This window comes from Bufo bufo, chromosome 1 (genome assembly GCF_905171765.1).
Source record: "Bufo bufo chromosome 1, aBufBuf1.1, whole genome shotgun sequence".
NCBI lineage: Eukaryota > Metazoa > Chordata > Amphibia > Anura > Bufonidae > Bufo > Bufo bufo.
Genome location: NC_053389.1, coordinates 800,018,454 through 800,090,542, shown reverse-complemented (window position 1 = coordinate 800,090,542; position 72,089 = coordinate 800,018,454). Strand labels below are relative to the sequence as shown.

Here is a 72,089-nt window from a genome sequence, read left to right as displayed (position 1 = left end):
AAGGTATAACTTAGCTGCATTGATGTCTTTAGGAGTTTGAGACCTGGGGTTTTAGCTGTCTTCTGGGTGTGGGTAGAGAATGCTGCCCTGCTCTTGAGTAAGCCAGCTCCCGATCATAGGCATTACTCCCTGCCACCTCTCCCATGACCCTGTATGTCCCCAATCATCAGAAATCCCCCCCTCCTTCTTCCCCCCCCATCCCCCTATATTTAAGGTGGTCGAGCATAGAGATGCCGCTTACCCCCTGGGGTATGTGTAATAGCCTACTGTAGCTCCTAGAAAATATGTAGCTGGATAGTGGCCCAACTGCACGCAGAGGACAGCGTATTCGCGGGGTCCCCCTTTCCCCCCCTCCCCCCTATTTTTTATACTGGGGGGGTAGTGGGGGTTTGGGATCCCCCGGCTGCGTCAATACAACAAGTCAGAGGTTATGCTGCGGTCCTCTGAGCTTAGAGCTATCACATACCTGATTAGGTTATGGGAAAACGGTAGAGTGAAGATGCGGCTCTTTCTTCCGCCTCCCATGGCTCTATATTTCTTGTGTTACCAGTTAACAAATATGTAAATCTTGCGTTTCGAAAACGTTAATTCTGTTCATGTTTTGAGTACCTATTATTATATGACACTTGGCGGTGCCGAGGTGTTCGTCATGTCTAGGCACCTTTGTGGTATTATTCCACTCTCCCCCCCCCCCCTTCTTTTAACATCTGAAGGGATTCTATCCCTATTGATAGTGTGTCCTCAGCAGAATAGGCCACACATCCTGCACATCTTATTCCCTACGTAAGGGATTTCCTATCTCCCCTATTATATCCCCAAATCGTTGGGATTTATTCCTGTTTTTCTAGATACTGAAGATTCTTTTGTGTGTTTTTGGTGTCTCTCATTGTTGTCTGTGTCTTGTGTGACCTCGTGGTACCCCCCCCCCCCTTCTTCTCGGTCTCCTTCTTCCCCATCCCATAGCTCCAGAGAGATCGAACACAGCTACGTAGACTGCTCCCCACCTGAGAGTCGTATCCACACGAAATGGCTGTTGTGGTGGCATCGTACAACGTAAAGGGACTTAATGAACCCTGTAAGAGAGCCCAGGTACTGTCTCTGCTTCAGAAAGAAAAGGCATCTATCATTTATCTCCAGGAAACACACTTTAAATCAGATAAGGTGCCTACTCTCTCTTCTACTAGATACTCACACTGGTTTCACTGTCCATTTTCCTCTGCCAGTAGAGGGGTGAGTGTAGCGATTCATAAACAACTATCCTTTAAACATTTAGCGACGGGGGTGGATCCAGATGGGCGCTACATTTTCGTAAAAGGCTTGTTGGCGGATAACCCAGTGACACTTGCTAACCTATATAACCCCAAACAGAGGTCAAATCCCCTGGCTAACTCAAACCTTGACACAATTATCCTCTTTTCAAGAGGGTATAGTAGTTTTAGGGCGAGACTTTAATGCCACCCTGGAGCCAGATCTTGATTCTTCGACCGGTCGCTCGGCCCTTTCCCACAAGCTGTTAAAGAGCCTTAAACAACATCTGAAGAGAGTAGGTGTAGTAGATGTGTGGCGTACTCTAAACCCGGTTGAGAAAGACTATACGTTTTACTCCTCTGCGCAAGCATCTTATCAAAGACTCGATTACCTGTTCCTATCTTCGGCCCAGATTCATAGAGTATCAAAAACGTCCATAGGTAGCATCACTCTCTCAGACCATGCCCCGATCTTTTTGCATCTTCATATCTCAGACCTCCCCTCTAGGGAACGTGTCTGGAGGCTGAACGAGACTCTCCTTGCTGATGCTAATCATAAAGCTAAAATCGCAAAAGCCATCTCAGTACTTTTCCACTAACACTGTGGGACCATCAACTCCTTCCCCGTCCATTATTTGGGAGGCGCATAAGGCCAAAATCAGGGGCGATTTGATATCTCTAGGAGCATTCGCCAAAAAAACAGCGCACTTTAGCGCTGTCTAATCTACTTGATCACATCTCAAAGCTAGAGCTCTCCCATAAAAGGAGTCAGGCTCAAGCTGTCCTAAATGAACTCTCAGAAGCCCGCTCAAACCTAAAGAATCTATTAAACTTAACTTCTGCCAAGCTTCTCATGCGTTCCAAATTCCGAGCTTATGCGCACGGTAATAAGGGGAACAGATTAATGTCAGCTCTAGCTAAAAAGCAACTAGACGGACACAGATGCATGTGAGCGTCTGACGTAGGACGTTGGGCTCCGCCCCCCTCCCCCTCTATTCTGCCGAATCGTCCGTACTCTGTCTATACGCACCATGTAGTCTGGGGATTTGTGGGAAGAGTTCGGTTAACGGTGGTGGTCGGCTGTGGCCTCTGAGGAAGCTGCAGATCATCGAGGATGCTGAGGACATGACGTCGGGGTGGTGAGACTGTTTATAAAGGATCGGTGGAGTTGGTCTGCTGCGTGGCGACGGCGTGTGCCGCTCACTGTTTGCCCTGACTGCATACGTGCTGTGGCCGATTGAAGCGAGCTAGGGCGCAGAGACTGCGGGCTGGCCGTTGTTACAGGCTTGATTACTGACGGTGGTGTGCCCGGTTTGTGATACACTGTGTGCTGCGCAGTCCGCTGCATAGAGACCTAGCAGGAGTGGGGTTATAGAGGGTATAGAGTGTATAGGGGGAATCTGGACATACTGGATGTAAGGCAGCGTGTGCATTCCCAGCCCCAAAACAATCTGTGGGAGAAAGGAAAGAAGGGGTGAAGAGTTGCGGTTTCTAGGAATATTTTCTAAAGAAGAATACATGATTCATGATAAAATCGCATATAGTATAGCGCTTTAATATTGTTTGTAAGTCCCCTTGGGAGCTCCCAGTATGATTGTCCAGATGATTTTCAACTATTTTGACCCCCTGTTAACTCCTAACTCATAACCCATAACCCTCTGAGATCAACTAAAGGATTAACTCTCCTGGACTAATCAAAGATTATCCTTTCCGGACTAACCAAGAACTAACTCTCCTGGGTCATTAAGTACTAACTGTCGTATATGAATGTGTTTCCATTTCGCGGTTCCAGATATCGAGGACCAGTGGTCTTTACTACCCCCTCTTGAATTAATACCCGAAAGATTAGTGGCCTTGGACAGGTCCCGGTTCATTTTTATTTTTTATTTTTTTGGGACATTAACCACCTCAGCCCCCCTAGCTTAAACACCCTTAATGACCAGACCACTTTTTACACTTCTGCACTACACTACTTTCACGGTTTATTGATGGGTCATGCAACTTACCACCCAAATGAATTTTACCTCCTTTTCTTCTCACTAATATAGCTTTCATTTGGTGGTATTTCATTGCTGCTGACATTTTTACTTTTTTTGTTATTAATCGAAATTTAACGATTTTTTTGCAAAAAAATGACATTTTTCACTTTCAGTTGTAAAATTTTGCAATAAAAACGACATCCATATATAAATTTTTCTCTAAATTTATTGTTCTACATGTCTTTGATAAAAAAAAAAATGTTTGGGTAAAAAAAAATGGTTTGGGTAAAAGTTATAGCGTTTACAAACTATGGTACAAAAATGTGAATTTCCGCTTTTTGAAGCAGCTCTGACTTTCTGAGCACCTGTCATGTTTCCTGAGGTTCTACAATGCCCAGACAGTACAAACACCCCACAAATGACCCCATTTCGGAAAATAGAAACCCCAAGGTATTCCGTGAGGGGCATGGCGAGTTCCTAGAATTTTTTATTTTTTGTCACAAGTTAGCGGAAAATGCTGATTTTTTTTTTCTTACAAAGTCTCATATTCCACTAACTTGTGACAAAAAATAAAAACTTCCATGAACTCACTATGCCCATCACGAAATACCTGGGGGTGTCTTCTTTCCAAAATGGGGTCACTTGTGGGGTAGTTATACTGCCCTGGCATTTTAGGGGCCCGAATGCGTGAGAAGTAGTTTGAAATCAAAATCTGTAAAAAATGGCCGGTGAAATCCGAAAGATGCTCTTTGGAATGTGGGCCCCTTTGCCCACTTAGGCTGCAAAAAAGTGTTACACATCTGGTATTGCCGTACTCAGGAGAAGTGGGCAATGTGTTTTGGGGTGTCATTTTACATATACCCATGCTGGGTGAGATAAATATCTCGGTCAAATGCCAACTTTGTATAAAAAAATGGGAAAAGTTGTCTTTTGCCAAGATATTTCTCTCAACCAGCATGGGTATATGTAAAAGACACCCCAAAACACATTGCCCAACTTCTCCTGAGTACGGTGATACCACATGTGTGACACTTTTTTGCAGCCTAGGTGGGCAAAGGGGCCCACATTCCAAAGAGCACCTTTCGGATTTCACCGGCCATTTTTTACAGATTTTGATTTCAAACTACTTCTCACGCATTCGGGCCCCTAAAATGCCAGGGCAGTATAGCTACCCCACAAGTGACCCCATTTTGGAAAGAAGACACCCCCAGGTATTTCGTGATGGGCATAGTGAGTTCATGGAAGTTTTTATTTTTTGTCACAAGTTAGTGGAATATGAGACTTTGTAAGAAAAAAAAAATCTGCATTTTCCGCTAACTTGTGACAAAAAATAAAAAATTCTAGGAACTCGCCATGCCCCTCACGGAATACCTTGGGGTGTCTTCTTTCCAAAATGGGGTCACTTGTGGGGTAGTTACACTGCCCTGGCATTCTAGGGGCCCTAATGTGTGGTAAGTAGGTAAATGACCTGTGAAATCCTAAAGGTGCTCTTTGGAATGTGGGCCCCTTTGCCCACCTAGGCTGCAAAAAAGTGTCACACATGTGGTATCGCCGTATTCAGGAGAAGTTGGGCAATGTGTTTTGGGGTGTCTTTTTACATATTCTAATGCTGGGTGAGAGAAATATCTCGGCAAAAGACAACTTTTCCCATTTTTTATACAAAGTTGGCATTTGACCAAGATATTTATCTCACCCAGCATGGGTATATGTAAAATGACACCCCAAAACACATTGCCCAACTTCTCCTGAGTACGGCGATACCAGATGTGTGACACTTTTTTGCAGCCTAGATGCGCAAAGGGGCCCACATTCCTTTTATGAGGGCATTTTTAGACATTTGGATCCCAGACTTCTTCTCACGCTTTAGGGCCCCTAAAATGCCAGGGCAGTATAAATACCCCACATGTGACCCCATTTTGGAAAGAAGACACCCCAAGGTATTCAATGAGGGGCATGGCGAGTTCATAGAATTTTTTTTTTTTTGGCACAAGTTAGCGGAAATTGATTTTTTATTTTTTTTTCCTCACAAAGTCTCCCTTTCCGCTAACTTGGGACAAAAATTTCAATATTTCATGGACTCAATATGCCCCTCACGGAATACCTTGGGGTGTCTTATTTCCGAAATGGGGTCACATGTAAGGGATTTATACTGCCCTGGCATTCTAGGGGCCCTAAAGCGTGAGAAAAAGTCTGGAATATAAATGTCTAAAAAATTTTACGCATTTGGATTCCGTGAGGGGTATGGTGAGTTCATGTGAGATTTTATTTTTTGACACAAGTTAGTGGAATATGAGACTTTGTAAGAAAAAAAATAATAATTTCCGCTAACTTGGGCCAAAAAAATGTCTGAATGGAGCCTTACAGGGGAGTGATCAATGACAGGGAGGTGATCAATGACAGTGGGGTGATCATGGAGTCTATATGGGGTGATAACCCCCCTGTCATTGATCACCCCCCTATAAGGCTCCATTCAGATGTCCGTATGTGTTTTGCGGATCCGATCCATGTATCCGTTGATCCGTAAAAAACATACGGACATCTGAATGCAGCCTTACAGGGGGGTGATCAATGACAGGGGGGTGATCAATGACAGGGGGGTGATCAGGGAGTCTATATGGGGTGATCACCCCCCGGTCATTGATCACCCCCCTATAAGGCTGCATTGAGATGTCCGTATGTGTTTTGCGGATCCGATCCATGTATCCGTGGATCCGTAAAAAACATACGGACATCTGAATGCAGCCTTAGGCCTTATGCACACGACCGTATTTTTTTGCGGTCCGCAAAACAGGGTTCCGTTTTTCCGTGATCCGTGACCGTTTTTTCGTCCGTGGGCCTTGATTTTTGGAGGATCCACGGACATGAAAAAAAAGTCGTTTTGGTGTCCGCCTGGCCGTGCGGAGCCAAACGGATCCGTCCTGAATTACAATGCAAGTCAATGGGGACGGATCCGTTTGACGTTGACACAATATGGTGCAATTTCAAACGGATCCGTCCCCCATTGACTTTCAATGTAAAGTCAGGAGTTAATATACCATCGGATCGGAGTTTTCTCCAATCTGATGGTATATTTTAACTTGAAGAGTCCCCATCACCATGGGAACGCCTCTATGTTAGAATATACCGTCAGATTTGAGTTACATCGTGAAACTCAAATCCGACAGTATATTCTAACACAGAGGCCTTACCATGGTGATGGGGACGCTTCAGGTTAGAATATACTAAAATAACTGTGTACATGACTGCCCCCTGCTGCCTGGCAGGTGCTGCCAGGCAGCAGGGGGCAGCCCCCCCCTGTAGTTAACACATTGGTGGCTACAGGGGAGGGAGGGGGGGGGCGGCCGCACTGGCCACCAATGAGTTAACTACAGGGGAGGGAGGGGGGGGGCGGTCACACTGGCCACCAATGTGTTAACTACAGGGGGGGGCTGCCCCCTGCTGCCTGGCAGCACCTGCCAGGCAGCAGGGGGCAGTCATGTACACAGTTCTGTTAGTATATTCTAACCTGAAGCATCCCCATCACCATGGGAACGCCTCTGTGTTAGAATATACTGTCGGTTCTGAGTTTTCACAAAGTGAAAACTCAGCTATGAAAAAGCTATTATGCAGACGGATCTTCGGATCCGTCTGTATAAAAACTAACTTACGGCCACGAATCACGGACACGGATGCCAATCTTGTGTGCATCCGTGTTCTTTCACGGACCCATTGACTTGAATGGGTCCGTGAACCGTTGTCCGTTAAAAAAATAGGACAGGTCATATTTTTTTGACGGACAGGATACACGGATCACGGTCTCGGCTGCAAAACGGTGCATTTTCCGATTTTTCCACGGACCCATTGAAAAAAAACGTAAAACGGCACAACGGCCACGGATGCACACAACGGTCGTGTGCATGAGGCCTTACAGGGGGGTGATCAATGACAGGGGGGTGATCAATGACAGGGGGGTGATCAGGGAGTCTATATGGAGTGATCACCCCCCTGTAAGGCTCCATTCAGACGTCTGTATGTTTTTTACGGATCCACGGATACATGGATCGGATCCGCAAAACACATACGGACATCTGAATGGAGCCTTACAGGGGGGTGATCAATGACAGGGGGGTGATCACCCCATATAGACTTCCTGATCACCCCCTGTCATTGATCACCCCCTGTAAGGCTCCATTCAGACGTCCGTATGTGTTTTGCGGATCCGATCCATGTATCCGTGGATCCGTAAAAAGGGAGAGGGAGAGGAGGGGGGAAATACAATTTGTTTTGTGTTTTTTTTTTTGTTTTTTTTCTTCCTCCCTCCGCTAGATGATTAAACTTGTTTCTTTAAACGTGAGAGGTTTGCGGGAAAGGATAAAAAGATATGCTGTCTATAAGTGGATGAAGAGGTTCTTGCCAGCCATTGTCTGCCTCCAAGAGACGCACCTAGATAAGGATTCACTTCGGTGGATGGAGAAAAGTTGGATAGGGAAGGGTTACCACTCGATATATACCACATATTCAAGAGGGGTTTCAATTCTGGTACATAAAAAGATAAAATTTGAGTGCGTCACATGTGAGGTGGACGACTGTGGCAGGTACCTCTTTTTACATTGCAATGTGGAAGGGGTTAATATGGTTATTGCAAATATATATATTCCTCCACCATATAGGTCAGATGTGTTGTATGAGCTGCATAGATTCATGCTGAATAGACAGGAATGTATGATGATCGCGATAGGAGACTACAATGCGGTTATGTATCCACTCAAGGACAGATTGTCTGGCGGGGGGGGGGGGGGGGAAGAATACAAAACGTTGATTTGTCTAAAATGGCCTTGGAGTTTAATTGGACTGACGTTTGGCGCTATTTAAACCCAGAAGAAATAATGTATTTTTGTTACTCTAAAATACACCAAACGTGATCAAGAATAGATATGGTTTTAGGAAACAAAAAGTTAATGATTCAGAATAGGATTAAGATAAAATATATGCCTATGGCCTTATCTGATCATAGTACGGTGGTAATGGAGCTGGATCTGAATAAGAAGCAAAATCCGCCTTTGTTTAAATTTAATCCTTACTGGTTGTCGCTTATCTCTGATAAAGAGACTATAGGGTTGGAGTTAAAAAACTTTTTTGAGGAGAATAATGGTTCCGCTAAAAGAGGTGTAGTGTGGGACACTGCTAAGGCATATTTAAGAGGGTGTTTGTTTAAAAAAGTGAACTACTGTAAAAAAAATCACTAAAGAAAAAGGGGAATTATTGGAAAAGAAGTTAGAAGAAGTAAGATTAAAATGTATAATAAATCCCACTGGGAATAATAAGACGATATGGGAGGAGGAATATGAAAAGTTAAAAATTCATTATATGGATAAACAAGGAGAGAATAATTTTTTCAAGGGTTTCAGCTAGCATCAGAGGGAGAAAAGGTTGTAAAAATTCTAGCAGGTATAGTGAAAAATCAGAAAGGAAAAGCATGGATAGGGGCAATTAGGGATAATAGAGGCGAAATAATGAGTTCACCCGACAAAATTAAAAAGATCTTTGGGGATTATTTTGAGGAACTGTATAAGTCCAGGGCGCAATACACCAAAAAAGACCTTGATTATTTTTTAGATCGAATTGCGTTTTCCAAGATAACGAAAGCACAAATGGAGTATCTGGATAAAGAAATATCCTGCTTAGAGATAACAGAGGTTTTGGGTCAGGTGAAACCAGCGAAAGCAACGGGGAGTGATGGACCCCCCTTTGAAATTTATAAGAGTTTTGCGCAGGTCTTAATACCAGAACTAACAGTGACATTACGAGAGGCCCAAAAAATAGGCGAGCTTCCAGAGTCAATGAATGAGGCAATTATTACTTTGATTCCAAAAAAGGATAAAGATCAATTAGATCCCGCCTCATATAGACCAATATCCCTGTTGAATACGGATATTAAAATCCTGGCAAAGGTTCTGGCAGGTAGACTCTCCAAAGTTATTAAAGGCATAATTCAGGAAGATCAGACAGGTTTTATACCCGGGAGAACAATATATTCAAATATTAGAAGATTGTACCTTAATATTGAAGCTAATAAAATAGAAGTTGGTGAAAAAGCAATTTTCTCATTGGATGCCCAAAAGGCGTTTGATTGTATTGAGTGGGACTATTTATGGGCAGTTTTAAAAAGGGTTGGTATAGGGGAGGGATTTATAAGTTGGATTAGACTTATATATTCCAAGCCAACGTCTCGGGTGATGGTGTATGGGAGCTTGTCACTGCCCTTTGCCCTTTATCGGGGCACTAGGCAGGGATGCCCTCTCTCCCCATTATTATTTGCTATTGCAATAGAACCCTTGGCATGTATGATAAGAAATAGTGGGGACTGTAAGGGTTTCCAATATAGGGATGGAAATGAGAAATTAATAATGTATGCTGATGATATCTTATTGTTTTTGCACAACACTGGGGATGAGTTTAATAAAGTAATAGATATAATAGATAAGTTTGGGTTTTTTTCGGGTCTGAAAATAAACTGGGGGAAATCTCATATGATGTTATTAGGGAGAGGTGTATCACAGAATGCCTCAAGGGTGCATGTGCTTGGGAAACACGAGAGTTTTAAATATTTAGGTATCCAGATCTCTAGAAATATACTAGATTATGAAAAACTAAATGTACTCCCCTTAATAAAAGAACTTAGAACCAAAATACATATTTGGAAAAAACTACCAATCTCAATTCAGGGTCGGGTGAACTTAATAAAAATGATTTTTCTCCCAAAAATATTGTACGTGCTACAAAATGCCCCAACATGGTTGCCTAAGAAAACTTTTAAGTTGTTAGACAGTCTAATGGGAGAATTTGTTTGGAAAGGGAATATTCCAAGGTTAAAGAGAGAAGTCCTTCAGATTCCAGTAAAAGAAGGTGGGCTAGCAGTACCCAATTGGTTTTTCTATTATTTAATAACACAATATAATCAGATAAAAGAATGATTAAAGGAAGTAGTGGGGAGGGATGAACTAATAAAAATGGGGTGGTTGGGGGACACGATTCACTTAGAGGTTCTGGAATCAGGAACACTGGGTAAAAATAACACAGGAAATAGGATAATGAATTTAATGGAATATACAGGTCCTTTTCAAAAAATTTGCATATTGTGATAAAGTTCATTATTTTCTGTAATGTACTGATAAACATTAGACTTTCATATATTTTAGATTCATTACACACAACTGAAGTAGTTCAAGCCTTTTCTTGTTTTAATATTGATGATTTTGGCATACAGCTCATGAAAACCCCAAATTCCTATCTCAAAAAATTAGCATATCATGAAAAGGTTCTCTAAACGAGCTATTAACCTAATCATCTGAATCAACTAATTAACTCTAAACACCTGCAAAAGATTCCTGAGGCTTTTAAAAACTCAACGAGAAGACGTGACCGGACCTTGAGGAAGATTGTGGAGAAGGACCGATTCCAGACCTTGGGGGACTTGCGGAAGCAGTGGACTGAGTCTGGAGTAGAAACATCCAGAGCCACCGTGTACAGGCGTGTGCAGGAAATGGGCTACATGTGCCGCATTCCCCAGGTCAAGCCACTTTTGAACTAGAAACAGCGGCAGAAGCGCCTGACCTGGGCTACAGAGAAGCAGCACTGGACTGTTGCTCGTCATTCGGAAATCAAGGTGCCAGAGTCTGGAGGAAGACTGGGGAGAGGGAAATGCCAAAATGCCTGAAGTCCAGTGTCAAGTACCCACAGTCAGTGATGGTCTGGGGTGCCATGTCAGCTGCTGGTGTTGGTCCACTGTGTTTTATCAAGGGCAGGGTCAATGCAGCTAGCTATCAGGAGATTTTGGAGCACTTCATGCTTCCATCTGCTGAAAAGCTTTATGGAGATGAAGATTTCATTTTTCAGCACGACCTGGCACCTGCTCACAGTGCCAAAACCACTGGTAAATGGTTTACTGACCATGGTATTACTGTGCTCAATTGGCCTGCCAACTGTCCTGACCTGAAACCCATAGAGAATCTGTGGGATATTGGGAAGAGAAAGTTGAGAGACGCAAGACCCAACACTCTGGATGAGCTTAAGGCCGCTATCGAAGCATCCTGGGCCTCCGTAACACCTCAGCAGTGCCACAGGCTGATTGCCTCCATGCCACGCCGCATTGAAGCAGTCATTTCTGCAAAAGGATTCCCGACCAAGTATTGAGTGCATAACTGAACTTAATTATTTGAAGGTTGACTTTTTTTGTATTAAAAACACTTTTCTTTTATTGGTCGGATGAAATATGCTAATTTTTTTTTATAGAAATTTGGGGTTTTCATGAGCTGTATGCCAAAATCATCAATATTAAAACAAGAAAAGGCTTGAACTACTTCAGTTGTGTGTAATGAATCTAAAATATATGAAAGTCTAATGTTTATCAGTACATTACAGAAAACAATGAACTTTATCACAATATGCAAATTTTTGGAAAAGGACCTGTATATGGGTGGAAATCAAAAAAATAATGGATATCAAAGGGTATTTGCAGTATACACCTATCTGGAAAAATATTAATCTGAAGGAAATACAAAAGATCAGGTCCTATATAGATTGGGAAAAGAAGGGGATAAAATATCTAGCTCAAATATTTCAAGAAGATAAATTAAAGGACTTAGATACTTTAGTAAGGGAATTTGGGGTCCAACAAAAGGATAGTCATAAATATTTACAACTCAAAAATGCTGTTAGATTATCAACCAACCTGAATATATATAGAAAAGAACACTCAAATAGAATATACAAATTCACTAATGGAGAAGAAAGGAGTGGAACTACGGCAAAAAGATACAGAATTTTGATGGAGTCAAAGAAAGAACGGATTATAATACCAGCTAGAGGAAAGTGGGAAAAAGAGATTCTGTCCCTCACGGAAGAAAAATGGACTGATGCCCTTGGAAGCTACACCAAGGTGTCAGAAAGGGCCTCACATAAAATCTCCCAGCTCTTTATTGTCCACAGGTTACATAGATCTCCTTGGGCACTAAAGAAAATGGGGGTTAGAGCTACAGACAAGTGTCCAAAATGTATGGGTGAGAAGGCTGATCTTATTCACTGTTTTTGGAGATGCCCTAAATTATTAAGGTATTGGAAAGATATCATAGATATAACATCAATATTTTTGGGTATCAAAGTTCCGGAAGATCCTGTTGTCTGTATTTTGGGGGCTATGGTACACCTTAAATTAAAAAGAGAGCTACAATCGGTATTGTGTAAAGTACTTTTCCAGGCTAGATTGCTTATTCTACGAAAATGGGTAAACAAAGATCCTCCTACAGTGGGTCAGTGGCAGGATGCAGTGCTTAACCTAATTAAACTGGAACAGATGGTTGAGAGATATAGGGATAGAGATGAAAAAGTTGATAAAGTATGGATGAAATGGTTGAACCAGGTCATTGATTTTTTATTTTTTTTGTTTCCCTCTTCTCCCTCTCTCTCTCTCCGTCTCCCTCTCCTGATTATTGTAATAACGCCCGTTGGACGGCTTGATATTGTATATTTTATAAGTGTTTTGTATAATAATAAAAAATATTGAATTTGAAAAAAAATAAAAAAAAATTAAAATAATAATAATAATAAAAAGCAACTAGACACTTCTCGTGTATCCTCCATTAAAACTTCAGACGGTAAACAGCTTAAAACCACGCCAGATATAGCCAAAGCGTTCTGTGACTTCTATGCCGAGCATTATAACCTCCCCCCCCCCCCCCCAAACCAGACGTCGGCTGCTGAACTTGAGGCAGCGACGGATAAATTCCTTGAGACATTGTCACTTCCAGTTATGCCTAGTGACAAAGCGTCAGCCCTGACAGCCCCAATAACAGATACCGAACTACGTGAAGTTCTTGCATCGATCCCCTCGGGCAAAAGTCCAGGCCCTGACGGCTACCCCATTGTCTATTACAGTCATTCATAGATATCTTAGCACCGCTCTTTAGAGATCTGTGTAACCACCTCGACGGGGGGAACCCTTCCTCCTCAGGCGCTGGAAGCACACATCACCATAATACCGAAATCAAACAAAGATCCCACGTCATGTGGAAATTACAGGCCAATCTCCCTCCTGAACACAGACATCAAATGGTGGGCGAAGATACTAGCTACCCGACTTCAATCGGTCCTTCCGGACATCATTAATAGGGAACAAGTAGGATTTGTCCACGGCAGACAAGGTAACGAGAACACTAAGCGCTTGCTGCATTTGATTGACTGGGCCAGATCAAAACATTACCCTCTAGCACTTCTAAGTACTGACTCAGAGAAGGCCTTTGACAGGGTAAGCTGGCAATACATGTCCGCTGCTATGTCAAGGTTTGGCTTCTCCCCCCAGTTAGTTAATGCGGTATTGACTCTCTATTCAGCCCCCTCGGCCAGGGTCCGGGTTAATGGCTCTCTTTCTTCCCCCTTCTCCATCGCCAACGGTACCAGACAAAGTTGCCCCCTGTCTCTGGTCTTATTTATAATTGTAATGGAGACCCTATGTCGCAGCGGCCTTCGCGGATGATCTGCTTGTTCTAACATCCAACCCCACAACCTCCTTCCCAGAACTAGTGAAAATTTTTGAAGATTTTGGTTCTTTATCCAATTTCAAGATAGACTACAGTAAATCACAAGCGCTTAACATAACATGCCCTCGAAATATGGTCCTAGAACTCCAACGCACCATCCCATTCACATGGGCCCCGCACTCTATACAGTATCTTGGCGTTCATATCTCGGCCAATCCAAATGACCTATTCAGCTTAAACTACGCCCCGCTCCTGAAAGATATACAACAGCACCTCCAAACAGTGAAGCTCCCATTTGTCTCATGGATGGGCAGAAAAAACTACTTAAAGGCTTACATTGTCCCCAAGTTCATTTATCTCATACAAACGCTACCTATCTGGCTGCCCAATTCCTATTTTAATGACATCAAAAGAATCTTCTCCTCCTTCATTTGGAAGAGTAAAAAAGCTAGAGTAGCCTACTCGACCCTAACAAGGGAAAAGAGGTTTGGGGGGTTTGGGCTACCGGATATCTGCCTTTATTACAAGGCCACCCAAGTGATCAGGGGATTGGACATACTAGCTGGGGAGCCAACGTCAATGTGCGCACATCTGGAAGCCGCAACCCTTACTTACAGAGAAAAACTCGCCTTATGGGGGGTTCGCCCCTGCCTGCATAATTCCACAAATGTTTTGTATATGTGGAAAGCGGTTCTAGCGGAATGGTCTAAGCTGTTTACTGCCAAGGAACTGAGATTCCCGCACACTCGTCTCCCTCTGTCTCTGTTACAAGCACATATCCATAGAGATACACTTGACGCCTCAGGCATCTGGTCACTTCTCCACAACCACTCACTTGATAGTATCAGAAACCAAAACGGGGAGCTGGACTAGTCATCCATACTAGATACACCTCTAGTGAAAACAGCGTCTTTCCTGCAGATACTAGGCTTCCGTAAGGACATTAAGAAACTAGAGATACCTCCCCCCCATAACACCCCACAAACGTGGCTTGAAGAATGCGTGGGGACACCCTTCCCTGCTTCAAAAGCTTTATCCAAAATGTACAAGCTCCTTCTCCCAGCCGTCCCTCCAACCATGTCGCATCTCACTGCATGGGAAATGGAGCTTTCGACGAAATTTTCGGCTCCTGAAAAAGCAGCCATTTTATCCAACTCACATGGCTTCTCACGCTGTGTAATAGTGCAGGAGAACTCCTTCAAACTCACGACTAGATGGTATAAAACGCCTGTATTTCTCCACAAATTAAACCCTTCCATACCAGATGTATGTTGGAGATGCGGCACTGAACAGGGATCACTGTCTCACATTTGGTGGAGCTGTCATAACATACGCCCCTTTTGGCTTCAAGTCGAAAACACTATTAACCAGGTATGCTCTCCTCAACATCCATTGGTACTGGACCCTAAACTAGTACTACTCTGGTGCCCAAACCAAACCTTTACCCCGGCAAAAGCTAATTTGCCAACGATGCTAGTCAAAGCAGCTAGACTACTTGTTCTGCTGAAATGGAAATCAGATAGACCTCCGTCACAAGTGGAATTGTTGGATAAGGTGGACCAGGTATACCGCCTAGAAGAGTTAGCGGCCTGGGAAACGGGAAACTGCCAGAAATTCCAAAAGATCTGGCAACCCTGGAAGCTTTTTCGTGGTTTTGCTTGATCATCTGAGCTTTCCAACTTTTCGCAGCGACCTTCCCCCCCTCCCCTTTCCTCTTTACATGTTCCCTATATGTCAACCTACATGTTGTCATCTGTCTACCCTTGTCTTTGTGTTATTGTGATCCCTAGGAACACCTGTTTAGATACACTAGAAGCCTGACAAATGTTTGGTTCCTAACATCCTTTTTGTCCTAAGATTATATATCAGTCTTTATTTAAAACAATTGTTGATGTGTACATGCTTGCTGTTTGATGATGTGATTTCTCAAACATTACTTGTACTTGTTAAGAAGTAATTTATATCTTCTTGTAACATTTGGCTGATGTTCAAAGAAAATAAAATTGGCAAAGAATATAACTACTATAATACTGCTCCTATGTACAAGAATATTACTACTATAATACTTCTCCTATGTACAAGAATAAAACTACTATAATACTGCTCCTATGTACAAGAATATAACTACTATAATACTTCTCCTATGTACAAGAATATTACTACTATAATACTGCTCTTATGTACAAGTACTGTATATACCTACTATAGTACTGCCTCCTATGTACAAGAATATAACTACTATAATACTGCCTCCTATGTACAAGAATATAACTACTATAATACTGCTCCTATGTACAAGAATATAACTACTATAATACTGCTCCTATGTACAAGAATATAACTACTATAATACTGCTCCTATGTACAAGAATATAACTACTATAATACTGCCTCCTATGTACAAGAATCTAACTACTATAATAATGCTCCTATGTACAAGAATATAACTACTATAATACTGCTCCTATGTACAAGAATATAACTACTATAATACTGCTCCTATGTACAAGAATATAACTACTATAATACTGCTCCTATGTACAAGAATATAACTACTATAATACTGCTCCTATGTACAAGAATATAACTACTATAATACTGCTCCCATGTACAAGAATATAACTACTATAATACTGCCTCCTATGTACAAGAATATAACTACTATAATACTGCTCCTATGTACAAGAATATAACTACTATAATACTGCTCCTATGTACAAGAATATAACTACTATAATACTGCCTCCTATGTACAGGAATATAACTACTATAATACTGCTCCTATGTACAAGAATCTAACTACTATAATACTGCCTCCTATGTACAAGAATATAACTACTATAATACTGCTCCTATGTACAAGAATATAACTACTATAATACTGCTCCTATGTACAAGAATATAACTACTATAATACTGCTCCTATGTACAAGAATACAACTACTATAATACTGCTCCTATGTACAAGAATATAACTACTATAATACTGCTCCTATGTACAAGAATATAACTACTATAATACTGCTCCTATGTACAAGAATACAACTACTATAATACTGCTCCTATGTACAAGAATATAACTACTATAATACTGCTCCTATGTACAAGAATATAACTACTATAATACTGCTCCTATGTACAAGAATATAATTGCTATAATACTGCTCCTATAAATAAGAATATAACTACTATAATACTGCTCCTATGTGCAAGAATATAACTACTATAATACTGCCTCCTATGTACAAGAATATAACTACTATAATACTGCTCCTATGTACAAGAATATAACTACTATAATACTGCTTCTATGTACAAGAATATAACTACTATAATACTGCTCCTATGTACAAGAATATAACTACTATAATACTGCCCCCTATGTACAAGAATATAACTACTATAATACTGCTCCTATGTACAAGAATATAACTACTATAATACTGCTTCTATGTACAAGAATATAACTACTATAATACTGCCTCCTATGTACAAGAATATAACTACTATAATACTGCTCCTATGTACAAGAATATAACTACTATAATACTGCTCCTATGTACAAGAATATAACTACTATAATACTGCTCCTATGTACAAGAATATAACTACTATAATACTGCCTCCTATGTACAAGAATATAACTACTATAATACTGCTCCTATGTACAAGAATATAATTGCTATAATACTGCTCCTATAAATAAGAATATAACTACTATAATACTGCTCCTATGTACAAGAATATAACTACTATAATACTGCCTCCTATGTACAAGAATATAACTACTATAATACTGCTCCTATGTACAAGAATATAACTACTATAATACTGCTTCTATGTACAAGAATATAACTACTATAATACTGCTCCTATGTACAAGAATATAACTACTATAATACTGCCCCCTATGTACAAGAATATAACTACTATAATACTGCTCCTATGTACAAGAATATAACTACTATAATACTGCTTCTATGTACAAGAATATAACTACTATAATACTGCCTCCTATGTACAAGAATATAACTACTATAATACTGCTCCTATGTACAAGAATATAACTACTATAATACTGCTCCTATGTATAAGAATATAACTAGTATAATACTGCTCCTATGTACAAGAATATAACTACTATAATACTGCCTCCTATGTACAAGAATATAACTTCTATAATACTGCTCCTATGTACAAGAATATAACTACTATAATACTGCCTCCTATGTACAAGAATATAACTTCTATAATACTGCTCCTATGTACAAGAATATAATTGCTATAATACTGCTCCTATAAATAATAAGTACTTACAGGGTTTCTACCACCAGAAATACTGTTATGTAGCTGACTGATATTAGCGATGTGCCAATGTCAACACTACATAACAGTATGTTTCTAACATTTCTCCCTGCAGCCGTTTTGGTAAAATAAGCACTTTTATAATATGCTAATGAGCCTCTAGGTGCTATGTGGGCGTAAAATCAGCACCTAGAGGCTCCGTCTACTCACCCTTTATCCCGCTCAGGTCCCCTGTTCTGCCTGCAGTATTTGCAGTCATTTACAGTACTGACACTATGGGGGTCATTTATGATGCTGAAATATGCCTATGTTAGGGGTTTTTCAGGAGCAGAATGCGACACAAGGGTTAGTTGCGCTGCAATCTGAGATTTCTCCCCACTCACGGTCTAAAAAAGTGGTTGTGACGTGAGATAGAAGGGCACTGGTTAGAAAGCCGGTCTCTTTCACCATTTTCTATGCCTGTTTCAGGCGTAGAAAAAGGTCTAAATGTAAGAGAGCTCGGAAGCTGTCTAATATTTAGAACTGGTGGAAGATCAGCTGAAGTTCTGGAGAGGCCGGCTCCTCTACATAACTGCGGCGGATCCATCGCCAGGTATAGGGTTTATTAAGACCGGTGTCTGAATGCGGGTCTTAATAAATGCGCCCTTAAGTTTATAAGCTACAGTTTTTTAAGTCAATAACTATTATTACATAAGTCAATCCATACTATATATAGTAAGTTATAGGCCAGGGACCTCTGTATACCGTACCTGGTCTGACCACAAGGATCTCACAGTTCGCACCCATATAGTCAGCAGTACAAATACACTTCACTCCATCATAAGTTCCTCCATTTAAACATAATGAAGCTGAATAAAAAACAATGAGGAGAAGTTTATTGGTAAAAAATAAATTTACGGTATCATGGTACATATCTCAGACGAGCCACAGATGTCACATCCATTGACTATGATCACCATGTCTACTTCCAAATTATCCCCAGTCAGTGCTTTTGTGCTCTGGCAGCTCCGATAGGATGGGGTTGATGCTCTAACCCCTGTGGATACAAATACAGGGAGTGCAGAATTATTAGGCAAGTTGTATTTTTGAGGATTAATTTTATTATTGAACAACAACCATGTTCTCAATGAACCCAAAAAACTCATTAATATCAAAGCTGAATATTTTTGGAAGTAGTTTTTAGTTTGTTTTTAGTTTTAGCTATTTTAGGGGGATATCTGTGTGTGCAGGTGACTATTACTGTGCATAATTATTAGGCAACTTAACAAAAAACAAATATATACCCATTTCAATTATTTATTTTTACCAGTGAAACCAATATAACATCTCAACATTCACAAATATACATTTCTGACATTCAAAAACAAAACAAAAACAAATCAGTGACCAATATAGCCACCTTTCTTTGCAAGGACACTCAAAAGCCTGCCATCCATGGATTCTGTCAGTGTTTTGATCTGTTCACCATCAACATTGCGTGCAGCAGCAACCACAGCCTCCCAGACACTGTTCAGAGAGGTGTACTGTTTTCCCTCCTTGTAAATCTCACATTTGATGATGGACCACAGGTTCTCAATGGGGTTCAGATCAGGTAAACAAGGAGGCCATGTCATTAGATTTTCTTCTTTTATACCCTTTCTTGCCAGCCACGCTGTGGAGTACTTGGACGCATGTGATGGAGCATTGTCCTGCATGAAAATCATGTTTTTCTTGAAGGATGCAGACTTCTTCCTGTACCACTGCTTGAAGAAGGTGTCTTCCAGAAACTGGCAGTAGGACTGGGAGTTGAGCTTGACTCCATCCTCAACCCGAAAAGGCCCCACAAGCTCATCTTTGATGATACCAGCCCAAACCAGTACTCCACCTCCACCTTGCTGGCGTCTGAGTCGGACTGGAGCTCTCTGCCCTTTACCAATCCAGCCACGGGCCCATCCATCTGGCCCATCAAGACTCACTCTCATTTCATCAGTCCATAAAACCTTAGAAAAATCAGTCTTGAGATATTTCTTGGCCCAGTCTTGACGTTTCAGCTTGTGTGTCTTGTTCAGTGGTGGTCGTCTTTCAGCCTTTCTTACCTTGGCCATGTCTCTGAGTATTGCACACCTTGTGCTTTTGGGCACTCCAGTGATGTTGCAGCTCTGAAATATGGCCAAACTGGTGGCAAGTGGCATCTTGGCAGCTGCACGCTTGACTTTTCTCAGTTCATGGGCAGTTATTTTGCGCCTTGGTTTTTCCACACGCTTCTTGCGACCCTGTTGACTATTTTGAATGAAACGTTTGATTGTTCGATGATCACGCTTCAGAAGCTTTGCAATTTTAAGAGTGCTGCATCCCTCTGCAAGATATCTCACTATTTTTGACTTTTCTGAGCCTGTCAAGTCCTTCTTTTGACCCATTTTGCCAAAGGAAAGGAAGTTGCCTAATAATTATGCACACCTTATATAGGGTGTTGATGTCATTAGACCACACCCCTTCTCATTACAGAGATGCACATCACCTAATATGCTTAATTGGTAGTAGGCTTTCGAGCCTATACAGCTTGGAGTAAGACAACATGCATAAAGAGGATGATGTGGTCAAAATACTCATTTGCCTAATAATTCTGCACGCAGTGTATTAACGCCTCCTATAAACCACAGAACTTGAATATCTGTCATGGCTGGAACTTCTCACTGTGATAACATCTGAATTTTGTTTTAAGCTAATTGATCGACCAACTATGGATGGAACCCCATTTCTATGGAGACATTAGTGCCTGGCTGAAGAAGATCAGATGATAGATCACTTGACTCCACAAAACATGCTTTTTATGGCATCTTATTTGCCACTTTGGATGCTGTTTATTTAGCAGAATTGTACCCTTCAGTATAGCTGTGAGACTATCCTACTGATGGCCTAGGATGACTAGGTCTATCATAGTGATGACTTCTCCTTTAAGGAAGTCTTATACGTTCCCAGAGATCGAAGTGAACATCACACAGGTATAATTGTCCATGATTTAGGATCAGTTGTTTCCCAGCAAAACCATGTGGCCACATAATGATCAGTAATAAAACAGCAGCACTCGGAATGGCGCTACTGTTTCAGCCATATCACAGCCACATCGGTAACGCTCTACCCTACATGTGGTGCAATACAGTATAAAAAATGTGACTCACCTGTAGTAGTTTTTAATGAGGTCATATGTGATTGTACGGTATGTAAATCAATGGATTCTGAAGTATGTAATTCAGTGGATTCTGTAGTAGATAATTCTGTGGATTCCTTAGTAGATAATTCAGTGGATTCAGTAGTAGGTAATTCAGTGGATTCTTTTGTAGGTAATTCAGTGGATTCTGTAGTAGATAATTCAGTGGATTCAGTAGTAAGCAATTCTGTGGATTCAGTAGTAGGCATTTCACTAAATTCTGATGTAGGTATGTCAGTAGACTCTGTTGTAGGTAACTCAGTCAGTTCTGATGTAGGTATGTCAGTAGACTCTGTTGTAGGTACCTCAGTTAGTTCTGATGTAGGTAAGTCAGTAGACTCTGTTGAAGGTAACTCAGTCAGTTCTGATGTAGGTAAGTCAGTAGACTTTGTTGTAGGTAACTCAGTCAGTTCTGATGTAGGTAAGTCAGTAGACTCTGTTGTAGGTAACTCAGCCAGTTCTGATGTAGGTAAGTCAGTAGATTCTGTAGCAGGTTCGTCTGTCAATTCTGATGTAAATAAGTCAGTAGATTCTGTAGTAGATATTTCTATTGATTCTGTAGTAGGTTGTTCAGTGGATCCTGCAGAAATAGTATAATCAGAAGAATCAGGAGTGGCTTCAGGTTTATGTGATGTCACTTTGGTGGAGAATCCGGCAGTAAATTCACTGGTGCCTGCAGAGGTGAAGTCCTTGGTCGTAAACCGGGTTGTTTGTGACATTGCTGTTGTTGTTCCTGCAGATTAGAAAATAATTATAGACTGATGTTTTATATTTTTTCTCAAAAAATGTTTTGGCTAATCTGTAGCTAAAAGATAGGCTGACCGTGATACTGCCCAACATATCCAGTCAGGTTTGGGACTAGAGTTGAGCGGACACCTGGATGTTCGGGACCCAAACTTGACTCGAACTTGACCCCGAACCCCATTGAAGTCAATAGGGACCCAAACTTTTGAGCACTAAAATGGCTCTAAAAAAGTCATGGAATGGGATAGAGGGCTGCAAATTGCAGCAAAATGTGGCTAAGAGCATGGAAAGTGCTCTGCAAACAAATGTGGACAGGGAAATGACTTAAAATAGCATAAAATACATAAAATAAAATATAAAAAAATCTTGATCTAGGAGGACGAGGTCCATATAGAGTAGGAGGTTGAGGAGGCGGTGGAAGTGGCGGTGTAGGTGGAAGCGGTGGTGGTTGAGGAGGAGGTAGCCTACACTGTTTTTATTTTATTTTATTATTATTTATTTATTTTTGTTTAAATTTGGGTAGACCCCAAAACATTGGGAAATATAACCTGTGATAACCCCCTCCAGCCGGGCTAAACAAACGTTCAGACAATACACTTGCTGCAGGGCAGGCCAGCACCTCCAAGGCGTAAAGGGCAAGCTCAGGCAATGTGCCCAATTTGGAGACCCAGAAGTTGAAGGGGGCAGACCCATCAGTCAGTACGTGTAGACGTGTGCACACATACTGCTCCACCATGTCGCATGTCCCTGTGATGTCCACGATCCAATAGGATATCTGCTCTAGCAACTTTCTATGTTCTTTTCTGCGCCTATCATGTTTATCATGGTTAGTTGTGAATCAGGGTTCCACTCCGGAGAAGGAGCGTGAGAAAGAGATACTACATCCAAGCGAAAGGATCGAATGAAAGAGGTGGAGCGTGTCAAATAAAAACTAATTTTAGAAATTTAAGTCCCTGTCACCCATGCAGAGCAGGGTTTTTTATCGGCAAAAAATATAACTACTACTGCTACTGCTCCTATGTACAAGAATATAACTACTGTAATACTGATCCTATGTACAAGAATATAACTACTATAATACTGCTCCTATGTACAAGAATATAACTACTATAATACTGCTCCTATATACAAGAATATAACTACTATAATACTGCTCCTATGTACAAGAATATAACTACTATAATACTGCCTCCTATGTACAAGAATATAACTACTATAATACTGTCTCCTGTTTACAAACACATTACTATAATACTGTTCCTACATACAAGAATATAACTACTATAATCCTTCTCCTATTGTGGGGATTCGCTCTGGTAGGCAGGTTAGCGGACACAATATAGAGGCAATGGACCAGGTTTTAAATCAATCTTCAGTGTTTATTCACACTTATAACATAACAAAACAGTCCCATTTCAGGCTTGGTGCTTGTTCACACACAGAAAAAACTAAATAACATTCACCTGGTATCCTGGGTGTCAGTTCACACCTGGCTGTATGCTCAGCCTCAGAAAGTCCACTTGCAGGCTGTAAGGCGGCCTACTCGCCTGACAACGGCCTTCAGACCTCAGCTCAGAGAGCTCCCAAAACCACAGCATCTCCACAGCTTCACTGTGAGATAGAGGATAATCCACACAGCTGGGTTTTTAAATCCCAGCCAAAACCCGGCCTGGAGCGTGGGGAGGACCCACCCACCCTGCACTTTGGCTGCTCCCAGTAAGAATCCGGCTGTCATTCAGCACTAACTGCTGCTGAAACTTAAAATTACCGGCTCTTACCTCACCGAGGCCAGGAATCTCGGTGACACATACCTTCCATCAATGACGGACCCTTGCGCCTTCCTACATACCTCCCCCTTTGTTCAACCCTGAGGGGGTGAACACTTACCAGACAGTGTACGTGGGACAGCGTATCCGTCTTTCCCTGTAACCTTCCTTCCCTATGTTCCACGGAAAAAAAAAAGTTTTGTAAAGACAAGAACCAGCTGGTGACCCGAGCATTCCTCTCTTTGGCTTGTCTCATCCACTTGAGAGGGGAGTAGTCTGTCACCATAATAGTGGAGAGACTCGAGTGCCCACTTAATGGCCAGGCACTCTCTCTCCACTATACTGTACCTAGTCTCGGCTGGGGTGGCTTACGGCTGAGGAAGACAACAAAATGCTCCTCCCCGTTGACTTCATGAGACAGTACAGCACCAAGGCCTACTTCGGAGGCATCGGTCTGTACTATAAACTCCCTTTTGAAGTCAGGCGTCACCAAAACCGGGGACCCACACAGGGCCGACTTCAAAGCGGAGAAAGCCTCTTCCGCCTGGTCATTCCAGCGGACGACCACGGACTTCCGTCCCTTCAAGAGCCCTGTCGATAGAGCTGCTAAAGTGGCAAAATAGGGAACGAACCTCATATAATAGCCCACCATTCCCAGGAATGACTTTACTTGCCAAGATGCCCTAGGTATTTGGTCTCCTCTAACCCTATTGCACATTTTTTGGGGTTAGCTGTTAGACCAGCCTTTCGAAGGGAGTCCACTACGGCCTATACTTTGGGCAAGTAACTTTCCCAGTCGGTGCTGTGAATGACAATATCATGCAGATAAGCCGAGGCGTTTCGCCGATGTGGACGAAGCACAATGTCCATTAGACATTGAAAAGTGGCAGGGGCGCCATGCAGACCGAAGGGTAACACCTTATATTGGTACAGCCCCTCTGGTGTAATGAAGGCAGTTTTCTCCTTGGCAGCCTCCGTCAAGGGTACTTGCCAGTACCCTTTGGTGAGGTCCAAAACAGAAAAATACCGGGCTTGGCCTAACCTTTTAATAAGTTCATCCACCATGGGATATGCATCGAATTTAGATATTTCGTTCAGCTTATGAAAATCGTTACAAAACCGTAACTGTCCGGCTTGGGTATTAAGACTATAGGACTGGCCCACTCGCTTTTAGACTCCTCGATGACATCTAGCTGCAGCATGAGCTGCACTTCCTCCGAGATGGCTTGTCGCCGAGCTTCAGGTACCCGGTATGGCTTTAACCGGACTTTTGCCTGAGGCTCAGTGACAATGTCATGCTGGATTGCGGAAGCGCGTCCAGGGAGGTCCGAGAACTCATCCGTGTTCCGACTAATGAACTCCCTGGTCTCCTGAGCCTTTTTTAGAGGAGAGGCTGTCAGCAATTTTTACCATGGCAACCGCCTCCCTTGCATCAGACATAGGAGCCGGAACCTCTTCCCCTAGAAAACCCGGCCGCGGGCTGTCTTCAGTACAGGTCTCCCTATCCTTCCAAGGTAAAGTAAATTAACATGGTAAACCTGCTCCGGCGTCCGCCGCCCTGGCTGGTGTTGCTTGTAATTTACCTCTCCAACTTTATCGAGTACCTCGTAGGGCCCTTGCCATCTAGCCAGGGACTTACTGTCCACGGTCGGTACCAGAACCAAAACCCAGTCACCAGGATTAAAGTTCCGGACCCAAGCCTGCCGATTATAGATCCGACTCTGGGCTCGCTGAGCGGCCTCCATATGCTCCCTGACAAGAGGTAAAACGGTCTCTATCCGCTGTTGCATCTTGACAACATACTCCAGGACACTTTTATGCGGAGTGGGTTGCGGTTCCCACGCCTCTTTGGCCATGTCCAACAGACCACGAGGATGTCTGCCATAAAGCAATTCGAAGGGCGAGAACCCAGTAGAGCTTGGAGTACCTCTCGCACTGCAAACATGAGATAGGGCAGAAGAAGGTCCCAATCCTTCCCATCTTTAGACACCACCCTTTTTAACATAGTTTTTAGAGTTTTGTTATACCTTTCTACCAGACCGTCCGTTTGCGGATGGTATACGGACGTCCGTAACTGTCTGATATGCAGCAACTTACAGAGTTTCCTCATGACCTTGGACATAAAAGGGGTCCCCTAGTCAGTCAGCACCTCTTTAAGTAGCCCCACTCGGGAGAACATCTCCATTAGCTCCTTAGCTGTAAGCTTCGCTGATGTATGTCGCAGTGGCACCGCCTCCGGGTAAAGAGCGGCGTAGTCCAGGACGACCAAAATGTGTTGGTGTCCTCTAGCAGACTTCGGTACTGGGCCTACGAGGTCCATAGCGATTCGCTCAAACGGCACCTCGATGATCGAGGGAGGTACCAAGGGACTGCGAAAAAGGTGTTGGGGGCTAGTTACCTGGCAGGTCAAGCAAGATTTACAGAATTCTTCCACCTCCCTAAACACACTGGGCCAGTAAAACCGTTGTAGTATCCGGTCCTGTGTCTTCTGCATTCCCAGATGACCCCCGAGAACATGTTGGTGGGCTAACTCTAACACGAGTTTGCAATAAGCCTGGGGCACCACCAACTGTTCAATGGATTCACCTCGCAGCTGGTTTACTTGGTACAACATCTCCTGATGAACCACAAAACGGGGGAACACCGAATCTGCCCCTGGTTGTTGTGGTTCACCATCTACTATTAATACATTTTCCCAGGCTTGGGATAGTGTTGGGTCCCGGTATTGGGCGGTACCAAAATTATTCCCGGAGACATTGAGGTCTGTCAACTCCGGACCCGGTGGCAAGTGATCCACATCTCCCACCATCACACTTAGTAGGGTTGTCTCCCCCTCTTCCACCAAAGTGGCGGTCATCCCTACCGCTGGCCCTTCGGACTCAGGTTTCCAGGGTTCTGGTCTCCCCACTGAGCCGGCCACTCTGCTAGGGGGTCACATCTGTCTCCCATGTATCGGTAACTTTCGTATCCGGCCATAGTGCCGGGAAACCAGGGAAGTCTCTCCCAATGATTAGTTCATAGTGCAACTTTGTGGCGACGGCCACCTAATGAGTCCACGTGCCGGCCACTGTGGATAGTGACACCAGGGCAGTGGGATAGTCCTTAAAGTCTCCATGGATGCACACTACGCCTACTTTTCGGCCAGTATACTCGGCAGGCCGCACCAGGGCAGTTCTTACCAGGGACACCAGGCTCCCTGAGTCCAGCAGCAACACCGCCAGGGCATCTCACACTTACACCTGGCACAGGTGACTATTGTCTATTGTCGCAGGGTTACCGGATGCACACAGCCTCCTGGCATACATTTAGGGGCAGTAGCCAAAGTTAGTGTCCAGGGGTTCACCCCGATGGGGAAAGTCGGCCCTTATGTGTCCAGGCTCGTGACATCGCCAGCAGGGTTGGGTCTGCAGGGGGTACGTCCCGGGCGGGGTTGGCTGGCACCCACCACTGGGCCTGGGGTGGAGATTTCTGGGGTGTGACTGGCCCCCTCCCAAAAGAACCCCACTGCAGATTTCTGGTGGCCTCGTAGCGCTCCACCAAGTCAACCATTTCTAGTGCATTACCAGGAGACACCTGGCCGATCCAGTGCTGGAGAGGGTACGGCAATGCCCTCCAGAACACATCCGCCAACAGGCGGTCCAGCATAGCAGTGGGACTCAGTACGTCAGGCTGCGGCCATTATTGCAGCCTGTGTAGCAGATCATAATACTGCGGCCTGGCGGGTTCAGCCGGGTTAAATTCCCACTGACACACTCGCTGGGCCCAGACCAATACATTTACCCCCAGTCTTGCCAGAATATCACCTTTTAAGGACAGGTAGTCGGCCGCTTGGTCAGCTGGTAGTTCGAAAAACACCTGCTGGAGTCCAGACACCAGGAACGGAGTGATGACCTCAGCCCATTGGTCTCGGGGTAACTTCTCCCGCACGGCCACCTTTTCGAACACCACCAGATACGTCTCGACGTCGTCCGATTGGGTAATTTTAGGGATCGCCGCACGAACAGCTTTCTGGGCATCGTGGACGTTCTGGGACGCTCCTGCCGCTTGTAATGCTATCACATGCTGTAATAGCAGCTGGTTGGATTCCTGCTGCTGCTTGTTTGCCTCCCGCTACTGCAAATTAGCCTCCACGAGGGCTTTCACGACCGCCTCCATTTTGTCAGGGGATTGATTAAAGACATACACCCGCGCCCGGGGTAAAAAAAACTTTTCGGTCTTCAGGCCAGCCTCACTGCGTTTACCAGCTCCAATCCACCAATTGTGTGGATGCTCGCCTGACACACGGCCTTCAGACCTCAGCGCAGAGAGCTCCCAAAACCACAGCGTCTCCACAGCTTCACTGTTAAGTGGAGGATAATCCACACAGCTAAGACTGCTGGCTGAGTTTTTATATCTCAGCCAAAACCCGGCCTGGAGCGTGGGGAGAACCTACCCACCCTGCACTTTGGCTGCTCCCAGTAAGAATCTGGCCCGGATCGGCTAGACAGCCATACTAACAAATAATGTCAGTCAGCACTGACTGCCACTGTAACTTAAAATTACCGACTCTTACCTCACCGAGGCCAATCTCGGTGACACATACCTTCCATCAATGACGGACCCTTGCGCCTTCCTACACTATGTACAAGAATATTACTACTATAATACTGCCTCCTATGTACAAGAATATAACTACTATAATACTGCTTCTACACTGCGTGCAGAATTATTAGGCAAATGAGTATTTTGACCACATCATCCTCTTTATGCATGTTGTCTTACTCCAAGCTGTATAGGCTCGAAAGCCTACTACCAATTAAGCATATTAGGTGATGTGCATCTCTGTAATGAGAAGGGGTGTGGTCTAATGACATCAACACCCTATATCAGGTGTGCATAATTATTAGGCAACTTCCTTTCCTTTGGCAAAATGGGTCAAAAGAAGGACTTGACAGGCTCAGAAAAGTCAAAAATAGTGAGATATCTTGCAGAGGGATGCAGCACTCTTAAAATTGCAAAGCTTCTGAAGCGTGATCATCGAACAATCAAGCGTTTCATTCAAAATAGTCAACGGGGTCGCAAGAAGCGTGTGGAAAAACCAAGGCGCAAAATAACTGCCCATGAACTGAGAAAAGTCAAGCGTGCAGCTGCCAAGATGCCACTTGCCACCAGTTTGGCCATATTTCAGAGCTGCAACATCACTGGAGTGCCCAAAAGCACAAGGTGTGCAATACTCAGAGACATGGCCAAGGTAAGAAAGGCTGAAAGACGACCACCACTGAACAAGACACACAAGCTGACACGTCAAGACTGGGCCAAGAAATATCTCAAGACTGATTTTTCTAAGGTTTTATGGACTGATGAAATGAGAGTGAGTCTTGATGGGCCAGATGGATGGGCCCGTGGCTGGATTGGTAAAGGGCAGAGAGCTCCAGTCCGACTCAGACGCCAGCAAGGTGGAGGTGGAGTACTGGTTTGAGCTGGTATCATCAACGATGAGCTTGTGGGGCCTTTTCGGGTTGAGGATGGAGTCAAGCTCAACTCTTAGTCCTACTGCCAGTTTCTGGAAGACACCTTCTTCAAGCAGTGGTACAGGAAGAAGTCTGCATCCTTCAAGAAAAACATGATTTTCATGCAGGACAATGCTCCATCACACGCGTCCAAGTACTCCACAGCGTGGCTGGCAAGAAAGGGTATAAAAGAAGAGAATCTAATGACATGGCCTCCTTGTTCACCTGATCTGAACCCCATTGAGAACCTGTGGTCCATCATCAAATGTGAGATTTACAAGGAGGGAAAACAGTACACCTCTCTGAACAGTGTCTGGGAGGCTGTGGTTGCTGCTGCACGCAATGTTGATGGTGAACAGATCAAAACACTGATAGAATCCATGGATGGCAGGCTTTTGAGTGTCCTTGCAAAGAAAGGTGGCTATATTGGTCACTGATTTGTTTTTGTTTTGTTTTTGAATGTCAGAAATGTATATTTGTGAATGTTGAGATGTTATATTGGTTTCACTGGTAAAAATAAATAATTGAAATGGGTATATATTTGTTTTTTGTTAAGTTGCCTAATAATTATGCACAGTAATAGTAACCTGCACACACAGATATCCACCTAAAATAGCTAAAACTAAAAACAAACTAAAAACTACTTCCAAAAATATTCAGCTTTGATATTAATGAGTTTTTTGGGTTCATTGAGAACATGGTTGTTGTTCAATAATAAAATTAATCCTCAAAAATACAACGTGCCTAATAATTCTGCACTCCCTGTATGTACAAGACTATAACTGCTATAATACTGCTCCTATGTACAAGACTATAACTACTATAATACTGCCTCCTATGTACAAGAATATAACTACTATAATACTGCCTCCTATGTACAAGAATATAACTACTATAATACTGCTCCTATGTACAAGAATATAACTACTATAATACTGCTCCTATGTACAAGAATATAACTACTATAATACTGCTCCTATGTACAAGACTATAACTACTATAATACTGCTCCTATGTACAAGAATATAACTACTATCATACTGCTCCTATGTACAAGAATATAACTACTATAATACTGCTCCCATGTACAAGAATATAACTACTATAATACTACTCCTATGTTCAAGAATTTAACTACTATAATACTGCCTACTATGTACAAGAATATAACTACTATAATACTGCCTCCTATGTACAAGAATATAACTACTATAATACTGCTCCTATGTACAAGAATATAACTACTATAATACTGCCTCCTATGTACAAGAATATAACTACTATAATACTGCTCCTATGTACAAAACTATAACTACTATAATACTGCTCCTATGTACAAAAATATACCTACTATCATACTGCTCCTGTGTACAAGAATATAATTACTATAATACTGCCTCCTATGTACAAGACTATAACTACTATAATACTGCCTCCTATGTACAAGAATATAACTACTATAATACTGCCCCCTATGTACAAGAATATAACTACTATAATACTGTTCCTACGTACAAGAATATAACTACTATAATACTGCTCCTATGTACAAGAATATAACTACTATAATACTACTCCTATGTTCAAGAATATAACTACTATAATACTGCCTCCTATATACAAGAATATAACTACTATAATACTGCTCCTATGTACAAGAATATAACTACTATAATACTACTCCTATGTACAAGAATATAACTACTATAATACAGCTTCTATGTACAAGAATATAACTACTATAATACTGCTCCTATGTTCAAGAATATAACTACTATAATACTACTCCTATGTACAAGAATATAACTACTATAACCGCAGCCAAATAAATGAGGGGGGGGGGATAAACAAAAATAGACATACAAGACAACAGATAGGGATAACGAAAACACAAACAAGAAGAGGGGAGGAAAAAGGGGGGGGGATGGGGAGGGAAGGGGGTAGGTACAATGATGGCAGTATCAATCAGACCTCTATAAGGTTGTTCAAGGCGTTAGGTGACGATATGCTTTCCAGGGACTCCATATATCTAGGAAACGAGGGCGAGTGTGAGATTCCCAGTGAGCCAGCTCTTCAAAGCGACATATCTGATCCACTTTCTCTTGCCACATCAGCAGCGTAGGCGCAGAGTCGTTCTTCCATAGCAAAGGGATTAGCAGACGGGCGGCAGTTAGAAGTAATGTTGGTAGGTTGTTCTTAGAAGGGGTCAGGGACATATTGGGGCACCAAAGCAGAACTAATTGTGCACTTAGACTTATATGGGGGTCACAGATGTGCCTGATTAAGCTCTCAATCTGTGTCCAAAAGGGACGGATTAGACTGCAGGACCACCATATGTGAGAAAGTGACCCCTTCTCTGTTCCACACCTCCAGCACCGATCGGGTATTTCCTGATTGAGATTATGAAGGAACTCAGGCGTTTTGTACCAACGTGTGAGTAGCTTAACTTTCTAACTATTTGCTGTCTCAATAAAAAGAGATTTGGCTTAGAATATAACTACTATAATACTGCTCCTATGTTCAAGAATATAATTGCTATAAAACTGCTTCTCTAAAAAGGAGTACTTACATGGTTTCTAAAACGAGAAATACTGTTATGTAGCTGACTGATATTAGCGATGCGCTATGTTTGTTACATTTCTCCCTGCAGCCGTTTTGGTAAAATAAGCACTTTTATAATATGCTAATGAGCCTCTAGGTGCTATGTGGGCGTAAAATCAGCACCTAGAGGCTCCGTCTACTCACCCTTTATCCGCCCAGGTCCCCTGTTCTGCCGCCCCCGCTTCATTGATGTGACGGTTCGCAGCAGCGTTGACGAAATCCCACACCTGCGCCGTTCACTTCTGTCTTCGGCACAGGCGCAGAGAGTGAATGATGCGCTACTGGTGCCAGATTCCTCACTGCGCCTGCGCCGACTACGTCACAGTGAGGAAGCCGGCACCAGGAGAGCGGCCTTCACTCACTGCGCCGAAGACAGAAGTGAACGGCGCAGGCGCGGGATTTCATCAACGCTGCTGCGAACCGTCACATCAAACAAGAGGAGCGGGGCGGGCAGAACAGGGGACCTGGGCGGGATAAAGGGTGAGTGGACGGAGCCTCTAGGTGCTGATTTTACGCCCACATAGCACCTAGAGGCTCATAAGCATATTATAAAAGTGCTTATTTTACAAAAACGGCTGCAGGGACAAATGTAACAAACATACTATTATGTAGTGCTGACATTGGCGCATCGCTAATATCAGTCAGCTACATAACAGTATTTCTGATGGTAGAAACCCTTTAAACACTTGGTATAATTTGCAGTCATTTACAGTACTGACACTATGGGGGTCATTTATGATGCTGAAATATGCCCATGTTAGGGGTTTTTCAGGAGCAGAATGCGACACAAGGGTTAGTTGCGCTGCAATCTGAGATTTCTCCCCACTCACGGTGTAAAAAAGTGGTTGTGACGTGAGATAGAAGGGCACTGGTCAGAAAGCCGGTCTCATTCACCATTTTCTATGCCTGTTTCAGGCGTAGAAAAAGGTCTAAATGTAAGAGAGCTCGGAAGCTGTCTAATATTTAAAACTGGTGGAAGATCAGCTGAAGTTCTGGAGAGGCCGGCTCCTCTACATAACTGCGGCGGATCCATCGCCAGGTATAGGGTTTATTAAGACCGGTGTCTGAATGACGGTCTTAATAAATCTGCCCCTAGGTTTATAAGCTACAGTTTTTTAAGTCAATAACTATTAATACATGAGTCATTCCATACCATATATAGTAAGTTATAGGCCAGGGACCTCTGTATACCGTACCTGGTCTGACCACAAGGATCTCACAGTTCGCCCCCATATAGTCAGCAGTACATGTACACTTCACTCCATCATAAGTTCCTCCATTTAAACAGAATGAAGCTGAATAAAAAACAATGAGGAGAAGTTTATTGGTAAAAAATAAATTTACGGTATCATGGTACATATCTCAGACGAGCCACAGATGTCACATCCATTGACTATGATCACCATGTCTACTTCCAAATTATCCCCAGTCAGTGCTCTTGTGCTCTGGCAGCTCCGATAGGATGGGGTTGATGCTCTAACCCCTGTGGATACAAATATTAACGCCTCCTATAAACCACAGAACTTGAATATCTGTCATGGCTGGAACTTCTCACTGTGATAACATCTGAATTTTGGTTTAAGCAAATTGCTGGACCAATTATGGATGGAACCCCATTTCTATGGAGACAATAGTGCCTGGCTGTAGAAGATCAGATGATATACAGTACAGACCAAAAGTTTGGACACACCTTCTCATTCAAAGAGTTTTCTTTATTTTCATGACTATGAAGGCATCAAAACTATGAATTAACACATGTGGAATTATATACATAACAAACAAGTGTGAAACAACTGAAAATATGTCATATTCTAGGTTCTTCAAAGTAGCCACCTTTTGCTTTGATTACTGCTTTGCACACTCTTGGCATTCTCTTGATGAGCTTCAAGAGGTAGTCCCCTGAAATGGTTTTCACTTCACAGGTGTGCCCTGTCAGGTTTAATAAGTGGGATTTCTTGCCTTATAAATGGGGTTGGGGCCATCAGTTGCGTTGAGGAGAAGTCAGGTGGATACACAGCTGATAGTCCTACTGAATAAACTGTTAGAATTTGTATTATGGCAAGAAAAAAGCAGCTAAGTAAAGAAAAACGAGTGGCCATCATTACTTTAAGAAATTAAGGTTAGTAAGTCAGCCGAAAAATTGGGAAAACTTTGAAAGTAAGGGCTATTTGACCATGAAGGAGAGTGATGGGGTGCTGCGCCAGATGACCTGGCCTCCACAGTCACCGGACCTGAATCCAATCGAGATGGTTTGGGGTGAGCTGGACCGCATAGTGAAGGCAAAAGGGCCAACAAGTGCTAAGCATCTCTGGGAACTCCTTCAAGACTGTTGGAAGACCATTTCAGGGGACTACCTCTTGAAGCTCATCAAGAGAATGCCACGAGTGTGCAAAGCAGTAATCAAAGCAAAAGGTGGCTACTTTGAAGAAGCTAGAATATGACATATTTTCAGTTGTTTCACACTTGTTTGTTATGTATGTAATTCCACATGTGTTAATTCATAGTTTTGATGCCTTCATAGTCATGAAAATAAAGAAAACTCTTTGAATGAGAAGGTGTGTCCAAACTTTTGGTCTGTACAGTAGATCACTTGACTCCACAAAACATGCTTTTTATGGCATCTTATTTGCCACTTTGGATGCTGTTTATTTAGCAGAATTGTACCCTTCAGTATAGCTGTGACACTATCCTACTGATGGCCTAGGATGACTAGGTCTATCATAGTGATGACTTCTCCTTTAAGGAAGTCTTATTCGATCCCAGAGATCAAAGTGAACATCACACAGGTATAATTGTCAATGATTTAGGATCAGTTGTTTCCCAGCAAAATCATGTGGCCACGTAACGATCAGTAATAAAACAGCAGCACTCGGAATGGCGCTACTGTTTCAGCCATATCACAGCCACATCAGTAACGCTCTACCCTACATGTGGTGCAATATAGTATAGAAACTGTGACTCACCTGTAGTCGTTTTTAATGAGGTCATATGTGATTGTACGGTATGAAAATCATTGGGTTCTGAAGTATGTAATTCAGTGGATTCTGTAGTAGATACTTCAGTGGATTCTGTAGTAGGTAATTCAGTGGATTCTGTAGTAGATACTTCAGTGGAGTCCATAGTAGGTAATTCAGTGGATACTGTAGTAGGTAATTCAGTGGATTCTGTATTAAGTAATTCAGTGCATTCTGTAGTAGATAATTCAGTGGATTCTGTAGTAAGCAATTGTGTGGATTCTGTAGTAGGTAATTCAGTGGATTCAGTAGTAAGCGATTCTGTAGTAGGTATTTCACTCAATTCTGATGTAGGTATGTCAGTAGACTCTGTTGTAGGTACCTCAGTCAATACTGATGTAGGTAAGTCAGTACACTCTGTTGTAGGTACCTCAGTCAATACTGATGTAGGTAAGTCAGTAGACTCTGTTGTAGGTACCTCAGTCAATTCTGATGTAGGTAAGTCAGTAGACTCTGTTGAAGGTAACTCAGTTAGTTCTGATGTAGGTAAGTCAGTAGATTCTGTAGCAGGTTCGTCTGTAAATTCTGATGTAGGTAAGTCAGTAGACTCTGTTGTAGGTACCTCAGTCAATTCTAATGTAGGTAAGTCAGTAGACTCTGTTGAAGGTAACTCAGTTAGTTCTGATGTAGGTAAGTCAGTAGACTCTGTTGAAGGTAACTCAGTCAGTTCTGATGTAGGTAAGTCAGTAGATTCTGTAGCAGGTTCGTCTGTAAATTCTGATGTAGATAATTCTGTAGATTCTGTAGTAGATATTTCTATTGATTCTGTAGTAGGTTGGTCAGTGGATCCTGCAGAAATAGTATAATCTGAAGAATCAGTAGTGGCTTCAGGTTTATGTGATGTCACTTTGGTGGAGAATCCGGCAGTAAATTCACTGGTGCCTGCAGAGGTGAAGTCCTTGGTCGTAAACCGGGTTGTTTGTGACATTGCTGTTGTTGTTCCTGCAGATTAGAAAATAATCACATACTGATGTTTTATATTTTTTCTCAAAAAATGTTTTGGCTAATCTGTAGCTAAAATATAGGCTGACCGTGATACTGCCCAACATATCCAGTCAGGTTTGGGACTAGAGTTGAGCGGACACCTGGACACATATGGAGTAGGAGGTTGAGGAGGCGGTGGATGTGGCGGTGTAGGTGGAAGCGGTGGTGGAGGAGGAGGAGGTAGCCAACACAGTTTTTTTATTTTTATTATTATTATTTTTTTTTTGTTTAAATTTGGGTAGACCCCAAAACATTGGGAAATATAACCTGTGATAACCCCCTCCAGCCGGGCTAAACAAACGTTCAGACAATACACTAGCGTAAAGGGCAAGCTCAGGCCATGTGCCCAATTTGGAGACCTAGAAGTTGAAGGGGGCAGAACCATCAGTCAGTACGTGTAGACGTGTGCACACATACTGCCCCACCATGTCGCACGTCCCTGTGATGTCCACGATCCAATAGGATATCTGCTCTAACAACTTTCTATGTTCTTTTCTGCGCCTATCATGTTTATCATGGTTAGTGTTGAATCAGGGTTCCACGCCGGAGAAGGAGCGTGAGAAAGAGATACTTCATCAAAGGGATGTAGGGACAAGTTGTGGGACAAGTTGTTAAAGCAGAAGGATCGAATGAAAGAGGTGGAGCGCGTCAAATAAAGACGAATTTTAGAAATTTAAGTCCCTGTCACCTATGCAGAGCAGGGTTTTTTTTATCGGCAAAAAATATAACTACTATAATACTGCTCGTATGAACAAGAATATAACTACTATAATACTGCTCCTATGTACAAGAATATAACTACTATAATACTGCCCCCTATGTACAAGAATATAACTACTACAATACTGCTCCTATGTACAAGAATATAACTACTATAATACTGCTCCTGTGTACAAGAATATAACTACTATAATACTGCCTCCTATGTACAAGAATATAACTACTATAATACTGCCCCTATGTACAAGAATATATCTACTATAATACTCCTCCTATGTACAAGGATATAACTACTATAATACTGCCTCCTATATACAAGAATATAACTACTATAATACTGCCTCCTATGTACAAGAATATAACTACTATAATACTGCTCCTATGTACAAGAATATAACTACTATAATACTGCTCCTATGTACAAGAATATAACTACTATAATACTGCTCCTATGTACAAGAATATATCTACTATAATACTGCTCCTATGTACAAGAATATAACTACTATAATACTGCTCCTATGTACAAGAATATAACTACTATAATACTGCTCCTATGTACAAGAATATAACTACTATAATACTGATCCTATGTACAAGAATATAACTACTATAATACTGCTCCTATGTACAAGAATATAACTACTATAATACTGCTCCTATGTACAAGAATATAACTACTATAATACTGATCCTATGTACAAGAATATAACTACTATAATACTGCTCCTATGTACAAGAATATAACTACTATAATACTGATCCTATGTACAAGAATATAACTACTATAATACTGCTCCTATGTACAAGAATATAACTACTATAATACTGCTCCTATGTACAAGAATATATCTACTATAATACTGCTCCTATGTACAAGAATATAACTACTATAATACTGCTCCTATGTACAAGAATATAACTACTATAATACTGATCCTATGTACAAGAATATAACTACTATAATACTGCTCCTATGTACAAGAATATAACTACTATAATACTGTCTCCTGTTTACAAACAGATAACTACTATAATACTGTTCCTACATACAAGAATATAACTACTATAATACTTCTCCTATTATGGGGATTCGCTCTGGTAGGCAGGTTATCGGACACAATATAGAGGCAATGGACCAGGTTTTAAATCAATCTTCAGTGTTTATTCACACTTATAACAAAACAGTCCCTTTTCAGGCTTGGTGCTTGTTCACACACAGAGAAAGCTAAATAACATTCACCTGGTATCCTGGGTGTCAGTTCACACCTGGCTGAATGCTCTTCCTCAGGAAGTCCACTTGCAGGCTGTAAGGCGGCCTACTCGCCTGACACACGGCCTTCAGACCTCAGCTCAGAGAGCTCCCAAAACCACGGCATCTCCACAGCTTCACTGTGAAGTAGAGGATAATCCACACAGCTAGGTTTTTATATCCCGGCCTGGAGCGTGGGGAGCACCCACCCACACTGCACTTTGGCTGCTCCCAGTAAGAATCCGGCCCGGATCGGCTAGACAGCCATACTAACAATTAATGTCAGTCAGCACTGACTGCCACTGTAACTTAAAATGACCGACTTTTACCTCACCGAGGCCAATCTCGGTGACACATACCTTCCGTCAATGACGGACCCTTGCACCTTCCTACACTATGTACAAGAATATTACTACTATAATACTGCCTTCAATGTACAAGGATATAACTACTATAATACTGCTCCTATGTACAAGAATATAACTACTATAATACTGCTCCTATGTACAAGAATATAACTACTATAATACTGCTCCGATGTACAAGAATATAACTACTATAATACTGCCTCCTATATACAAGAATTTAACTACTATAATACTGCCTCCTATGTACAAGAATATAACTACTATAATACTGCTCCTATGTACAAGAATATAACTACTATAATACTGCCTCCTATGTACAAGAATATAACTAGTATAATACTGCCTCCTATGTACCAGAATATAACTACTATAATACTGCTCCTATGTACAAGAATATAACTACTATAATACTGCCTCCTATATACAAGAATATAACTACTATAATACTGCCTCCTATGTACAAGAATATAACTACTATAATACTGCTCCTATGTACAAGAATATAACTACTATAATACTGCCTCCTATGTACAAGAATATAACTAGTATAATACTGCCTCCTATATACAAGAATATAACTACTATAATACTGCCTCCTATATACAATAATATAACTACTACACTGCTCAAAAAAATAAAGGGAACACTCAAACAACACAATGTAACTCCAAGTCAATCACACTTCTGTGAAATCAAACTGTCCACTTAGGAAGCAACACTGAGTGACAATCAATTTCACATGCTGTTGTGCAAATGGGATAGACAACAGGTGGAAATTATAGGCAATTAGCAAGACACTCCCAATAAAGGAGTGGTTCTGCAGGTGGTTACCACAGACCACTTCTCAGTTCCTATGCTTCCTGGCTGATGTTTTGGTCACTTTTGAATGCTGGCGGTGCTATAACTCTAGTGGTAGCATGAGACGGAGTCTACAACCCACACAAGTGGCTCAGGTAGTGCAGCTTATCCAGGATGGCACATCAATGCGAGCTGTGGCAAGAAGGTTGGCTGTGTCTGTCAGCGTAGTGTCCAGAGCATGGAGGCGCTACCAGGAGACAGGCCAGTACATCAGGAGACGTGGAGGAGGCCGTAGGAGGGCAACAACCCAGCAGCAGGACCGCTACCTCCGCCTTTGTGCAAGGAGGAACAGGAGGAGCACTGCCAGAGCCCTGCAAAATGACCTCCAGCAGGCCACAAATGTGCATGTGTCTGCTCAAACGGTCAGAAACAGACTCCATGAGGGTGATATGAGGGCCCAACGTCCACAGGTGGGGGTTGTGCTTACAGCCCAACACCATGCAGGACGTTTGGCATTTGCCAGAGAACACCAAGATTGGCAAATTCGCCACTGGCGCCCTGTGCTCTTCACAGATGAAAGCAGGTTCACACTGAGCACATGTGACAGACGTGACAGAGTCTTAAGACGCCATGGAGAACGTTCTGCTGCCTGCAACATCCTCCAGCATGACCGGTTTGGCATTGGGTCAGTAATGGTGTGGGGTGGCATTTCTTTGGAGGGCCGCACAGCCCTCCATGTGCTCGCCAGAGGTAGCCTGACTGCCATTAGGTACCGAGATGAGATCCTCAGACCCCTTGTGAGACCATATGCTGGTGCGGTTGGCCCTGGGTTCCTCCTAATGCAAGACAATGCTAGACCTCATGTGGCTGGAGTGTGTCAGCAGTTCCTGCAAGACGAAGGCATTGATGCTATGGACTGGCCCGCCCGTTCCCCAGACCGTAATCAAATTGAGCACATCTGTGACATCATGTCTCGCTCTATCCACCAACGTCACGTTGCACCACAGACTGTCCAGGAGTTGGCAGATGCTTTAGTCTAGGTCTGGGAGGAGATCCCTCAGGAGACCGTCCGCCACCTCATCAGGAGCATGCTCAGGCGTTGTAGGGAGGTCATAAAGGCACATGGAGGCCACACACACTACTGAGCCTCATTTTGACTTGTTTCAAGGACATTACATCAAAGTTGGATCAGCCTGTAGTGTGTTTTCCACTTTAATTTTGAGTGTGACTCCAAATCCAGACCTCCATGGGTTGAAAAATTTGATTTCTATTTTTAATTTTTGTGTGATTTTGTTGTCAGCACATTCAACTATGTAAAGAACAAAGTATTTCAGAAGAATATTTAATTAACTCAGATCTAGGATGTGTTATTTTTGTGTTCCCTTTATTTTTTTGAGCAGTGTATAATACTGCTCCTATGTACAAGAATATAACTACTATAATACTGCCTCCTATGTACAAGAATATAACTACTATAAAACTGCTCCTATGTACAAGAATATAATTGCTATAATACTGCTCCTATAAATGAGAGTACTTACATGGTTTCTAAAATGAGAAATACTGTTATGTAGCTGACTGATATTAGCGATGCGCTATGTTTGTTACATTTCTCCCTGCAGCCGTTTTGGTAAAATAAGCACTTTTATAATATGCTAATGAGCCTCTAGGTGCTATGTGGGCATAAAATAAGCACCTAGAGGTTCCGTCTACTCACCCTTTATCCGCCCAGGTCCCCTGTTCTGCCGCCCCGCTCCTCTTCTTCATTGATGTGACGGTTCGCAGCAGCGTTGAGGAAATCCCACGCCTGCGCCGTTTACTTATGTCTTCGGCGCAGGCGCAGTGAGTGAATGATGCGCTCCTGGTGCCGGATTCCTCATGCGCCTGCGCCGACTACGTCACAGTGAGGAAGCCGGCACCAGGAGAGCGGCCTTCACTCACTGCACCTGCGCCCAAAACAGAAGTGAACGGCACAGGCGCGGGATTTCATCAACGCTGCTGCGAACCGTCACATCAAACAAGAGGAGCGGGGCGGGCAGAACAGGGGACCTATGCGGGATAAAGGGTGAGTGGACGGAGCCTCTAGGTGCTGATTTTACGCCCACATAGCACCTAGAGGCTCATTAGCATATTATAAAAGTGCATATTTTACAAAAACGGCTGCAGGGACAAATGTTAGAAACATACTGTTATGTAGTGCTGACATTAGCGCATCGCTATATCAGTCAGCTACATAACAGTATTTCTGGTGGTAGAAACCCTTTAAACACTTGGTATAATTTGCAGTCATTTACAGTACTGACACTATGGGGGTCATTTATGATGCTGAAATATGCCTATGTTAGGGGTTTTTCAGGAGCAGAATGCGACACAAGGGTTAGTTGCGCTGCAATCTGAGATTTCTCCCCACTCACGGTCTAAAAAAGTGGTTGTGACGTGAGATAGAAGGGCACTGGTTAGAAAGCCCGTCTCATTCACCATTTTCTATGCCTGTTTCAGGCTGTCTAATATTTAGAACTGGTGGAAGATCAGCTGAAGTTCTGGAGAGGCCGGCTCCTCCACATAACTGCGGCGGATCCATCGCCAGGTATAGGTTTTATTAAGACCGGTGTCTGAATGCCGGTCTTAATAAATGTGCCCCTAGGTTTATAAGCTACTGTTTTTGGAGTCAATAACTATTATTGCATGAGTCATTCCATACCATATATAGTAATTTATAGGCCAGGGACCTCTGTATACCGTACCTGGTCTGACCACAAGGATCTCACAGTTCGCCCCCAAATAGTCAGCAGTACATTTACACTCCATTCCATCAAAAGTTCCTCCATTTAAACAGAATGAAGCTGAATAAAAAACAATGAGAAGTTTATTGGTAAAAAATAAATTTACGGTATCATGGTACATATCTCAGACGAGCCACAGATGTCACATCCATTGACTATGATCCCCATGTCTACTTCCAAATTATCCCCAGTCAGTGCTTTTGTGCTCTGGCAGCTCCGATAGGATGGGGTTGATGCTCTAACCCCTGTGGATACAAATATTAACGCCTCCTATAAACCACAGAACTTGAATATCTGTCATGGCTGGAACTTCTCACTGTGATAACATCTAAATTTTGGTTTAAGCTAATTGCTCGACCAACTATGGATGGAACCCCATTTCTATGGAGACATTAGTGCCTGGCTGAAGAAGATCAGATGATAGATCACTTGACTCCACAAAACATGCTTTTTATGGCATCTTATTTGCCACTTTGGATGCTGTTTATTTAGCAGATTTGTACCCTTCAGTATAGCTGTGAGACTATCCTACTGATGGCCTAGGATGACTAGGTCTATCATAGTGATGACTCCTCCTTTAAGGAAGTCTTATTCGATCCCAGAGATCGAGGTGAACATCACACAGGTATAATTGTCCATGATTTAGGATCAGTTGTTTCCCAGCAAAATCATGTGGCCACATAATGATCAGTAATAAAACAGCAGCACTCGGAATGGCGCTACTGTTTCAGCCATATCACAGCCACATCAGTAACGCTATACCCTACATGTGGTGCAATATAGTATAAAAAATGAGACTCACCTGTAGTAGCTTTTAATGAGGTCATATGTGATTGTACGGTATGAAAATCATTGGGTTCTGAAGTATGTAATTCAGTGGATTCTGTAGTAGGTAATTCAGTGGATTCTGTAATAAGTAACTCAGTGGATTCTGTAGTAAGTGATTCAGTAGATTCTTTAGCAGATAGTTCAGTGGATTCTGTAGTAGATAATTCAGTAGATTCTTTAGCAGATAGTTCAGTGGATTTTGTAGTAAGCAATTCTGTGGATTCTGTAGTAGGTAATTCAGTGGATTCAGTAGTGAGCAATTTTGTGGATTCTGTAGTAGGTATTTCACTCAATTCTGATGTAGGTAAGTCAGTAGACTCTGTTGTAGGTACCTCAGTCAATTCTGATGTAGGTAAGTCAGTAGACTCTGTTGAAGGTAACTCAGTTAGTTCTGATGTAGGTAAGTCAGTAGATTCTGTAGAAGGTTCATCTGTCAATTCTGATGTAAATAATTCCGTAGATTCTGTAGTAAATATTTCTATTGATTCTGTAGTAGGTTGGTCAGTGGATCCTGCAGAAATAGTATAATCTGAAGAATCAGGAGTGGCTTCAGGTTTATGTGATGTCACTTTGGTGGAGAATCTGGCAGTAAATTCACTGGTGCCTGCAGAGGTGAAGTCCTTGGTCGTAAACCGGGTTGTTTGTGACATTGCTGTTGTTGTTCCTGCAGATTAGAAAATAATCATAGACTGATGTTTTATATTTTTTCTCAAAAAATGTTTTGGCTAATCTGTAGCTAAAATATAGGCTGACCGTGATACTGCCCAACATATCCAGTCAGGTTTGGGACTAGAGTTGAGCAGACACCTGGATGTTCGGGTTTGACAGGTTCGGTCGAACTTCACAAAAAAGTTTGAGTTCGGGACCCAAACTTGACTCGAACCCCACTGAAGTCAATGGGGACCCGAACTTTTGAGCACTAAAATGGCTCTAAAAAAGTCATAGGCTAGAGGGCTGCAAATTGCAGCAAAATGTGGCTAAGAGCATGGAAAGTGCTCTGCAAACAAATGTGGATAGGAAAATGACTCAAAATAGCATAAAATACATAAAAATGTATTATTATTATTTTTTTGTTTAAATTAGGGTACACCCCAAAACATTGGGAAATATAACCTGTGATAACCCCCTCCAGCCATGCTAAACAAACGTTCAGACAATACACTAGCGTAAAGGGCAAGCTGTGGCCATGTGCCCAATTTGGAGACCCAGAAGTTGAAGGGGGCAGAACCATCAGTCAGTACGTGTAGACGTGTGCACACATACTGCCCCACCATGTCGCACGTCCCTGTGATGTCCACGATCCAATAGGATATCTGCTCTAGCAACTTTCTATGTTCTTTTCTGCGCCTTTCGTGATTATCAAGGTAAGTGGTGAATCAGGGTTCCACGCCGGAGAAGGAATGTGAGAAAGAGATACTACATCCAAGGGAGATCAATGGCTGAAATGTGATCGAGCGGAAATGTGGGACAAGTTGGTAAAGCGGAAGGATCGAATGAAAGAGGTAGAGCACGTCAAATAAAGCTGAATTTTAGAAATTTAAGTCCCTGTCACCTATGCAGAGCTGGGGTTTTTCATCGGCAAAAAATATAACTACTATAATACTGCTCGTATGTACAAGATTATAGCTACTATAATACTGCTCCTATGTAGAAGAATATAACTACTATAATACTGCCTCCTATGTACAAGAATATAACTACTATAATACTGCTCTTATGTACAAGAATATAACTACTATAATACTGCTTCTATGTACAAGAATATAACTACTATAATACTGCTCCTATGTACAAGAATATAACTGCTATAATACTGCCTCCTATGTACAAGAATATAACTACTATAATACTGCTCCTATATACAAGAATATAACTGCTATAATACTGCCTCCTGTGTACAAGAATATAACTGCTATAATACTGCTCTTATGTACAAGAATATAACTACTATAATACTACTCCTATGTACAAGAATATAACTACTATAATACTGCTCCTATGTACAAGAATATAACTACTATAATACTGCTCCTATATACAAGAATATAACTGCTATAATACTGCCTCCTGTGTACAAGAATATAACTACTATAATAGTGCTCCTATGTAGAAGAATATAACTACTATAATACTGCCTCCTATGTACAAGAATATAACTACTATAATACTGCTCCTATGTACAAGAATATAACTACTATAATACTGCTCCTATGTGCAAGACTATAACTACTATAATACTGCCCCCTATGTACAAGAATATAACTACTATAATACTGCTCCTATGTACAAGAATATACTATATTCCCGCTTCGTCCTCCGGCAGCACAGAATGGGTTAACTTCGTCGTCATCTTTTCCAGGACCGCCCACCTAGAACATATTAGTTAAAATTAATTAATTAATTTATTCTCCTATAAGATGCCCTCTCCCACAATGCCTCCTTGTGTTTTTTTTTGTCCTCATCTGAGGATGAAGCCCACCTATTGTCCGGCCGTATACCTTGTTGTGACAAGGTTCAGAGGCCTCAGTATGGGGATAGCCATGTGTTCATGGCTCCATATCTGACCCGCTAGCGCCTGGTTTAATCGAGGACCGAGGTTATTAAGAAGAGCCGCAAGTACCTGTTGTAGCAGCTCCGATGCTGGCACTTCCGGTATGGTGGAACGCATGTGGAACGCAGACACAGGCGCAGGGCGTCTGACGTCATCTGAAGCGGCCTCCCTCCCGATCTGGCGCAAATTTGAATTTAAATGTGTGGTCTTGCTGAGCTCCGGTGCCTGTGTGCCTGGCAGCCGAGCTCTAGCGTTTTTAAAGGTATAGGCCTGTCCTATTGTCAGGCAAACCTTTTTGTTAAATATGGGAACCTAAGTTCTTTACTCTGCAGAATATTTAAAATCTTTAATAATCTATTTTTTCAATTTAGATGTCCAGTATGTCCGGCAGAGGGAAAAAATGTTCCCGCAAGAGTAGGCACAGGATGTGCCAGTCATGTGAGCAGCCACTTCCAGATGACTTCCCTCAGCACCTCTGCATAAGGTGCCATCGGGATACCCAGGAACCCTCTCCGCCCAGGAAAAAACGGAGATCCAGCTCTCCCCTCTGTATTTCTTTTCTCCACCCCCTACCGTATAACCACGCCACTAACATCTGTGAGCGATGTTCTCACCCTGATGAGTCTTCTGACGACGAGACAAGCAAGATGGTGTCCCTCTTTAAATCCTTCCTTAAAAGATCCAAGGCAAAAAAGAAAGGTACCAAAAGGAGACCGCGTTCCCCATCCTCGTCCGAGAAGTCGCCACGCTCCGAAGGAGAGATTTCCTCATTTTTGGATTCTCCCGTTATTGAGGATAATTTTTTATTTGATAAGGCAGATACAAATCAGCTGATTAAAGAGGTCAAGAATATTATGGAAACCAATAAAGAAAAATGCAGCAAACATAATGAAGAGGATCTTTTTTATTTTCCTAAAAAGAAGGCGTCAGTGTTCCCTGGACACCCAGTCCTAGATGCAGTAATGTCTAAAGAATGGGAACATCCGGTAGGAAGAATAAATCTAGGATCCAGATTCAGAAGTGTATACAAAACACATCCAGTGGAATCATCCTCCTGGGGTACCCCGGCTAAAGTGGACCCGGCTGTAGCTAGATTAGCCAAAAGATAATTTTTTCCTTCCGACGATTCATCCTTGTTCAAGGATCCTATGGAAAAAAAGGCCAATGGTCTCCTCAAAAGACAACATACATATCTTGCTTCTCTTAATAAAGCAGCAATGGCGACCGTTCCTGTTGCTCGAGCACTTAGAGTGTGGCTGAGCCATCTTGGCAGGGACATTGAAGATGGGGTATCAAGAGAAGAACTTCTCAAGCAATTACCTACACTTAAATCAGCAGCAGAATTTCTCTGTGATTTCCCGGTTGATACGATACGTTTATGTGCCAAGAACATGGCATTGGCCAACTCGATCCGTAGATGTCTCTGGCTGAAGATTTGGTCTGGTGACTCCTCTTCAAAAAACAACCTGTGTGCCCTCCCCTTTGAACCTGGGAAGCTGTTAGATGAACTGCTGGAGGCTAATAAGGAAGATAAAGCTTTGAACTTTCCGCAACTCAGACGCAGGGACAAGACCAGGTTTTTTCGTCCCTATAGGGGACAAGATTCAAGAAGATCAAACTTCAGAGGACGGTCTTGTGACGCTTTGCGATCCACAGCGATACTAGGAAATTGCAAATGCGCCATATTTGGCAATCACAGAGACACCAGAGGGTTCACTAAAAATCTTCTCTTTTCACTAAAGGAGTAATTCACAGAGCAGAGGTGCCATTATCACCTCCTTGTGACAAACCTTTCCTGCCCCATGCCAAGTTGAGTAGCCATCAATCTAGTTCTCTTATGACAGAACCTCCTAAACCTGGTCTTTCTGCAGCCATAGTGTCTCCAATACCAGCAGGGTTCTCACACCTTCAGTCTTGCCAGTGCGCTTCAAAGAGAGCAGGACAGATTCTTATCAGACAGCTGTTTGAGACACAAAAAGAGGTCACCGGGCAGCCACCTCTAATACATAGCTTTTATATTTGCGTCCATATTTCCTCATATTTCCTGGGTTCGGAACCAATGCACTGAACCATCTCTTTAGGAATTATTCCGGCCCCAATAATACACCTTTCAGGAAATCGGCCAGTCAATCAGAGATTCTCTCTCTCAGATATCAAAGCTCTCAGGGAATCTAAATGGTAATTCTATCCTGTTTGGTATCAGAGGATCTGTAAAATTGTGCTGATTCTCAATATGACCTCTATGTCCTAATTTGACCCACGGGTACGGAGAAACTGGCACAGCAAAGATTCAGCCAGATTTCCTCTGTCCAGGGCAGGATCTGCCCCTCTTTCAATTACCCAAGGCTGGACCTGAACGTGTCACAACCCCTCCCCACTACAAAGTGGGTAAAACCCTGTGACACATTCAGCCCTGCGTCCTTCTTCTACCATCTGACGTCGACTAACATCACGACCGCCCGCTGGACACGGGCACACCCCACCATCTTGGATTATTATACAAAGACTTTGCCTTTTACTGGACTTTACCACGGTAATTCTGAACTTACAGACATTCTATTCCCTTCCACCTCTTACCTATTTCTATCCAAACCAATCTGTTCAACTGGCAAGTATATTTATCTGTCAGCTTTAATATATATATTTTTGTGTATAGTTTTAGAATAAAAACTAATGATTTCATCGTTCCAGTTTTGCCCTTGTTACTTGATGAACTGATCTATGCTAAGAACTCTGTCCTCAGAAGACATACTACCAAATTGTTTTATTTTTATAAATTGTTAATTTACTAGCTAGGTTGCAAATAACCGTTTCGTCCCTTTAGGATTAGCTAGCCGGGGTCTCTTCGCCCCGATTCAATACGAAGAGTGGTGGCAGCAAATTAATTGGATTTCCAGCGTGAAATCAGTAATTTTATTTTTACTGATTGTACATACAATCGCGATTGTATCATGTATGGGCCCACCAACCAATCTTAAACGTCTTCTGTGCTCACAGTGGATTCGCCTCCAGAAGTCTCTAGTGGAGACCTGTATGGCAACTGTGGCTAAGTACGACGGGATTGGCGGGTGGTTGTCACATTGTTGGCAGCTAGTGGGATAGCAGAACCCAAAACCAGGCAGAAGTCAGCTTTTGGGAGATCAGAGCACAAAGAACTGACAAGTGCAGCTTTTTGCGCAATCATAACAATAGGACAGTGGTTACTTAGTATCCTGTCCTGCGGAACTCTGTCCAGAAGGTAACTCTCCACAGCTGACTTCATACGTCACTGGTCAGCTGGAGGAGACCGGTGGCGCTGCATTCGTGCAGGCCTTGAAGGGTGACCCTAGTCTGGAGGCCCTTAGGGCCCGAGCCGGCCAGCCTCCAGGTGAGGGCACTCCATATAAAATCTATTGGGAGAACAACCGACTGTACTGTGAAGCTGTGCAGCCTACAAAAGGTGGCGCAGGTGAGAACACGAGACAGCTGGTAGTCCCTAGGGAATTTCGGGCACAGGTGCTCAAAGCAGCCCAGATTGTATCATGTATGGGCACACCAACCAATCTTAAACGTCTTCTGTGCTCACAGTGGATTCGCCTCCAGAAGTCTCTAGTGGAGACCTGTATGGCAACTGTGGCTTAGTACGACGGGATTGGCGGGTGGTTGTCACAGGTCTGGACGAGGAAGATCTGATCGAAGAGCCTGGACCTCCTCAGAGAAGTCCAAGAGAAAGGGAGAGGACAACAGACCCCCAAAATCTGAGTTCTGACGCCAGAAGACAGAAAGTAGGAGGTCAGTTGTCTTTCTTCTACGAGAACTGGTGTCACATCACTTCAGACATCTGGGTCCTAGAGATTATAAGAAGAGGTTATCAACTAGAACTTGATCACTTGCCAAGAAAAAGATTTGTACTCAGCAAGGGAGAGAATCCACACGTCTTTCTACTACTAAACGAGTTCCTAGGCAAAGGAGTTCTGGAAAGAGTTCCAAAGTCTCAGAAGAATTCGGGAGTATATTCCAGGATCTTCTGTATTCCAAAAAGAGATGGCAAAAGTCGGTTGATTATAGACCTCCGCTACCTGAACCGTTATATGAAGAAAATTCACTTCAAAATGGAGACAATAAGATCCATCACGGCTGTTCTCAGGGGGAAGGTGTTTATGGTGTCTCTAGACCTAAAGGACGCATACCTCCATGTCCCAATAAGTCAAGAGTCAAGAAAGTTCTTAAGAGTGGCCATCAAGAGGAATGGGGTGACACTTCACTACCAGTTCAAAGCCCTGCCATTTGGACTATGTTCAGCCCCAAGAGTCTTTACGAAGATAGCTGTTGTACTTGCAGTAACACTGCGCCTCTAAGGGATCCAGATCTTCCCCTACCTGGACGACTGGCTAATTGCAGCCGAATCGGAAGCCTTACTACATTTACATTTAAAGAAGACTATAGAACTCCTACAATCAGTGGGATTCCTAGTGAACTGGGAGAAGTCGGATATCATCCCAGCTACCTCCAAGACCTTCTTGGGCTTCACAATAGACACAAGGGCTATGAATCTCTATCTCCCCCCTGGGAAAGTAGGGGCCCTGAAGAAAGAAATAAAAATATTGATGTCGCTTCATTCTCCGTCGATCCGCAGAGTGATGAAGACGCTCGGTCATCTCACATCGGTCTCAGATGCTGTTCCCTGGGCGAATATTCACAGCCGAGATCTGCAACAAGATATGCTACGTGCCTGGCGTCGGAACAAATTCAAATTGGACGCAAGAATGAGGATGAGACCCTCTACTATCCAGAACCTCAGATGGTGGCTACGCACGAGTCATCTGACTATGGGAAAAAATTTCCGGTTTCTTACCCCAGTGATCATCACCACAAATGCTTCCGGTCGAGGATGGGGGGCTCACCTCCAGGACAAATGGGTGCAGGGCCTCTGGTCTTCCAAGGAGAAGAAACAATCCTCAAACTACAAAGAGATGAAAGCAGTCCTGTTAGCCCTTTACCGGTTCAAAACCTACGTATTGAAGCTCTCGTCTTCTGAGACTATGCAAGAAGATATTCAAGTGGGCATTATTACATCTGCTGGAATTAAAAGCAACGCATATCAGAGCTTGCTACAATACTCGAGCGGATCATCTGAGCAGGAAGACTATCAATCAAGCCGACTGGGAGCTCAACCCAATCATCTTTCAACAGATCGTAGCCAGATGGGGGACACCGACCTGGGATCTGATGGCGTCAGCAAAAAACAAGAAACTGGACAGATTCTGTTCTCTAAGCAGTCACGACAATCCCACTGTAGTAGACGCATTCTCTATTAATTGGAAACACCTGTCGGTCTACATCTTCCCTCCAGTCCCCCTTATCCCGAGAGTCCTGAGGAAAATAGTAGAGGAGAAACCTCAAGCCATAATAATAGTTCCTTTTTGGCCGAGGAGGTCGTGGTTCCCTCTCCTGTTTCAGCTGTCCAAAGGCCAATTCTGGAAACTTCCTCCACGTCCAGATCTTCTGATTCAGAATGGGCTGCATCACCAGAGTCTGAGCCGTCTACACCTTACTGCTTGGAGGCTGAAAGAAATAGACTAGAGGAAAAAGGCCTCTCTCAATCAGTTGTTAATACTCTGCTTTCTTCGAGAAAAGATTCTACGAATAGAAAATATGCTAAAGTCTGGAGAAGATTTATGTCCTGGATGTCGGAGACTGGTCATGAAAAAATTAATGTTTCCTCCATCCTTCAGTTTCTTCAAGATGGATTCCAGAAAGGGCTAAAGCCTAATACCCTAAGATCACATATGACCGCTATTAATTCCATGACTGAGAATAAATACCTCCATCATCCGTTAATCGTTAGATTTTTTAAAGCGGTCAGAAGACTTAATCCTACGCATAGGGATCCGTTTCCGGTCTGGGATCTTTCCTTGGTTCTGAAAAGACTGACCCTCTCTCCATTTGAACCATTGGAAGAGGCTGACCTCAAGTGGCTCTCTTACAAAGCACTTTTTCTCACAGCCATCACTTCTGCAAAAACACTGGGGGAACTCCAAGCCATATCATCCAAGTTTCCATACTTACATTTCCTTCCGGATGGAATATTGCTTCGCACCATGCCATTCTTCATTCCCAAGGTTCCGTCTTCAGTAAACAAAAACAGAGAAGCATTCCTCCCTGTGTTCTGTCCCGAGCCTCTCAATGAACAACAGAATCTCTGCAATACCTTGGATGTGAAGAGAGCATTAGAGATCTATCTCCAAAGAACAGGAGAATTCAGAAGCAGTGAAAACCTATTCATTATTTTCTCTGGCCCAAGGAAAGGACTCTCTCCTTTCAAAGATACTCTTGCAAGATGGATAAAGTCCACTCTTCTGGAAGCTTATTCTCTTGAGGCCATACCTCCTCCATTCCCTGTCAGAGCGCACTCCACCAGAGCCACAGCCACTTCCTGGGCAGAGATGGCACAAGTTCCGATAGAAGAGATTTGCAATGCGGCATCTTGGTCTTCATCTCTCACCTTCGTGAAACACTACCGTCTGGACATCAACGCTAGAAGCTCAGCCTTTGGCACTGGAGTATTGTCGGAAGCTCTTTCTGAAACTCCCCCCCTTTGAGATCTATAAAAATCCCATTCTGTGCTGCCGGAGGATGAAACGGGAAAGGGAAAATTCTTACCGGGATTTTACTTTCCTTGAGTCCGAAGGCAGCACAAGTATACCCTCCCTAATAAATTCTTTTTTTTTGGCATCCACTATTTTGTCGGAGTCTATTTTTTAAACACAAGGAGGCATTGTGGGAGAGGGCATCTTATAGGAGAATTAATTAATTGATTAATTGTTAACTAATATGTTCTAGGTGGGCGGTCCTGGAAAAGATGATCGACGAAGTTAACCCATTCTGTGCTGCCTTCAGACTCAAGGAAAGTAAAATCCCGGTAAGAATTTTTCCTATACTGCCTCCTCTGTACAAGAATATAACTACTATAATACTGCTCCTATGTACAAGAATATAACTACTATAATACTGCTCCTATGTACAAGAATATAACTACTATAATACTGCTCTTATGTACAAGAATATAACTACTATAATACTGCCCCCTATGTACAAGAATATAACTACTATAATACTGCACCATGTACAAGAATATAACTACTATAATTCTGCTCCTATGTACAAGAATATAATTACTATAATTCTGCTCCTATGTACAAGAATATAACTACTATAATACTGCTCCTATGTACAAGAATATACCTACTATAATACTGCCTCCAATGTACAAGAATATAACTACTATAATACTGCTCCTATGTACGTACAAGAATATAACTACTATAATACTGCCTCCTAGCTGTGAGGACGTGTGTCAATTTTCTCTCCTGAGTCTCTGGATGTCTGGAGAAAGCCCATGGCAGGGCAACTCTGGGTGGGGATTTTCCCCAAGCAAGGCCCAGGCTCCAAGGTCTATTCTAGGAAATAATTCCCAGACTCCTCACACCATGGATAAACATCCAAAAGTTTCTTTGGAAGGAAGGAATGTTCCGAGTGTTGCCAGTCCCAGTGGAGCAGGAAGCAAAGATGAAAAGAAAGTGTTGGAAGTAAAGAAAGAAACATCACTAAGTAATCCCCCCCACCCGCAGGCAGACAGAGGAGAACATCCCTGGAGAAGCAGACCATGCAGGAGAATCTGCAACAGCCTGTCCTCATACGGTCTGACCGCACACGTTACGGGAGTGGGAACAGCGCAAAAGTCGCCAACACGACAGATGAGACCAGAGGGAATACTGAAGGAAGGCTTCATGGGGCCACAAGTGCAGTCACTGGGAAGAACCAGGGGCCCAGTCCCCAATCTGGAGATAGTGACCTCGCAGCAGTGACCACGGCTGCACCAAGTCCAGTGCAAGGACCAAGCAGAGGGACGCCTGTAAGGAGCCATTCGGTGAGTACACTGCAGACACAACCCCCCAATACTCAGCGTGCACCAGAACTATGTCTGGCCGAGCGGATCCCAGCTCTGGTCAAGAGACTAGAGACATTAAAAAAGGCAAAACTACAGCTGCAGAAACAGATAGATTGTGTCTATAAGCTAAAGGCAGCAAACCCCAACAATCAGGCTGTCCACGACAAGAAGCTGAGCTCCCTCGCTGTGCAGCTCGCTGAGACTGTGCAGGACATGGAGGCTGTACTGGAGCAGATGGGACCAGTCGCTGAATCCTTCAGGAACCAGCAAAGATTTGAGGGACATGAGGAAAGACCTGCGCCAGAACCATCTCCATCTAAACCCAAGTCTCCAACCTGTCCAGATGACGTCCAGCAGGCCTGTGCAAGACCAGTCCTCAGACCAGCCAGCTTCCCTTTTGAGAAAGGGAATTTGTACAGACAGGGCCGGTGCAAGGATTTTTGCCGCCCTAGGCAAGATAAAAATTGCCGCCCCCCTCCTTATCAGATGATCTGCCCATATCATGTTCCACCCCTTTCTCAGCTTTTAAATTAAAAGAACTGCTATGTTTCTCTTAGGGTTAATCCAGCTTCTTGTAGCCGTCTCTTTTTGCGGAACGGAATTGCGGACCCATACATTTCTATAGGGCTGCACAAGGTGCGGCCCCGATCCGGAACTGCGGACCCGGATCCGCAATTCCGATCCTGAAAAAAATAGAACATGTCCTATTCTTGTCCGCAATAGTGCCGGCAATGTGCGGTCCGCAAAGTGCGGAACGCACATTGCCGCTGTCCGTGTTTTGTGGATCCGCAAAACACACACGGATGTTTGAATGGACCCTAAATGTGAGGTAAATTAGTCTCCAATGTAGTATTAATAACTAAACAATTACATAATAAACATATTGCATTGTCTACTTACCACCAGGACAATAAGATGATCTGGTCTCTGGCTGCAGTCTGGCTCTTAGTCTGGCTCTGGGGACTCCCTTGTCACTCTCATTATTCCCCCCCCCCACCCTCTCCCTTGTCACTCTCATTATTCCCCCCCTCTCCCTTGTCACTCTCATTATTCCCCCCCCCCTCTCCCTTATCACTCTCATTATTCCCCCCTCCCTTGTCACTCTCATTATTCACCCCTCCTCCCCTGGCCACGCCCCTACCCACCCCTAGGACATCCCCCCCTAAAACCGCCCCTTTAGAGAACAGGGATGCAAGTAAAATTTGGGGGGCTATAAAAGTCCAGCCCAGCAAAGAAACCCCCCAGATGGGGATGGCACTGTTAATGGGGGATCTGGGCATGGCACTGTTAATGGGGGGTCTGTGGATGGCACTGTTATAGGGTGGAGGATCTGTGGATGGCACTGTTATGGGGGATCTGTGGATGGCATCCACAGATCCCCCATCCTATAACAGTGCCATCCACAGACCCCCCCATCCTATAACAGTGCCATCCACAGACCCCCCCCACCCCAAAACAGTGCCATCCACAGACCCCCCCCACCCCAAAACAGTGCCATCCACAGACCCCACCCTTAATAGTGCCATCCACAGACCCCCCCACCCCATAACAGTGCCATTAACAGACCCCCCCACCCCATAACAGTGCCATCCACAGACCCCCCCACCCCATAACAGTGCCATCCACAGATCCCCCCCACCCCATAACAGTGCCATCCAGAGACCCCCCCTTAACAGTGCCATCCACAGACCCCCCCACCCCATAACAGTGCCATCCACAGACCCCCCCACCCCTTAACAGTGTCATCCACAGACCCCCCATTGCCGCTCCAGTACAGTTATAAAATGTGTAATTCAATTAATAATGATTCATGCTGCCCCCTCTGTAGTATAACATTCAATATATCCTACTCACAGGGCTACTGTTATATCGTAATGTAGGCCGGCCGGGCAGACGAGCGGCAGCGTGACTGACTGACGTCACGTGCCTGCGCCGCCTGCTTCATTCATAAAGCAGGCGGCGCAGACACATGACGTCAGTCACGCTGCCGCTCGTCTGCCCGGCCGGCCTACATTACGATATAACAGTAGCCCTGTGAGTAGGATATATTGAATGTTATACTACAGAGGGGGCAGCTTGAATCATTATTAATAGAATTACACATTTTATAACTGTACTGGAGCGGCGGGGCCGGAGCACAGTGAACGCACCGGCCCCCAGCTCCTCCTCCCAGTCCCTCCCCGTGGATAGATTGCAGCCTGCGATGCTGGAGCATGGCAGGCTGCGATGTCAAAAGGTGGCGGAACGCTGTTCCATGCGTTCCGCTAGAAAAAAAGCCCTGTGTGTGAGGTCACGGTGTGAGCTATAGGTGGGCCGAGGTAAATACAATTCTGGTTACTCACGGTTATGTCGTCCCTGGGCAGGCTCGCATAAGTAAAAAGGAGAACGGCGTAGAGATTCTCTGGGGCACTCTCTGGTGTAAGGGACACTGGCCAGATGTTGGTTTGAGGTGCCCTTGGTGGTCTGTATTAATGTGCCAGTGGCAATGTCCCTTGTAGTCGTGACGCCAGTACCTTTTGTATGGCGGTACAACGATTTACCATAGTGTTAATAGAGGAACTGAGTCTGAAGCAAGCAGGGTGAAACTCCAAATGGCACTTTACTGATGATGACTCTTGATTACAATACATCCATAGGCATTAAACAGTCTCTTGATACAGTCCGGCATTAAGCACAATCTCCCATGCATATGGGGAAAGGGAAATTCAAATCCTCATTGAAGTACAGGCTCTTGTAATACATAAGAAGACTACTGCTCAGACCGGGCTGGTAATAATGAAAGTCTTACACTGGCAACAACTCTGGCCTGATCCTAATCCTTGAATAAAAAGGTGCTTTTCTGAATCCTGGAACTTCTATTCCAATGCTGTCCTCAGGATTTATACTGGAGATGTAGATGCTTCAAGCTGTCTCCTACACCGACTACAAAGGTGCTTAATAAGTCCTCAGGTAATGACTGTTGGTAATAGCCAAGGATGAAGGGGGGGGGGGGGTGACCCCTACCCACACTGGCCCATACTTAACAACCATCCCAAATAAGGACACTGACCACGTTCTTTCTTTTAACCTTTCTTTATTGCTGGGTGGTAGTCGGCCACAGCTATATTTTTATTCAACAGTATAAAAACCGTGCGATCCGCCAGCCGTTGGACTCCCAACGGGCAGATTTCGCCAAACCCATCATTAATAACTTTTTTATTTGCAGTAACTTGCCGCCAGCTGTGACTTATAAAATTCTTCAATCCTGCATACAGCCTCCTTGAGGACATAACGCACAGACAAACAGAAATATAAATTAACATTAAAACTTCCAAATACAGGAAACAAAAGGGAGGGAGGGGGCACCGCGCTTCCGATAAAGAGGAAGAGGATAGGCGGGGACAGCACATAAGTACCCTCCCGCTACCCGCCTCCTCTTCCTGCCGTGCAATAAGTTAACCCTACATACTCCCACCAACTAACAACTCTAAATCTAGGGCCATACAAGTGCCCTAAGGATGGGGAAAAGGAGGGGGGGACCCACAGTCCCTGTCTACCCTCCCTAAACAGTCGGACAGCCACCAGACTGTCTTGCATAAACGTGATAATTCCTTATATACTCATACAGTCTAGACATTGGTCATCCTGGAAGAGCGATCTATACTAGTGGATTGCTCACCTCTAGGAAGAATACTTGCAGGCCTTAACCCTCGGCTATGGAACCGACAGGGACAGAGTAGAGAGGCTAGGAAGGGGCCTTCCTGAAGGCTCATGAGAGAACTGCATTCAACTGAAATCTCACTTGGATTTGCCTGAGCTCCTCTGCACTGGTTTGGATTTACCTCAACCAGGAACTGAACTGAACTGAACTGCAGAGCACACAACTGCACAGGACACATGACTGCTCTGCCTAACTTAGGTCTGAGCTAAGCTATTCATACACACTGACACTGCTCCATCCTGTGGAGAAACGTTTGCGGGGCCCACGGTTACTTGAGTGGGACGCTGCAAGACTCCTCAAAAGGTACCACAAGTCCCAGCAGTTTGTACTGTGAAGCAGGACTATGGACTCAAACAAGAGGGTAACTCTGCAGTAGCAGTGCAGTCACCACAAGCCCTGGGGGGCAGTAGAGAGCAGCAGGACTGTGGACTCTCGCCTGAAGGCAGCAGTGCAGCAGAGAGCTCACAGGTCATGGCTCAGCAGGACTGTCGGGGCTCTGTAGAGCAGGATCATACTGCTAGTGACTGCACTGATATGACTGTATGTGATATTTCTGATGATGTTTCTGCAGAGGGGAGCGCTTCACAGTGTGTGTGGGATTTGGGGTCATCTCTAGAGTCGGGTCCACCATTAGATCAGCCTTCAGAGGCTTGTGACCCGCAGAGTATTATGGATGATGGTGGGGAGGGGGCTGTACAGTCTGATGCACAGCACTTCCCCCCTTTAGTTACACCAGGAGTGTCAGACCCCCATAGTGCAGGCGGTCAGCAGCCACCACAGCGCCCCCAAGTACAGCAGGAGGGTGGAACTGGTGGTGTCTCCTCTGGTAATGCCTGGAGCCGTGGGTCACCATCCTTCATGTCTAATGTGAACTATACAGGTCCGGCTTTTAAGAGGAGGAACGTGGTCAGGTTCAGGCATAGAGGGGCCAAGGAGGAATTGCCTGACAGGAGGTTTGAGGTCCGTGAACTTCTGTGCCACCAAATGGGTTTCCTGCCATCTAACATCCTGGCAGTGATAAACCTTCCTGACAGGCAGGGGTATGACGTCAGCTTTAAACTCGTGTCTGACCTGGACCGCTTCTGGGCTCATTTCGCCCGGGTGAGAGATGCTGATGGCTGGAATAAGTTCAGCCTCATCCCCATCTCTAGACCAGACACAGCAAACGTCACCATAATATTCTGGAACGAGTCGGTACCACACCAGGATATTGTTGTATGGCTAAAAAGACACTGTGACCTAATGTCAGATCTGACTAAGACCAGGGATGAGGATGGCATATGGACTGGGGGGTGGAAGGTCCTGGTAAAGGTACGGCAGATTAAAAACATTACCCAACATCTGCCCAACTCATTCTTTATTGGCCGGGAGAAAGGGGTATGCTTCTATTCGGGTCAGCCTAGAAAATGTTTTAAATGTGGAAAGGCCGGTCATAATCCGAGTGTGTGCACCCTGATGAAATGTAACTTATGTGGGGAGATCGGCCATGTCAGCGTCATCTGCCAGAACATCCGGTGTAACCTCTGTGGTAGGATCGGTCACTCCCACAGGGACTGTCCAGATGCCTGGCATAATATCTGTAATTACTACCCTGATGAGGACATGCTGGAAGGGGCAGATGACCGAGAGGAGGAGACATTGTTGTCAGCAGTGACACCGCCTGAGCCTCAGCACAATATGGGTGACTATATGGGTGATATAGTGCCTGACCAGACCCAGCCAGGAGCCACTGAGGGGAATGGGGAGGTCACTGAGCAGGTTGTGGGTACGTCGTCTTCTGCCCCAGCATCAATAAATCCGCAAAAGAGACGGAAGAAAGACAAAACCAGCCGAAAGCCTGAGGGGGAATGGACCACTGTCCAAAAAACCTTCCAAAAAGAAAGTAGACCCTGGGTCAGGTGTCATGACTATTACAAATAGGTACGGTGTCCTATCAGAGTCAGATGCTGAGGAAGAGATGGAGAGAGAGTTAAAGAGAGTGGTAGTTGAATTTAATGAGGACCAAGAGGGCGATCCCCCACAAAAAGTAAACCCCTGCAAGCTAAACGTCTGTCCGAATCAAACATGGAGACAGGTGGTCGGCAGGTGGGCTCAGACTCAGATCTATGATGATGGGGGTAATTTCTCTGCTACTTGTGCTTTGCTTTGCTCTGATGGCTGACTTTACCCTTAAAGTGTTCTCCAGTAATGTGAACAGTGTCAGAGTGAGGAGGACCAGGCACGCGGTTTATGACCATCTAAGGTCTATTGATGCTGATGTCTTCTTCTTACAAGAGACATATTTAAATACTTTAGGACTCTGCGTGAATGGCGGTCTGGTCCATCCTTTTGGTCACTGGCTATAGAACCAAGTGCCGGGGTCTCTATCCTCTTTAACACCAATGATGTAACTATACATAGGTTGACAGAGGTATTGATGGGAAGGTGCCTAATTCTGGAAGTTACTATTCAGGGTAGGAGGCTCCGTCTTATCAATATCTATGGTTCGCAGACAGTGACTGAAAGGGTTAACTTTTATAATGAAGTGAAGCCAAATCTCTTCACATCTATCCCTGTCATCATGGCTGGAGACCATCTAGTGACAGGACCTCTAATAGGCCTCTTACCAGAGACTTCAAGGTCTTAAACAGAATTATTCAACAGGCCGGGTTGTCAGATGTGTTTGTGCAGGGTGGTCGAAAACCAAAATTTACTTATTTTTGTGGTGAAAGAAGAAGTCGGATAGATTTAGCTCTGGTGAGTCCTACAGAGACCATTGGTGAGAAAGATGAGAAGATCGTCCCTTATTCAGATCATCTGGCCTTATATTTCTGTTTGGGTGTCACAAAGTGTTCTGGGACAGGTAGAGGGTTATGAAGACTTAATTTCAGTCTATTAGAAGACCCTTCTGTTCAGAGTCATGTTCACGCTCTTATACAGAGTCAGCTAGAGAGAGTGGACTTTTATGACGATATGGCCGACTGGTGGGAGGATGTCAAGGATGAGATTAGAACCCCCTTAAAGAGACTGTCAGTTATAAAGGGGAAGAGTAAGTATGGCCAGTATTTTTAAGCTGCGGAAAGAATTGGAGTCACTATATTCGGCAATAGGGGATGACCCACAAAGGATAGACCGGCTGAAATCTGAGATAAGGCAGTATCAGTACAGCAGGTATATCTCCCTGGTTCTTGAACGGGATTATGGGTCCTTAGGGTCTCCTGGTCTCATTAACACCCAGGGTGTTTGCAAGAATCTCGGGAGGGTATCCTGGGGGTGGTGAGATCTTACTATGCTGACTTGTTTCAGAGGAAGGTTTTGGATAGAGACAAGGTGACCCAATTCTAGGAGGAAACTCCGCTCCCTGATACTAATAATTTGGACTTTTCTCCTTTGACAGAGGATTTGACGGTGGCGGAGGTTAAAGAGGCCATTGATAAGTTACATCTGAAGAAGGCACCAGGTCCAGATGGGATAAAAGCAGAATTCTATAGGACATTCAGAGACCTCTTGGCCCCAATCCTCGTGGATGTACGGTATATACAAATTGTCTAGAAAGTCACCTGATGCCTCCATCCATGAGATTGTCCTCGCTGATTCTGCTCTCCAAAGGTAAAGAGCCGAGTGACATCAAGAACTGGAGGCCGATTGCCCTCTTGAATGTCGACAGGAAGATTCTAGCAAAAATCCTGTTTCCTAGGTTAGTTGTCTGTCCTCAGCACTGTTGTCAGGCTGTCAATTTGGCACAGTAAAAGGGTGGAACATCTCTGGAGCAGTCATCTCGACAAGGGAGATGTTTGAGAGATGTAAAGCCCTGAGGTGTGGGAGATATGTTGTGAGTCTTGACCAGGCTAAAGCCTTTGACAGAGTAGATCATGAGTATCTATGGGCCACTTTGTCAAAATACGGTATTCCGGGGCAATTCATCGATTGGCTGAAGACTTTGTATTGTGAGGCTGAGAGCTTTCCTCTGGTCAATGGTTGGCAGGATGTTGGAGAGGAAAAGGCCTTAAAATGGCTACAAACACATGATGATATCATAATAAAACCAGCAAGGGGGGGAACGTGGTTCTGATGACAAAGGAGTATTATGTCACAGAAGCACACCGACAGTTGCACACATCAGGTGCAGGGTCTATTGAGGGGGTTACTCCATAAGCATTGTGAAAACAATACTCTGTCTCAGAGGATGGCAGAAAAATTACTGCCACTTTTCCCCTCTAAGCAATCATGGTACTTTGTGCCCTAGATCCACAAGTCACTGACCCACCCCCCTGGTAGACCTATTGTGTCGGGGTTTGGGTCAGTGACTGAACCCCTGTCCAAGTACGTGGACTGGCTACTCAGGCCCATGGTGAGTAACATACCCTCATACGTCAGGGACACATCGGACCTCCTCCAGTCATTAAGGTCTATGCCTTGGCAGGAGGGCTTCCGACTTGTGTCCTTAGACGTGGAGAGCCTGTACACGCGCATCCTCCAGGACGAAGGGATTAAAGTAGTCACGGACATCTTGTCCGAGATGGGCAAAAGTGAGAAGTTTTCCGATTTCATCCGTGATGCTTTGGAATTCATTCTCAAGCATAATGCCTTCAGGATCGGGGATGCGTGGTACAGGCAAAAGTTTGGGACCGCTATGGGCACGCCTGTATCATGCACCTTTGCGAATTTATACTTAGCAAGGTTTGAGGACAGGTATGTCTACACACTCTCAAATCCATTTCTCCCATGTATCCACACTTATTTGAGATACATTGATGATGTACTCATAGTGTGGACTGGGACAGAGCTGGACTACCAATTTTGTACAGTATCTCAACCAGGTGAACGACATGAATATGTTGTTCACACACAAGTTTGGTGGAGACCGTCTGGAGTTCCTGGATGTAGAGATTTCAGTGAGAGAAGGCGAGCTGGTGACCGAAGGCTATCGTAAGCCAACGGCCACCAACTCGCTGCTGCATTATTCCAACTACCATGCACCAAGTGTCAAGAGGGCGGTACCCTATGGCCAGTTTGTTCATTTAAAAACGGATCAATAAGTTTGAGGCGGATTACAACCGGCAGGCTCTGGAGCTAAAAAATAGATACCTGGCCAGGGGGTACCCCCTTAGACTTTTGAATCAGGCCATGAAGAAGGCCGACCATATAAAACCCTGAATTTGCCCTGCACCTTGTGGGAGTGTAGATATGGAGAACACAGGGCCAGAAGTAGGCTGTAGTTCGGGTTCGTACCGAACTTTAAGATTTTTGGTACCCGGACCTGAACCCGAACTTTTCAGTAAAAGTTTGAGTTCGGATTCGATGTTGGGCGAATTAATGGCGCTTTTTGAAAGGCTGCAGATCAGCCAATCAAAAAGCGTTTAACTCGTGTGCCCTTAGAAGCCATCACAGCCATGGCTACTAATGGCATGCCTGTGATTGGCCAGTGCAGCATGTGACCCAGCCTCTATATACAGTGGGGGAAATAATTATTTGACCCCTCACTGATTTTGTAAGTTTGTCCAATGACAAAGAAATGAAAAGTCTCAGAACAGTATCATTTCAATAGTAGGTTTATTGTAACAGTGGCAGATAGCACATCAAAAGGAAAATCGAAAAAATAACTTTAAATAAAAGATAGCAACTGATTTGCATTTCATTGAGTGAAATAAGTATTTGAACCCCTACCAACCATTAAGAGTTCTGGCTCCCACAGAGTGGTTAGACACTTCTACTCAATTAGTCACCCTCATTAAGGACACCTGTCTTAACTAGTCACCTGTATAAAAGACACCTGTCCACAGAATCAATCAATCAAGCAGACTCCAAACTCTCCAACATGGGAAAGACCAAAGAGCTGTCCAAGGATGTCAGAGACAAAATTGTAGACCTGCACAAGGCTGGAATGGGCTACAAAACCATTACCAAGAAGCTGGGAGAGAAGGTGACAACTGTTGGTGCGATTGTTCGAAAATGGAAGGAGCACAAAATGACCATCAATCGACCTCGCTCTGGGGCTCCACGCAAGATCTCACCTCGTGGGGTGTCAATGGTTCTGAGAAAGGTGAAAAAGCATGCTAGAACTACACGGGAGGAGTTAGTTAATGACCTCAAATTAGCAGGGACCACAGTCACCAAGAAAACCATTGGAAACACATTACACCGCAATGGATTAAAATCCTGCAGGGCTCGCAAGGTCCCCCTGCTCAGGAAGGCACATGTGCAGGCCCGTCTGAAGTTTGCCAATGAACACCTGAATGATTCAGAGAGTGACTGGGAGAAGGTGCTGTGGTCTGATGAGACCAAAATAGAGCTCTTTGGCATTAACTCAACTCGCTGTGTTTGGAGGAAGAAAAATGCTGCCTATGACCCCCAAAACACCGTCCCCACCGTCAAGCATGGGGGTGGAAACATTTTGCTTTGGGGGTGTTTTTCTGCTAAGGGCACAGGACAACTTATTCGCATAAACGGGAAAATGGACGGAGCCATGTATCGTGAAATCCTGAGCGACAACCTCCTTCCCTCTGCCAGGAAACTGAAAATGGGTCGTGGATGGGTGTTCCAGCACGACAATGACCCAAAACATACAGCAAAGGCAACAAAGGAGTGGCTCAAGAAGAAGCACATTAAGGTCATGGAGTGGCCTAGTCAGTCTCCGGACCTTAATCCAATCGAAAACCTATGGAGGGAGCTCAAGCTCAGAGTTGCACAGAGACAGCCTCGAAACCTTAGGGATTTAGAGATGATCTGCAAAGAGGAGTGGACCAACATTCCTCCTAAAATGTGCGCAAACTTGGTCATCAATTACAAGAAACGTTTGACCTCTGTGCTTGCAAACAAGGGTTTTTCCACCAAGTATTAAGTCTTTTTTTGTTAGAGGGTTCAAATACTTATTTCACTCAATGAAATGCAAATCAGTTGCTATCTTTTATTTAAAGTTATTTTTTCGATTTTCCTTTTGATGTGCTATCTGCCACTGTTACAATAAACCTACCATTGAAATGATACTGTTCTGAGACTTTTCATTTCTTTGTCATTGGACAAACTTACAAAATCAGTGAGGGGTCAAATAATTATTTCCCCCACTGTAAGCTGGAGTTACGTAGCGCCGCACTTCACTCTGCTCTTACTAGTGTAGGGATAGGATTCTGCTGCTGTGAGGGAGAGAATATGAAAGAATCTTTAATCAGAAGTGCCTGTTAACTCAGAGATCTACCTAGATTTTGTTTTTTTACCCTGCCCTGAGCCCAGTGACCCAGAAAAATAACTTTTATCCGTCTGTTAGTTAGGTGGACGGCAATGGCAGCCATTTTATGCAAGTTCTGTGCTCCATCACAGCAAATGTGCTTTTGAGACAGTCAAATAGAAGCTTGAAATACTGCAATTATATGCTGGGTTTGAAAAAATCACCCATTTTTGACAAGACCCTACATCTGTGGCCTTTGCAGCATTAGTCAGTGTGAAATTTAAAGCTAGAAATACAGCAATAATTTTCTGGGTTTTAAAAAACACCCTATTTGAGCAAAATACAACATTTTACAGCCCATGCTGCATCTGTACGTGTGAAATTCAAGCGTCATATACTGCTGTCATATTCTGTTATTAAAAAAACACCCATTTTGGGCAAAATCCTAATTTTGCGGTGTTTGCTGCATCTGTCACTGTTAAAAACAAGCTTGAAATACTGCAATAATTTTCTAGGTTTTAAAAAAACACTGATTTTTGGCAATACCCTCCATCTGAGGCCTATGCCGCATTAGTCAGTGTGCAATTTAAGCTAGAAATACAGCTATAATTTTCTGGGTTTTAAAAAACACCCTTTTTGGGCACAATACTAAATTTTACAGCCCTTGCTGCATCTGTCAGTGTGAAATTCAAGCGTTATATACTGCTGTCATATTCTTTTATTTAAAAAACACCCATTTTGGGCAAAGTACTTAATATTGCAGTCTTTGCTGCATCTGTCATTGTGAGATACACGCGTTAGATACTGGTGTTCTATTCTGTTATAAAAAAAACACCCATTTTGGGCAAAAAACTAGATTTGCGGCCTTGTCTGCATCTGTCAGTGTGAGATACAAGCTTGAAATACAGCAATCATATTCTGGGTTTAAAAAAACACCCATTTTGGGCAAAGTACTTAATATGGCAGTCTTTGCTGCATCTGTCATTGTGAGATACACGCGTTAGATACTGGTGTTCTATTCTGTTATTAGAAAAATACCCATTTTAGGCCAAATACTAAATTTGCGGCCTAGTCTGCATCTGTCATTGTGAGATACATGCGTTAGATACTGTTGTTCTATCCTGTTATTAAAAAAACACCCATTTTGGGAAAGATCCTAAATTTGAGAAATATGAGGAGAGCGTCAAATAAGGAACGTGGCCCCGATCGTGGTGCTACTGGTGGAGCTCCGGTTGCAGGGAGAGGACATGGTCGATCTGTACCAGCTACATGCACAAGTTAAACACTTTCCTCAGGTGCAAGTAGGCGACAGAACCTGCAGCAGTGTTTGGTCGGGCCTAATGCGGCTCGACGAATGGTGAGGCCAGAACAAGTACAGGCGATAGTAGATTGGGTTGCTGACAGTGCCTCCAGTTCCTTCACATTGTCTCCCACCCAGTCTCATGCTGAAAGATCAAAGTTGGCACCTGCAGCCCATGTCCATAAGTCTTTCACCTCACCCCCTTGCAAATAAGCCAAGCAGTCTGAGCCCCAAGTCATGCAGCAGTCTCTTCTGATTTTTAATGACTCTGCTAGCAGGGTTTCCCAGGGACATCCACATAGCCCTGCCCCAGAAGTGGAAGAGATTGAGTGCACAGATGCCCAACCACTTATGTTTCAAGATGAGTACATGGGAGGACCATCGCAGCACGTCTCGGATGATGACGAAACACAGGTGCCAACTGCTGGGGCTTTCGAAAGTGTGCAGACCGACAAGGAAGGCAGGGGTGAAGACTGGGTGGAAGATGATGTGGAGGACGATGAGGTCCCTGATCCCACGTGGAATCAAGGTCATGCGAGTAAGCTGTGTATTTCTGAGGAAGAGGCGATGGTCGCACAGAGCAACTAGCACAGCAGAAGAGGGAACAGGGTGCAAAAGCAGAGCGGCAGTCCCCTAGACAGTACGCCTGCTACTGCCCACCGCAGCAAGGGAACGAGCACACCAAAGCCAGCTCCACGGAGTTCCCTGGCGTGGCAGTTCTTCAGACAATGTGCTGACGACAAGACTCGAGTGGTTTGCATGCTGTGAAATCAGAGCCTGAAGCGAGGCATAAACGTTCTCAACCTGAGCACAACCTGCATGACCAGGCATCTAAGTGCAAAGCACGAGCTGCAGTGTAGTAGACACCTCAAAAACCAAGAAAGGTCTCTGGCTCCTCCTGCTTCCTCTTCTGCTGCAGTCTGGGCCTCTTCATCCACCTCTGGAGTGACAGTGCCACCTGCCACCCCGCAAACAGAGGATCTGCCAGCAACACCACAACCTGGGTCACCAAGCATCTCCACAATGTCCCACGGAAGCGTTCAGCTCTCCATCTCCCAAACACTGGAGCGGAAGAGTAAGTACCCCCCTACCTACCCGCGATCCCTGGCCATAAAATACCAGCATTTCAAAATTACTGTCCTTTGAAATGCTGTCATTCCGACTGATGGAGACAGAGAGATTTAAACGCCTTATGGCGGTGGCTGTCCCACAGTACGTCGTGCCCAGCCGCCACTACTTTTCCAGGCATGCCATCCAATCCTTGCACAACCAAGTGGGGGACAAAATCAGGTGTGCACTGCGCAACGCCATCTGTGAAAAGGTCCACCTAACTACGGATACGTGGACCAGTAAGCACGGTCAGGGTAGTTATATCTCCATAACTGCACACTGGGTAAATGCAGTGGCGGCTGGGCCTGAGGCGGATAGCAGTTTGGCAAATGTCCTTCCACCATCGAGGATTGCAGGGCGCTTCAGTTTGCCGCCTGTTGCTTCCTTATCCTCTACCGGCTCCTCATCCGGTCAGCGTAACACCTTCACCACCAACTTCAGCACAGCTAGGGGTAAACGACAGCAGGCAGTTTTAAAACTTATCTGTTTGGGAGACAAACCCCACACCGCCCATGAGCTGTGGACGGGCCTTGAACAACAGACCGATGAGTGGTTGGTGCCAGTCAGCCTCAAGCCCGGCCTGGTGGTGTGCGATAATGGGCGAAATCTCGTAGCAGCTCTGGGACTAGCCGCTTTGACGCACATACCTTGCCTGGCGCATGTGCTGAATTTGGTGGTGCAGAGGCTCCTTAAAAATTACCCCGATATGTCAGAGCTGCTGCAGAAAGTGTGGGCCGTCTGTGCGCGCTTTTGACATTCTCACCCTGCTGCTGCTCGCCTGTCAGCGCTGCAGCGTAACTTCAGCCTTCCCGCTCACCGCCTCATATGCGACGTGCCCGCAAGGTGGAACTCCACCTTGCACATGCTGGACAGACTGTGTGAGCAGCAGAAGGCAATAGTGGAGTTTCAGCTGCAGCACGCACGGGCGAGTCGCTCTGCGGAACAGCACCACTTCACCACCAATTACTTAGCCTCCAAGCGAGACCTGTGTTCCTTGTTGCGCTGTTTCGAGTACTCCACCAACATGGCCAGTGCCAATAACGCCGTTCTCAGAGTTACTATCCCACTTCTATGCCTCCTTGAAAAAAACGCTGCTGGGGATGATAGAAGAGGATGTGGCACAAGAGGAGGAGGAGGAAGAGGGGTCATTTCATAGGGTTTCTGGCCAGTCATTCACAAGTGGCTCCGAGGGTGGGTTACTGCACCCACAAACGCCAGGTACACAATTGTCCAGCTAGGGCACAGTTCTGGAGGATGACGAAGTGGAGGATATGGAGGAGGAGAAACCATGTTCACAGCAGGGTGGCACCCAAACCAGCTCATGGCCATCACTGGTGCGTGGATGGGGGGGATACAGAGGACACAGACGATACACCTCCCACAGAGGACAGCTTGTCATTGCCTCTGGGCAGCCTGGCACTAGAGATGGCCCGAATAGTTCGCCGGCGAATAGTTCCCGGGCGAACATAGCTTGTTCGCGTTCGCCGCGGCGGGCGAACATATGCGATGTTCGGTCCGCCCCCTATACATCATCATTGAGTAAACTTTGACCCTGTACCTCACAGTCAGCAGACACATTCCAGCTAATCAGCAGCAGACCCTCCCTCCCAGACCCTCCCACCTCCCGGACAGCATCCATTTTAGATTAATTCGGAATCTGCATTCTCAGTGAGAGGAGGGACAGTGTAGCTGCAGCTGATTCAATAGGGAAAGCGTTAGCTAGGGCAGTGTTCTGTGTCCACAGACTCATCTGCTGTAAGGACAGCGTCCTGACAGCACCCCAAAAAGCCCTTTTCAGGGCTGGTACATCAGTCTGCTTTTTTTATTTTATTTTTTATATATATATATTGCAGTTGCCTGCCCGTGTGTGAGAGGCTGCAGGCTCAGTCACAGACAGTACTGTGTGCACACCATTCATACAGGGTGTGACAGAAAATACCTTGCAGATAAAAAAAATTCTATTTAATATTTTTCTGTGATCTAATCCCATTTGCAAGCCCGTGTGTGTCAGGCCCCCACAGACTGTACTGTGCCCACTGGCTAGTGGCTAGGCCTCCACTTATACCGTTACAGGGTGTCACTCACTCACAAATACCTCGCAGATAAAAAAAAATTATATTTAATATTTTTCTGTGATATAATCACAGTTGCAAGCCCGTGTGTGTCAGGCCCATTATTGCCAGAGGATGGAGATAACAGGGATATGTCTCAGTCAGGCAGCATTACACACATGGACGTACGGTGTGATGATGATGATGATGTTGTACCCGCTGCTGCTGCCTTTGCTGAGTTGTCAGATACAAGTGAAGTGGTTGATGATGACGATGTGTCCGTGGATGCCACGTGGGTGCCTGCTCGAAGAGAAGAAGAAGAGTGGGAAATATCAGAAGGGGAGACAGAGAGAAGGAGGAGACGAGTTGGAAGCAGGGGGAGGTCGTCGCAAGGAGCTAGTGGCACAGTCAGACAGCATGTACCTTCAGCAGTTCCATCTCATCTGCCCACAGTCAGGTGTCTATAAAGGAAATGTTTGAGCGTAGGAGGCCAATGTCCCAGAGTCACCCCCTTGCCCGGCGTCTGACAGCTGGCTTGACGGAACTCTTAGCCCGCCAGCTTTTACCATACCAGCTGGTGGAGTCTGAGGCCTTCAAAAAATTTGTCGCTATTGGGACACCACAGTGGAAGGTGCCCGGACAAATTTTTTTTTTCAAAAAAGGCAATCCCAAACCTCTACTCAGTGATTGAAAAGGAAGTCATGGCATCTCTGGCATACAGTGTTGGGGCAAGGGTCCATCTGACCACTGATACCTGGTCTGCAAAGCACGGACAGGACAGGTATATCACCTACACTGCGCATTGGGTCAACCTGCTGACGGCTGGCAAGCATGGAATGCGTGTCTCTGCAGCGGAGTTGGTGACACCGCCACGACTTGCAGGCAGGCCTACTGCCACCTCCTCTACTCCTCCTACTCCATCCTCTTCCATAACCTCCTCGGCTGAGTCCTCTTCTGCTGCAGCGTCTGGCTGCACATCAACTGAATCCCCCCAGCTCCCCAGGGGCTATTCCACATCCCGGATACGACAGTGTCACGCTGTCTTGGGGTTGACTTGCCTGAAAGCAATTTTTTTTGCCACGTTACTGGACGCCCATGCGCAATGCCTGTAGGCTCATGCGTCCTTTTGAGGAGGTGACAAACCTAGTCAGTCGCACCGAAGGCACCATCCGCGACCTCATCCCATTTGTTTTCTTCCTGGAGCGTGCCCTGCGAAGAGTGCTGGATCAGGCTGTAGATGAGCGTGAAGAGGAAGAGTTGTGGTCACCATCACCACCAGAAATAGCCTTGTCATCATCGCTTGCTGGACCTGCGGCAACGCTGGAAGAGGAGTGTGAGGAAGAGGAGTCAGAGGAGGAATGTGGCTTTGAGGAGGAGGCAGACCAACCACAGCAGGCATCCCAGGGTGCTCGTTGTTGTCACCTATCTGGGACCCGTGATGTTGTACGTGGCTGGGGTGAAGAACAGACCGTCAATGACATCAGTGAGGACGAAGAACGGGAAATGAGTAGCTCGGCATCCATTGTGCAAATGGGGTCTTTCATGCTGTCATGTCTGTTGAGGGACCCTCGTATAAAAAGGATGAAGGAGAACGACCTGTACTGGGTGGCCACGATACTAGACCCCCGGTATAAGCAGAAAGTGGCGGAAATGTTACCAACTTACTGAAAGTCAGAAAGGATGCAGCAGTTCAAAACAAAACAAAAAAATATGCTTTACACAGCATATAAGGGGGATGTCACAGCACAACGGGAATCTAACAGGGGAAGAGGTGAAAGTAATCCTCCTCCTACCACGACCACGGCTGCAAGGACAGGACGCTTTACAGATGTGTTGTTGATGGAGGACATGCAGAGCTTTTTCAGTCCTACACATCGCCACAGCCCTTCGGGATCCAGCCTTAGAGAACGACTCGACCGACAGGTAGCAGACCATCTCGCCTTAACTGCAGATATCGACACTCTGAGGAGCGATGAACCCCGTGACTACTGGGTGTGCAGGCTTGACCTGTGGCCTGAGCTATCCCAGTTTGCGATAGAACTTCTGGCCTGCCCAGCTTCAAGTGTCCTGTCAGAAAGGACCTTCAGTGCAGCAGGAGGCATTGTCACTGACAAAAGAAGTCGCCTCGGTCAAAAAAGTCTAGATTACCTCACCTTTATTAAGATGAATGAGGCATGGATCCCGAAGGGACTGACAGTGGGGGATACGTTTGACTAACAAAGGGCCTGATGACATGCCTTGGCTGCTGTATTTAATGTCTGCATACCGGATGACTTTCGTGAATTCTCCGCCACCAACTAGGGTTCAAGCCGCAATGTTTTAGTCACCTTTCTGCCTTGAAAACATCAATTTTTCCGGCCGCTGCTACAACAGCGGCTGCAACAATAACATTATTTTTTAGGCATGTGTACATGCCTAATTTTTCTGGCCTCTGGTGCTGCAAAACAAAAAAAAAAGACACATGCAAGTGTCAATTCCCCTTCGTGATCGTTACCTTGTTGTGGTGAAGGGGCTTGCATATCACAATGAAGCGATCATCACCTCTATGAGTGTGTTGGCAATGTTGCCACACCCCAGATGATAAGGCCGTTGCTTCATTATGATCAGACCAAAAGCGATCGGCTGGATAATTTTTCATAGAAAAAACATAACATTTTTTATATTTTTTTTTAAGTTGCACGGGTGGGTTTTTAATACATAAAATAAAAAAATCATAATAACGTCTCTTAATAGTTTATTAGAAATAATGCAGACAATTGAAATTCCCCATCAATTCCAATACAAAGCAAGTACAAAGCTCAGAACTAAATTATTCCAGGATGTCGTAATGGTTCGTTAATTCGACAATGATTAATCAATTCGACACACGTCCCCGGATAGGGGACGTAACAGGGATTAAACTGATAGGAATAGTACTAGTTAAGACACCACTCATATAGGGTGTCACAGCACATTGCTCCGTGCACGCGCAGTGCCCCAACTTGGGAGTAAGAGGACCGACCAAGCTGCTTTTTCCATCTCCTAAAATCAATTCATTTTGGTGTATCAGAGTTTGGTCTGTCACTGTGAAGGCAGTCGAAGATACCCGGCCTAAAAATTTTTTCACAAAAGGCAATCCCACCCTGATATGGGACGTAACAGGGATTAAACTGATGAGAATAGTACTACAGAAAATAGCACTCATATCGGGTGTGACAGTAAATTGCACGGCGCAGACGCTGTGACCGTGGCGTGGATTCAAACAAAGAGGAGGGAGCCAGCATTTTTTTAACCATCTCCCTGTTCGAAAAATCTATTTAATAAATGGACCCCAGATTGGGGATTTAACAGGGATTAAACTGATGAGAAGAGAGAACTACAGAAAATACCACTCATATCCGGTGGGGCAGTAAATTGCACGGTGCAGACGCAGTGACCGTGGCGTGGATTCAAACAAAGGGGAGGGAGACAGCATTTTTTTAACCATCTCCCCGTTCGAAAAATCTGTTTAATAAATTGACCCCAGATTGGGGACGTAACAGGGATTAAACTGATGAGAAGAGAGAACTACAGAAAATACCACTCCTATCGCTTGTGAGAGTAAATTGCACGGTCAGACGCAATGACCGTGGATTCAAACAAAGGGGAGGGAGCCAGCGTTTTTTTAACCATCTCCCCGTTCGAAAAATCAATTCAATTCACCTTTCGGGGACCCTTGGTGTTGTACGTGGCTGGGTGGAGGAAG

At 44.2% G+C, this 72,089-nt stretch overlaps 2 long non-coding RNA genes across 2 annotated transcripts; both read right to left on the bottom strand.

Moving 5' to 3' along the window:
- Positions 1–18,477: 18,477 nt before the first annotated feature.
- On the bottom strand, positions 18,478–33,408 carry LOC120987258. Its single transcript, XR_005775969.1, has 3 exons — positions 33,397–33,408; positions 26,974–26,981; positions 18,478–18,590 (listed from the first exon to the last, which is right to left on the bottom strand). It is a non-coding gene; the product is annotated as an uncharacterized LOC120987258 (long non-coding RNA).
- An 11,591-nt stretch (positions 33,409–44,999) lies between these two features.
- On the bottom strand, positions 45,000–65,227 carry LOC120987257. The gene is made up of 3 exons (XR_005775968.1): positions 65,215–65,227; positions 46,210–46,213; positions 45,000–45,154 (listed from the first exon to the last, which is right to left on the bottom strand). It is a non-coding gene; the product is annotated as an uncharacterized LOC120987257 (long non-coding RNA).
- Positions 65,228–72,089: the final 6,862 nt, after the last annotated feature.